Source organism: Cololabis saira, chromosome 3 (assembly GCF_033807715.1).
Source record: "Cololabis saira isolate AMF1-May2022 chromosome 3, fColSai1.1, whole genome shotgun sequence".
Lineage (NCBI taxonomy): Eukaryota > Metazoa > Chordata > Actinopteri > Beloniformes > Belonidae > Cololabis > Cololabis saira.
In genome coordinates, this window is record NC_084589.1 from 6,986,087 (window position 1) to 7,058,175 (window position 72,089).

A 72,089-nucleotide genomic window follows, 5' to 3' on the forward strand; every position below is an offset into this window, starting at 1 on the left:
AGAGGCTCTCATGCCTGACGAGAAGGCAAACAACCACGTGATCAAACAACCACGTGATCCCTGATACTGAACCATGCATAGACATAATAAAGAGTAGACGCCGCATCGACCGCTGCTGCCTATTGGCGCCGACGAGCCGTGGGGCCGCCATCTTGGGGCGGTCACTCGCTCCACTCAGTGTAATCTGTTTGGCAGGCACAATGAACTGTCAGCGCATTTAATTCATCATAACTCGCTGAGTACTAAACTGATTGTCACGCAGTTTTTTTTGCTGCAAACTTTATACATGTAGCTATGATACAGGACACATGGTTCGGCGTATTTTATTATTCATAAAGGGCTTAAGAGTAATACAATATTCAGATAGAGAGAGAGGGATGTATATTCACGTCGAAACAGCAGGAAATGTACCTATTCCAGCATTAACAGCACATATAGCAAAGCAAACCAACACAACAGAATAAAGAACAGTGAAAACCATGAGTGACTAGAACCAGAACTCGAGTTGTAAAATAAAATCAGGGGGATGGTGGATTTTATCATATGGGGACAGATAATTTGTGCTGATTACAAATAATATAATATATTACAAATAATAGCAGTGACCAAAACAGCTGCAGAAATACTGCAGGAATGACATAGCAGCAGTTAAATGCAGCCTTCTGTAAGCTTTAAATATCCACTGGGCTTACATCAAATACATCAAAACACAACAATAAAAAACACTTTTCTGAACTTATCAATATGACTCTGTCCTTCACAGGATAAGTAACATGGATCACTGCAAAAACTCACAATCTTAACAAGAATATTTGTCTTATTTTTAGTTAAAATGTCTCATTTTAGTAAAAAAATATCATTACACTTAAAACAAGACTCATCACTGGAAAAAAGAACAATTTTTACCCGTTTCAAGTAGAATTTCACTTGAAATAAGTAGAAAAATCTAGTGGAACAAGATTTTTTTTTGCTTATAATGAGAAGATAAATCTTGTCCCACTGGCAGATTTTTCTACTTATTTCAAGTGAAAATTTACTTGAAACAGGTGAAAATTGTCAAATAAGTTATTTTTCTGGTGTTATTTTTCTGGTGATGACTCTAAATGTTGAAATAGCAGTAAAACCACATTCATTGATGAAATGACATAAGGGATGGAAATGAGGGATGGCAGTTTTACAGGGGGGATGATTTTGACCGTTTTTATTTCAGGGGGGATGCCAGCCCCCCCCATCCCCCCTCAACTCCAGTACTGACTACAACAAAGCCTGGATAACAAATGGGGGAGAGGAGGAAGTGGAAATGCCTCTACACGCTCTTATCTTGCTTTTCAGAATTGCATAACAAAGCAGTGATAGAATAAAAATGTAAATTCTAAAGTTAAACACAAGAACGTGACAGATCCCCGCCAAAAACCATATTTACACATGTACAAAGTTGCTCATGAAAGTATAGCATGAACTATGAAGTAAAACCCTTGAAAGAGGACTGTTTTGCAGAGCTTCTTTCTCGTGCTCCCTTTCTGCAGGTTAAGAGTGTTGAGTTTGGCAATGTGGTGCAGCCTTATTTTAAGAAACACCGACACAACCAATGACAACAGGTTGGAATGATAGTTGTCGATGCCAAACTGTGTCTCCTCAATGTGTTCCAGGAGCTCCAAGTGATCCTGACTGAACCTGTAGGTGAGCACATAGGGCTGAACTTGGATCAGTTCTGGAATCATCAGCATCAACGTGTCAATGTTGATGACAAATCCGATGACACACAAATACCTGCAAAAGAAAAAAGTTTTATTACTCTGATCACGGCGAAAAAAGACACCCCAAGAAAGCACTGTGTAATTTTGTTCATTCAAAGCAGTAAAGTGAATTTTCCATCCCATTCATCTATAGTGTCTTATCACCAATTCTTGAGTGCCTATTACAGGGGTGCAAACTCACAGAGAATGAAAATGGTAAACAGCTACCAGGGTGGATAAATTATTAGTTTGCATCCATGTTTTTAGGAATGTGATCTGTTCCTTTTATACCTTTTAGGACACTTAACTAACTGAAACAATGTAATTGCAGAACTGGGAGAATTTGAGAACAAGAACACATGCAATACCTACCATTACCATATACTTACCATTTAGAAACATCTAGGTCTGAAACACATTGAATACAAGATAATTCCAACAGAAACAAAACTGCATATTGAAAAACATTTAAACAAGAGATCATATCAATATACATACCATCCTTCTGGCACCTGCATAAACTCGATGTTGTGTAATACATACCATTTAGAAGCATCTAGGACCTGAAACACACTGAATACAAGGCAATTCTGACATGAACAAAACTGAACACTCAAAATACATACTGTTATGACCCTTGTGTCTGACTGATAGGTAGGTACAGCACCAGCTAACTAATAAGGACTGGCTGACTGACTTTAACAGTGCAGAGCCAGGTTTCTAAGTCACTGAGCCTCCAGTGATACCATTATACTGCACTTATTACACTCACCAACGCCTTTCTTCTTCAGAAATCTACTCAAGTAACTTGAAAGTAAAAGTATGGCGATTTAAAACTACTCCTAGAAGTACTTTTTTTCCCCAAAAGTTAGTCAAGTAACGGAGTAAGATTAAATGTAACTCGTAACCTCCCTCTGCATGTGAATAATAACGTTACAGTCTGTGTCACTAGTCAGTGTTATACCAGTAATATTTGGTTTATTTCTACAATAGCATTCTTGTGTCAATTTGTAAGTCAGTGTTATGGAGTACGACATAAGTCTTAGTTCATAGCCGGGTGAACATCTGCACTAAACATAGCCTATCTAGCTGGCTACGATTTCACTGGTGGACATAAATACAGTACAGTATTCTATTCACAAAACACAATTAATAATAATGTTCAATCTTACTTGTGAAAAGTAATCCCCCAATCCCTGTTCTCGATGGTCCGCCGATTGGAACAGGAATATGCTGCACAATGTTGTGGCATCTTCAAACTTCTGCTGTTAACTCACTCTGCTGCTACTGTTCTGCTGCTAGGCAACGGAGTAGGACGACCGCCCCAAGATGGCGGCCGCATTTCTCGCGCAGCAGCAGCCAATGCGGCGTCTAGTGTTTATGTCTATGGAACCATGTACTGAACACAGAAACCAGTAAAACTAATAAACTATGCAATAAATGCAAAAAAAGAAACACCTCGGAACTTTTTTTTTTTTTTAAATATCTTTATATACAAACAACAAGGCATCAAACTTTATCGAAATGCTTCAAGGAACAGGTGCATTTGAGAGAAAATAGAAGGAAAAGAAAATAAATAAAATGAAAAGGAAAATAATTAAAGGGGCTAGGGTTTATCCAATAAATTATATTCAACAATTATGTTCAAAAGTTGTATTGCATTTCTTTTTGTCATGAGTTTAAGGGCTTTAGAAAAGTGAAGGAAAACTGAAAGATTGAATTTCTGTAGGATACACTGCCAAAAACTCAAAATCTTAACAAAAATATTTGTCTTATTTCTAGTTAAAATGTCTCATTTTTAGTCACAACATCTCATTACACTTAAAACAAGGGTCATCACCGGAAAAATAACTTGTTATTTGACAATTTTCACCTGTTTTAAGTAGATTTTCACTTAAAATAAGTAGAAAATCTGCCAGTGGAACAAGATTTTTTTGCTTGTAATGAGAAGATAAATCTTGTTCCACTGGCAGATTTTTTCTACTTATTTCAAGTGAAAATGTACTTGAAACAGGTCAAAATTGTCAAATAAGTTATTTTTCTGGTAATGACTCTTGTTTTAAGTGTAATGAGATTTTTTGAATAAAAATGAGACATTTTAACTAGAAACAAGACAAATATTCTCTGTAAGATTTTGAGTTTTTGCAGTGTACTGAGCTCAGGGTATGAGATGAAATTAAACGTATTTTGTAATTGATTTGTTTGGAATTTTAACCTCATTAAAGGCACAGCCACCAACCAAAAGTTGTGGAAAATGAGGGTTGATAGGAGTAGGATTAGTTAAAACACATTTGATCAAATTCAAAACAGATTTGGGGATGGCTTTGGTGATAGATTTAAATGTATTACGGTTGCAAGCAAGGTCATATTTAAGGCAAAAGTTCTCACATGATATCAAATCACCACCGCCATCAACTAGACGAAGGACAGACCAAATATTTTTTTCCATATCATTTCTGAACTTTACATATCAATGGCATTATTTCTGGATGTTTCTGTCCCAAAATTCGTTTCTTGTGGAGACGTTACCCATTGTGTGTCTGTTTGTGTGTGTTTTATAGTTTGAAAAAAAAAAGTTGTACTTATTTGATTGTTTGTAAGTGAATATTTCCAACAAAAAGATTTTTATTTTTTTTTTTTACTTTATATTTAGTTTTATAATACAGAATTTTATGTGCTGTAAAAAAGCATGACATAAATCAAACAGCACGGAACATACAGGTCACCGAAGGGGGTGTATTATGGTGCATCAAAAAAACAAAAAAAAAAACAGATATTGCTCTAGGTAATAAAGGGTTACTATAGTTCCTGGGTGTGAGAGGAGAGGCAGCCAGCCCGGGGTGGGAGTCCCTCCAGTGTAGGTCCATCCAATATGCAGAGTAGGGAAAATGTCTTGTCAGACAAATTCATAACGTACAAACCAGTCAGGGGAACAAAGTTGTTAAAACATTTGTGGGTAATGATATCAACAAGGACATTTCCAATGCCATTGTGATTTTCAATCAGTCCAATATATTAAGTGACAATAAACATCCATCATAGTATAAAAAATAAACACAAGAGGATTTTTTCTATAACAATCTCTCACTTACAGTATATACTTTCCCCCAATATTTCTGGGCCTTATCACCACACAGTGTTAGGGAGAAGGTCAGCAATTCCATTTCACCCATTTCCTTCACAGTGTTATCCACTCTCTCACCGTCGGTGGTTCCCTCTTAAGCCACTTCCTTGTTATTGACTTTTTGCTGGCTATAAGTAATATTTTCAAAAGGTATACATCCTGGGGATTGAGTTCAGTTGGTAGATTACACAGATATAGAGATGTCAAGCTATACTCAATTTCAAAGCCAAGAATTGATGTTATCTCTCTAGCTACATCCAGCCAGTAAGGTTGGATCACTGGGCAACACCAACAGATATGACAGTGGTCAGCCATCGTATTATTACATTGTCTCCAACAGTATCCAGATTCAATTCTGCCACCTTGTTTCCTTCTCGGGGTTATGAAATACCTGATTATGTTCTTCCATGCAAATTCCCTCCACTGCCCTGAACTGGTAGTGGAGGAGTTAATTTGACATATATTCAACCATTCATTTTTATGACAATGTTATATTTGCTTCTTTCTCCATCATACACCAACAAAACGATTTTAACCAAAAGTGATATTTCATTTCATTTTCATTTTATTCTTTATTTCATTCAAAAAATAAAGCAAACAATTCAATACAAATACAAATACAAATGTTCATAAATTGTGAATGAAAAGGGAGCAGAAAGAAGAAGAATCCTATCTAATCTGCCCCTTTTTCCAAGAAATAAACTCACAAATAACATAAATTAGAAATTTAAAAAACAACAACTAAGTAAATAAAAAACTAAAATAAAATAGAATTATCGCCGTCTATGGGTATGTCAATCAAACTTAACTAACACATTTCATTATATTTATTTAACATAAAGGCTTTAATTGTTCTTTTGAATGTAATGTTTGATTTGGATTCTTTGTTTTCTTTATTCAGATTGTTCCATAAACTGATTCCTTTCACAGAAACACAACGTTCCATCAATTTAGTCCTGAATCTTGTTTTGTTTTTTTTAATCTCCGTTCCTTTTAAGTTATACTTGCTTTCTCTTCAACATCATCATCTACATCATGATATGTATATACTATGATTAAAACACATTGCAATACTTCAATATCTTTGCAGTTTCTGTGCAAGCAGCCCTTCTCTGTCTCTGTGATGCTGAACATCCCTGGTTTACAGAGAAACCGTCTGAGTTTCCACATCTCACATACTGAGGCTTCTTCTGAGGCAGCGCCGTGTGGTCGAACCGCTGCCTGAAACCAAGAAGCTGCTTCTGTTTCTGCCGATCGACTCTTTGGAGAGTTCTGGGGGATTCTCAAGAGAAGGTTCGGAGGAGATTGAAGGACCGGACTGCTGTTGGGACTCTGAACTCACAGAAACGATCACTAAATCTGAGATCTTTCTGGAATATTCATACAGTTTCTTCCTGAAGGCGCCTGCGTTGTTCTGATCACTTTTGAAAAGCATGACGTAGCACTTTGGGAAGAAGTGGCAGCTGAGGATGCCGTAGTTGGAGATGAGGATGACCACCATCTCCACGGCGGGCAGGTACACCCCCGAGGTGGTGACGTAGATGGGGATGAAGAGCAGCCAGGAGACCAGGTACAGCAGCATGCTGAAGGTGATGAACCTGGCCTCGTTGAACTGCTGAGGAAGTTTCCGGCCTTTGAAAGCACAGATGAAACAGATGAAAGCCAGGACAGCGATGTAGCCCAGCATCACCCCGAAAGCCACGTAAGAACCCTCGTGACAGTTCTCCAGCACTTCGGTCTGGGAGATGGTGACCTGCTTGAAGGGGCTCCTGAGGACCAGCCAGCAGATGCAGGTGGCCACCTGACCGGCCATGCAGATGCCAATGATGGCGTAGGACCGGTAGAGCCCCCGCAGGATCCCCGGCAGCCCTGGGTTGAACTGGAAGGCCAGAACGATCTTCAGAGTCTTAACCAGGATGCAGGAGACGCACAGAGTGAAGCTGATTCCAAACAGCACCTGTAGAGGAATTGGCATTCTTATATATATATATAATCATTTGGTTGGAATCTAACATGGGAAACTTTTCATTCCAGAAAGATCTTGTGAGGTTAATCAACCTTTTTGAATTAGTTTGTCCTTATGAAAACTACCAGAATAAAGAATCAGAATCAAGTCAGCTTGGAGAACTGCTGTTTTTCACATGCTTATAACATGTTAACAGACGACAGGGCAGCACTTCCTGAGTTCTGTCAGGGGGGGTTCGGCTGTCCCACAACTGTCCCATTGTCAGTTGGACCATCTGTTCAAAACCCCCAGCAGAGTTCCTGTTTTTAGTTGACCCCTTGACCCTTTGTGTTTTTTAAGGATGTCTGTTTGTTTCTGCATACCACAGATTATTTGCTCTTTAACTGAAATGTCACGTGTGTCTTTTACCCCCAACGTCTGTTCATTGTCCATTCTACAGTCTCTGTGTCTTTCCTAAGTTATGAATTTATGTTATGTTGATTTAGGAACCTAACAGATCTGTATAAGAACTTTGAACTGAGGGAGAAAAAAGAAAGACAGTATGTATGTGTATTAAAGATTCATAACTTTTGCTACGTGCTAAAGTCTAACTTCGAAAAGTTTCTAACTCTGCTGATCCGTGTTAATTTTGGCCTTGAAAGACGCTGTGTAGCGACATGAAAGCTGGCTGTGTATCTCTCTCTCCTGTCTCTGTGTGTGTGTCTTTCTCCCCATCTGCACCTCTCTTGTAGTAGAAAAAGATTAACAGTTTTATATAATCATTGTTGTTTTTTAAAGCTTTGGTGACCGTAAAAAATCTCTGCAACTCTGCTCAATGCAAAGGAATGTTGTATGATGTAAAAAACCTGCCTGTCTTGGGCTCAGATTGGAAGAAAGCACACGCGGCCTCCTGAGCGAGAAGCTCCGCTCTCGGTGTGCAAAGTTATCTCCCCTTTTTCTGGGTATAAGGGGCGTCATTTATCAGAACAGGTGTCTAGAGATAGCACTTGTTTGAGCAATTTACACCAAAATCTGTAATAACAAGTGTCACTCGGGGAATCCTCCCCTTGTGTGCTCAAAGTTCTCAAGATTCTAAGGAAAGACACCTGTTGTTGAAAAAAGGTGCAGGGGAGGGTGGTTAAAGTTTTAAAAAATGAACGGTTGTTTCTTGTTCCTCCAGTAAAATATACGTGAAACAATGGAAGAATATGGGTTGTAATCATAAAACTGAGGGGTGTGGCCCCCAGGCCCTTTGATAGTATATAAGAAGGAGGACTCGATGAAAGATTTTAGAATCGGTCACCGGGAGCCGTCTCTCCTGTGTTTGGTACTGATTGTAATTCTTACAATAAAGGCCTGCGCAGTATTTGAACGGAACACCAGCCGAAACATGACTCCAGTGTTTTTCTTCAAGTCCATGGATGAAGGTGTTAGTACTTATAGGAAAAACTTAGTTTCATGAGGGGGTCCCGAAAGGATTCTCTACACACCTGCCGAGCTTTGCACTGCAGGCCGCTGGGCCGGCCCACGAACAGGATGGCGCTGACGTAGGAGACCACCAGAGACAGGAGGATGACGTGACTCAGGGCCCCCCCGGCGGCCTTCACTACCGGAGTGTCTCTGCGGTGCAGGAACAGAGCCAGCACCAGCAGGGCCAGCAGGATCCCCATGGTGGAGAAGCTCAGCAGCACCGCTGCAAAGCTGTCGTGCCAGGAGAAGAAGCGCAGGGCTTTGGGGGTGCAGCCGGAGCTGCCCTGGGGAGACCACTCCGTGCTGGGGTCGCAGCTCAGACACTGGTCCATATCTGGAGGAGGAACAGGAACGCACACTCAAAATGGTCCAACATGGGGTTTCATCAAGCTTCAGAGATTCCATTCAATTCAATTTTATTTATATAGCGTCTATTACAGGGGTCGGCAACCCGCAGCTCTAGAGCCGCATGCGGCTCTTTAGCGCCGCCCTAGTGGCTCCCATTTTCAAAAATCTTTGAAAATGGAAATCGATTGGGGAGGGAAATATATTTTTTGTTTTAATATGGTTTCTGTAGGAGGACAAACACGACACAAACATTCTGAACGTTTTCCAATGCTGTAAAAATGTGTAGAATAAATATTACATTTCAACATTTCTGTTAACGAAGATTTGTACGGATGAGTATCAGGGCCATGCAGGAGAAAAAATATTTGAGAGGGGAAGATTTTTTTTTATTGTGCACTTCGAGAAAAAAGTTGAAATGTTGAGATTAATTTTGAAATACAATTTCAAGAATAAAGTCGAAACCTTTTTCTCAACATTTCAAATTTTCTCTTTTTTTCGTCTCTTTTTCTTCTTTATTTTCTTTTTTCTTCTTTTTTCCTTTTTTTCTTTTGCTTCCTTTTTCCTTTCCTTTTTAATCTCGAAATTTTGACTTTTTTCTCAACATTTCGACTTTTTTCTCGACATTTTGACTTTTTTCTCGAAATTGTACTTCAACATTAATCTCAACATTTCGACTTTTTTCTTGACATTTCGACTTTTTACTCAAAGTGCATAATGAAAAAAAAATCTTCCTCCGCTAAAAAATTATTTTTATTTTTCTCCTGCCTGGCCCTAATACTCGTCCGTAGATTTGCGTAACAAAAAGAGTAACGTGGAAAGACGTGAGCTACATTTGAAGCCGAGGACCCAGTTAAAAACTAATATAGAAACATGCAGCATGTGTTGCCTTCATTCTAAGGTTTATACAAGACTTTTCATTTTTTGCGGCTCCAGACATATTTGTTTTTTGTGTTTTTGGTCCAATATGGCTCTTTCAACATTTTGGGTTGCCGACCTCTGGTCAATTACAACAGAAGTTGTCTCTGGGATCTTTCCAGAGACCCAGAACATAAACCCCCGAGCAATTATTACATAAACAATGGCAGGTAAAAACTCCCCTAGTGGGAGAAAAACATTAAGCCAAACAGTGGCAAGAAAAACTCCCCTTTAGGAGGGAAGAAACCTGGACCAGGACCTGGATCATAGGGGGGTAGAAACCTGGACCAGGACCTGGATCATAAGGGGGGGAAGAAACCTGGACCAGGACCTGGATCATAAGGGGGGTAGAAACCTGGACCAGGACCTGGATCATAAGGGGGGTAGAAACCTGGACCAGGACCTGGATCATAAAGGGGGAACTCTCCTGCTGGAGACCAGAGATGAGACTGTATGAAGAACTCTCTGGTACCTGTGCTGTTGGAGAAGTAGTTCTCGGTGCAGTTGATACATTCGTAGCAGCAAGTGTGTTGGCTCTCAGCCGTCTTCTTGAACTCTCCAGGAACACAGCTGTTGGAGCATCTGGATATGACGTTCTGAGGAAGACACCAGCAGAATTACATTTTCACATCTCTGTTCATTATTTTATACTACACTACTGTCATTTAGCAGACGCTTTTATCCAAAGCGACTTACATCTGAGAGAACAACACAAGCACAACATCACATAGGAGGGTCCAGCTGGATCAGTGATGGTCAGACTGTTGAGAGTCCAGTTGTACACAGATGCTGTCACGCCAGTGCTAGAATATATGTTTGTTTGTTTTTTTTAAATAAGAAAGCTATTTCTAAGAAGACACGTCTTTAGCTAGCTCTTAAAAGTAGTGTCCGATCTACAGACCCTGTAGATCGGACAGAGTTTGGTAGGTCATTCCACCATCGGGGAACAATGGAGGAGAAGAGTCTGGCTGGTTTGGTTCAGGTAGGAGTGATGGAACCAACTTCCAATCTGGGTAAAGTAAAGCCTATAGTTAGTGTTTAGTAAACCTCTAGCTGGTGTTGGTAAATCTCTAGGTAGTGTAAACTCTAGTGTGTTAGAGTCAGTAGTCATAGTTGCAGCTATAGAACAAGACTATAATAGTTAGTCTCAAATATAGCTTTGTGGTAGATATGCTGCTATAGGCTTATGCTGCAGGGGGGCACCGACATGATCCACTGGGCGGTGCCTCTCACCCTTCTTCTCCTCTCCTCTTCCCTTCCTCTCTTCTCCATTTCCATTTTTATTTATTATAAGTATCTCATAGCCATCATTTTTGTCCATCGCTCCTGTAGTTTCTTCTGCTGGCCCCCCTTTTTTCTCTTTTGTGCATGTTTGCAGGCCGGTGCTTCAGGAGCTGCGTGCTGGCCTGCGGTCCCGGTACCCCGCCCCCACCCCCGGTCATCCCGATGCTGCTTCCACCTGCCTGCGGTCCCCCACCCCCCTTATGAGCCAGGTCCTGCTCAAGGTTTCTTCCCTCCTAAAGGGGAGTTTTTCCTTGCCTGTCAAGGTTGACATTCCCCCCTGCCTTCAGTTTCTGTCTTGCCCCGCCTGTGTCCCATCTTCCCTGATTGTGTCTGCACCTGTGTCTCGTCATGTCTCGTTATCCCCTCAGTATATCTTGTCTTGTCATTCCTTTGTGCCCTGTCGGCCCGTACTGTTCTCTCTTCCATGTCTCCTCGTAGTTTTGTCCTGATCCTGGTTTTTGTCAATCCTGCTCTGCAGCGCTTTGTTTTTGCCTTTTTTGTATTAAACCCCTTGTTTTTTTGAGAACTCCTGCCTCCAGCCTCCCTCTGTCTCCTGCACTTGGGTCCTAGAAAACCAAACCATGACATTGCCACTGTTTGGCTTAAGGCTTTTCTCCCACTATGGGAGTTTTTACCTGCCATTGTTTATATAATAATTGCTCGGGGGTTTATGTTTATGTTTATGTTTATGTTCATGTTCTGGATCTCTGGAAAGCGTCTAGAGATAACATCTGTTGTATTAGACGCTATATAAATAAAATTGAATTGGTCGTCCCGCTGCTGCTTCCACCTGCCTGCTGTGTGCTGCTGACGTCCGGGCTATGTTGGCCTGTGGGACTCCACACCGGACCGTTCGGCGCCTCAGAAGGGGGAAGCAGTACTCTGCCGGCACCGTTTATGGTGCGGGTGGGGAGCTGTTGACCTCGACTGGGGACGTTGTCGGACAGTGGAAGGAATACTTCGAGGATCTCCTCAACCCGACTGACATGCCTTCCACTGAGGAAGAAGAGAGTGGGGACTCTGGGGCGTGCTCATCCATCACCCAAGCCGAGGTCACTGAGGTAGTTCGTAAGCTCCTCAGTGGCACCGGGGGTGGATGAGATTCGCCCTGAGTACCTCAAGTCTCTGGATATCGTAGGGCTGTCTTGGTTGACACGCCTCTGCGACATCGCATGGAGGAAGGGGACAGTACCGCTGGAGTGGCAAACCGGGGTGGTGGTCCCTCTGTTTAAAAAGGGGGACCGGAGAGTGTGTTCCAACTATAGGGGGATCACACTTCTCAGCCTCCCCGGGAAAATCTACGCCAGGGTACTGGAGAGGAGAATACGGCCGATAGTTGAACCTCGGATTCAGGAGGAACAATGCGGTTTTCGTCCCGGTCGCGGAACACTGGACCAACTCTACACCCTCCGCAGGGTGCTCGAGGGTTCATGGGAATTTGCCCAACCAGTCTACATGTGCTTGTGGATTTGGAGAAGGCATTTGACCGTGTCCCTCGTGCCATTCTGTGGGGGATCAGTGAGTATGGAGTCCGGGGCCCTCTGCTAAGGGCTGTCCGGTCTCTGTATGATCGGAGCAGGAGTCTGGTTCGCATTGCCGGCAGTTGATCAGACTTGTTCCCAGTGCATGTTGGACTCCGGCAGGGCTGCCCTTTGTCACCGGTCCTGTTCATAATTTTTATGGACAGGATTTCTAGGCGCAGCCAGGGGCCGGAGGGGATCCGGTTTGGGAACCTCAGGATTTCATCTCTGCTTTTTGCAGATTACGTTGTCCTGTTGGCTTCATCAGACCGGGACCTTCAGCATGTGCTGGGGCGGTTTGAGGCCGAGTGCGACGCGGCAGGGATGAAAATCAGATCCAAGACCGAGGCCATGGTTCTCCATCGGGAAAGGGTGGCATACCTTCTCCGGGTGGGTGGAGAAGTCTCTCGGGATCTTGTTCACGAGTGAGGGAACAATGGAGCGTGAGATTGACAGACGGATCGGTGCAGCGTCCGCAGTTATGCGGTCTATGTACTGGACCGTCGTGGTGAAAAGGGAGCTGAGTCGAAAGGCGAAGCTCTCGATTTACCGGTCAATCTACGCACCTACCCTCACCTATGGTCATGAACTTTGGGTAGTGACCGAAAGGACAAGATCGCGGATACAAGCGGCCGAGATGAGTTTCCTCTGCAGGGTGGATGGACGCTCCCTTAAAAATAGGGTGAGGAGTTCGGTCACCCGGGAGGAGCTCGGAGTCGAGCTGCTGCTCCTTCACATTGAGAGGAGTCAGCTGAGGTGGCTTGGGCATCTTTACCGGATGCCTCCTGGACGCCTCCCTAGGGAGGTGTTCCAGGCATGTCCCTCATCCCTAGGGAGGTGTTCCAGGCATGTCCCTCCTCCCTAGGGAGGTGTTCCAGGCATGTCCCACCTCCCTCGGGAGGTGTTCCAGGCATGCCCCTCCTCCCTAGGGAGGTGTTCCAGGCATGTCCCTCCTCCCTAGGGAGGTGTTCCAGGCATGTCCCTCCGGGAGGAGACCCCGGGGCAGACCCAGGACACGCTGGAGAGACAATGGGCCAAATCCACAAAAGACTTGCGCGGCTTTTGCGGCCGCTAAACCGGTGCAAATGAGACAAAAAGAGAGCGTCTAATTCACAAAGCACCCGCAAAGGGCGAATTGCTCCACAAACTGCGCTACCAAGCAAATAGTGGCAGTCTGCGCCGGTGCCATTTGCATGCATGCAAATTAGGTAATATTCATACATTCGGCGCAAAATTGCCCCCTTTCTATGCAAATAAGCCTCATTGCAAAAAGCGCCTAATTCACAAAGGCCAGGGCTATTTGCCACACGCAAAAATAGTGGAGCAAATACCGCCATTCAGAAGCGTGTATTAAACTGCGCGCAAAGTCGCAAACTCACTCCTCACTCCCGCTCTGTATATGTTTCTCTCTCTCTTCAATATCATTCAAGTCTGTGTGATACTGAATGATATTAAGGGTGAAATCTACATTCAGACATGACTGTAGACAATCAGATCAAGTGGGGTTGTGGACTTATCGGATTTAAAAATAAAAGTAACAGGACGGAGTTCAGGATTCATCCATACATAAGGGGCTCTTTTATTACAAACAATTCCACCATATAAACATATACATCTAGAATGTGTGTGTTTAACAGCTGACCTGTAAGTGTGTGTAGCAAAACAAAGAACATGAATTACCATCAGATCCTGATCTGATCCCGATCCAGTGTTAATGAAGTTACCGGTGCTGTGCCTTGTGCGTAAATGCGCACAGCCTCTTAACATTTGACATTTCATTAGCTTATGTCATACAGACACTGAGGTCTGTTGATGTGTGTGTGGAGATGATGACTATGTTCTACCACACGATGGTGGCCAGTGCACTCTTTTTTGCTGCTTTGTGTTGGGGGGGCAGCCTTGCAATCAAAAACACCAGGCGACTGAACAAACTGGTCAAAAAAGCGGGCTCAGTGTTGGGCAGGAGTCTGGACCCGCTAAGATCTGTGGTGGAGAGGGGCACACTGAACAAACTGAGTGCTATAATGGAGAGACACCCTCTCCACAGCCTCCAGGAGCAACAGAGGGGCAGCAGCTGCAGCAGTCGGGTCCGCAGCCTCCGCTCACTGCGCACGGAGCGGTTCAGGAGATCCTTGCGTCCCCGCAGCAATAAGACTGTGTTTAACTCGTCCTGAACTCAGTTTCACACACTCACCTCTGCCACAACTGGACTATATTTTAGTTTGCACTTTACATGATATTTATCTATCTATCTATCTATCTATCTATCTATCTATCTATCTATCTATCTATCTATCTATCTATCTATCTATCTATCTATCTATCTATCTATCTATCTATCTATCTATCTATCTATCTATCTATCTATCTATCTATCTATCTATCTATCTGCATGCGAAATACTAGAAGTACAAATACGTGAAAGTTGAGGCTATTGTGCTCTCTGCAGTTTTCATTAGGGACCAATCTGTGTGCTGAAATACGGAGAACACTGGAAACAGCTCCGCTCACTCAGACAAGTGCAAATTGCACTCAGCCGCAAAACTTTATGGGCGTGTTTGCTCCGGTATATCATTAGAGCAAAATCTTTTGTGAATAGGACCTTAAAGCAGGGCAAATTGCGGGCGCAAATGCAGCGCAATTCACAGCGCTATTTGCGGGCGCAATCTATTCTTTGTGGATTTACCCCTATGTCTCTCGGCTGGCCTGGGAACGCCTCGGACTCCCCACGGAAGAGCTGGAGGAAGAGCTGGAGGAAGAACTGGAGGAAGTGTCTGGGGTGAAGGAAGTCTGGGCATCTCTGCTGAGGCTGCTGCCCCCGCGACCCGGGAACGGTTAAAGAAGATGAGTGAGTGAGTGAGTGTTTGGCTTAAGGCTTTTCTCCCACTAGGGGAGTTTTTACCTGCCATTGTTTATGTAATAATAGCTCGGGTGTTTATGTTCTGGGTCTCTGGAAAGCGTCTAGAGACAACATCTGTTGTATTAGACGCTATACCAATAAAATTGAATTGAATTGAATGTTTGGTCCATCTTGGAGTCATGTTTGGTTCAGGTAGAAGTGTTTGGTTCAGGTAGAAGTGTTGTATATGCAATATGTCTGGGGTTGTAGAGCGTACCTGCAGCAGCTGCAGCTTTCTGGTCTTGCTGTGGGTGAAGCTGCAGTTGAGTGGATGGTACTCTGCTACCACTTCATGGACATGGATAAGGCCTCCCTCCGACCTCCAAATGCTCACATCATAGCCCAAATTCACATCTCCATTGCTGTCAAACCTGTAGGTGCTTCCTCTGAGGGTGAACTCCTCCTTCTGCAGAGCCTCTAAAACCTTCAGAACAAAGTTCAGACACCAGGTGAGTGGACAGACCAGTCTATAACATGTGACCTAAAGTGTTGTGAATTCTGTAACAGAGATCACGTTCTGGTGTTCTGTTTGGACCTATGTAAAAGTCAAATATATTAAAACAGAAGGCCATGATGGTTACGCCATGATGAATGCCAGAGAGTCTATACTTCCGGTATATAGCTACTGTATGTATATACTTTGTACTTTGTCTTTTTCTTTTTTTTGTGGACATTTTATCTAGGGGTGTCAAATTAGCACGTTAATCGCGATTAATAAATTACAGGCATATTTAGCGCGTTGTGTTTTTTAATCGCTTAATCTATTTTTTCATCTCCAACTTTACTTTTTCTGTTGTTGACGCCATGACCTTGGTGTTTGGTAGTATAGGGTCGGTCATTTTGTGGTATAATTTTTACTTTACATATGACAGACATTGAGCTTTAACATTGGATTAAAATCACGTTATTACAAATTAGCAATGGTCCCAGATTATGTTAATCCAGTGCAAGTGAAGCATTAGGTGGAAACACACACACACACACACACACACACACACACACACACACACACACACACACACACACACACACACACACACACACACACACACACACACACACACACACACACACACACACCTGCCAGGGCTGCACGCTGCCAGGTGTTTTGCAGTCTCTGCTGCGACAGATGGAAGCGACAGCGTTAGCCAAGACGCTCACAGCCATCTGGACACTGAAGGTGATGTCAGGTTGAGAGTGTTTTTTGAGCAAGCTCACAGCTCTGGACAGGAGCTCAGGGTCTGCAGATCTTTCACTGGCGTCCAACAGCTCAGGGCCCACCGGTACTTCACTGATATCCACCAACTCTGGGTCTGCAGGTCCGTCAGTGCCGTTCAGGTGCTTGCAGAGCTCCTGTAGGATGTGTTTCATGCCGGTGCAGTTCAGTTCACCTGCCTCCAGCCTGCTCAGGCACTCACTAAATGATTTTGGCTCTCCATGTTGGAAGGTGAAGCCTACAACGTGTCCAATGTCCTGCAGAGTTAGGTTTCTGGTGACGGAGCTGGAGGACGACCAGCTGTCACTGGCCACCCAAACTCTCCTCATGGCTTCCACCCCCTGTCCCGCCCCCAGAGCCCCGTCCCTCAGCTCCTGGAACAGATGCATCATGTGAAGGGGACTGGCGAATGACACAATGACCTGCACCTTTGGATTGGCGTGGATGGTTTCTGCCGTCTTAACGATGGCCGCCTGGACGTTGGCGCTGGTTGCGGACTGAGGCAGGACCGATCTGAAGGCCACGCAGATGCCTTTCTCAGAGGCCTGTGTGACAAAGTGGTCCAGAGCTGATCTCCCATAATCCCCGTCGGTGGTAACCACGCCCACCCAGTTCCAGCCGAAGGTGCTGAGCAGACTGACCATGGCTGCCGTCTGGTGACGGTCGTTGGGGACGGTCCTCATGAAGGCAGGGAAGCGGCTCTTATCACTCAGGATGGCAGCTGTCGAGGAGTAACTGATCTTCAGAGAAGAAAAGACAAGTGGTGACATTAGTTTTGGAAAAGTGACATATCTACTCTTACATAGTTATTCAAGTATTACCATATTTTCTGGACTATAAGCCGCACCTGCATATAAGCCACATCCGCTCTATTTAAAAAAAAAAGATATGCAAGCCGCAGATATTTATGTTGTTAGATTAGATATTTTCTACATGTACAGAAGGATTTTGAACTGTAAATGATGTACATGTTTGTACCTAACTAGATCCTTTCCTAACAGTGTCTTTTAACACGGCAGCAACTTTGCTGATTAAAACGGGACAAAACCAAGAGAAAATAACCAGTATTTATTTATCTGTTTGGAATCTGTTTCTACCTACTTCTATCTGTTAAAGAAGAAGTAGCGTATTCTTCTTTGCATTTATTTTGTCTTAGTTTTGATTCTAATTCCGGTTAGAGCGCCCCGAGCGGTGGAAGAAAAATCCACAGAATAGCTGCACCTTTGTATAAGCTGCATGGTTCAAAAAAGTAGCGTCTTATAGTCCAGAAAATACGGTATATTGTTATACCATTGCTGTCTATTGTTCTCTATTATACTGTAGTATTATAGTAAAGTAATGATAATGTAATACTATGCATTATAATTACTTCTATTATTACCTACATACATAGTAGCACAACTAAATGATGGGCGTTTGTTTTCTTCTGTTTGCCTTGATTTGCTTTGATTTTGACTATATTTATATATACATATAATTGAGTATTATATCACTGTATTGAACAGTTATTGAAACTTGTCTTGTTATATGTATGAATGTATGTAATATTCAAGGGTAGGACTCGACAAGTGGTTACTTCATTCCTACTCCATTTCAAGCATGTTGGTGGATCAGTGAACTAATATTATATGAGGTGCTGTACATATACATATATATATATATTTGTATTCTGTTTTTTCACTTTTTTGTACGCTTTTTTATCATGCATGTTTGAAATAAAATGTTCAAATTAAATCAAAAACAATTAACATGAGAACATGAACATGTGAGGAACACAGTGAACAGGTCCTCCTTGGATTGCCACCTCAACACAGAAGGGGATTTCCTGTCGCTTGTATAACTCGTCCGATGGGACAGGCTAGACCAGTATGGTTTCAATAGGACAGGAATAGAAAAGTATGAAATCTGGGAGCACATTTCTTGAGGCTAACACTATGCTTTACATAGACGTGACACTCATAATCATGACATGGCACCTGTAATGACTCTTTATGATTTCTTACATGTCATGATGTAAGTTAGATAGTGTTAGCCTTGTGACTGCCTTTACGTGTGTTTGTGTGCGCGCTTGTTTGTGTATTTGGTATGTGTGTGGTGTCGCAGTTGAAGGGAGAGACAATGTATAAAAAGATAATCGTACACTAAATGAAAATGCAGGGAGCAGACTCTCATCGAAATCGGGATACTATGGAAGGTTATGTTTGGTCGTCTTACAGCCGCGATCCAAGCGAGCCGACGACTCTTTACTCTGTTATCTCAGATGCCTGGTCTCCGTGGTTCTGCCTCCGAGCAGGAAAGCAGTGAAAAGTTAAACCATTAGCGATCTTTTCCCCACATCTGTTATGTGTGGAGCTGCTGCAGCTACAACACAGCAATGGGTTACCATGGTTACAGAATAACGGAAAGTAACGATTACAAGTAAGACACAACAAAAAGGGAGCACGTCTGTAAACAGTGCGCAGTGGTCCGAAGAGCAGCTAATGTAGCATCGGAAATGGCGGCTCCGCCAAGTGATGATGTCAAGACGACCAAGCCCTATTAAAAATCTCAAGTGGACTAGCTAAACCGGGGGTCGGCAACTCATGGCTCTAGAGCCGCATGCGGCTCTTTAGCGCCGCCCTAGTGGCTCCTGGAGCTTTTTCAAAAATGTTTGACCTTTTTTTTCCTTTTTTTCTCTTTTTTCCCTTTTTTCTTCTTTTTTTCTTTTTTCCTCTTTTTTTCCTTTTTTTCTCTTTTTCTTTTTTTCTCTCTTTTTATCCTTTTTTCCTCTTTTTTTCTTTTTTTCTCTCTTTTTTCCTTTTTTTCTCTTTTTTTCTTCCTTTTTCCTTTCCTTTTTAATCTTGACATTTTGACTTTTTTCACGAAATTCTGACTATTTCCTTGACATTTCGACTTTGTTCTCAACATTTTGACTTTTTTCTCAAAATTTTGACTTTTTTCTCGACATTTCGACTTTTTTCTCGAGATTGTACTTCAACATTAATCTCGACATTTCAAATGTTTTTCTTGAAATTTTGACTTTTTTCTCAAAATTTCGACTTTTTTCTCAACATTTCAAATTTTTTCTTGACATTTCGACTTTTTTTTTCGGCATTTCGACTTTTTTTCTCGACATTTCGCCTTTCGCCATTTGCCTTCATTCTAAGGCTGATACAAGACTTTTCATTTTTTGCGGCTCTAGACATATTTGTTTTTTGTGTTTTTGGTCCAATACGGCTCTTTCAACATTTCGGGTTGCCGACCCCTGAGCTAAACAGACCTATCACGGGCTAGCTGAGCTATAGAGTCGCCTACTGGCGGCTCTATGGAAACGCGGAGACTGCTTTCTTACAAAAACAGCCCAGGTAACTGACTGGTTATTTTCAAAAGTGCTTATATCTTTACATATACTTCAAATGTATTTTCTCACTGGTTTGTCCATATAAGAATGTGTGCTGTAGTACCTCACAGGTCGGGTGACCGTTTCATGTCATCATTTGTTATACATGCTCCAACATGCTCCAAATGTGAGCGATGAAACAACCTCCAGGAGTTGATTCAGGCTTACATTCACCCACTGCATTGTTCAATCCCTCCATCTCAGTATTTAAGGGTGCTTTCACACATGTGGCCCGTTTGTTTTGTTCCGATTCAGGGGCTGAATCGATACAGTTGTTCCGTTTCTCGTCTGTGGCGTTTGTGTTCACAAGGCAAACGTCTGTACCGTTTCAAAGCTGTTAACAAATGCGCGAACCAGCTACTCTCTGGTTGGTCAAATGAACGCGGAAGGAGTTTCCTCTTCTGTACCCCGGGATAAACGACAAGCCCCTTTCAGCACAGCACAGACCGCAGCCGCGGCTTTAGGCTGATTTATGGTTCCGCGTTACACCAACGCAGAGCCTACGGCGTAGGGTACGGCGTCGCACATACACAATGAATGGCGTTGTATCGGTTGCTGTGTGGATTATGTTCTCACTACAAATAAAAAAAATTAACCGTTTCAGGTCTCGAATGGAATCGGGCCGAGACCACCTCTCCTAGGAGATCTCGGAACGCTTGTTTTGTACCGTTTCAGAGCGCGATTGCTGTGTTCACATATACCAAAACGTTCCGATCTTTAGGGGGAAACGTTCCCTGTTCCGGTACAACTGCTTGAATCCGAAGCTAACTCAATAGTCTTCTTTCTTCTCTACAGTATCAAGAATTATTGCACCAGGAAGTATGAGTTCATGACCTTTGCCCTCTAAAAAGTCTTCAGAACTGCATAAGACTGTGAGGATTTAAAAATAAAAAATGTTTATTTTGCAGACAGAACGATGTTTAGACCAGTATCTAAAGTGTCCTCTATGATGTTTTGGAAACAAATTGGATTACCATATTTGTCAGCCTCTTATTTCAAGAAGCCTGACTTAGGCTGCTTTCAGACCTGTGGCCCGTTTGTTTGGTTCCGAATCAGGGGCTAAATCGATAGAGTTGTTTCGTTTTTCGTTTGTGGCGTTTGTGTTCACAAGGCAACCGTCTGTAGCGGTTCAAAGCTGATAACAAATGCCATGAACCAACTGTTCTCTCATTGGTCAGAAATGTTTTTCCGATACCCCGGGAAAAACAACAATGGTTATAACCCCTTTCACATCGAGGGCTCAAAGCGCAGACCACCACCGGTGATCCCATTCATCGTGTATGTGCTACTGCGGCGCAAGAGCGGACCGCTCTGTCGCCGAGCTCGGCGGCACCTGCCGTGGCGTTTGCGCCACCACGCCTGCCTGCCCGAATTGAACATTTTTTAATTTCACTGTGCTGCGCTGTAACGACATCTCGGCACGTCCAATAGGAGAGAAGGGAGAAGAGAGAAAGTTGTGTCCAATAAGAGAGAAGGTGGTGGAGGCTGCGCCGACTCTTCTCCTTGGGCCGCGGTCGCACATACACAATGAATGGAGTTATGTCGGTTGCTGTGGGGATTATGTTCTCACTGCAAACGAACCGCTCCAGGTCTGGAATGGAAGCGAGCCGAGAACACCTCTCCTAGGAGATCTCGGCTCGCTTGTTTTGTGCCGCATCCGAGCGTGATTGCTGTGTTCACATGTACCAAACAAACCGGTCTTTAGGTGGAAACGCTCCCTGTTCTGGAACAACTGCTCCAAATGGGACAGAGGTGAAAGCACCCTAAATGTTGCTAGAACCCAGAGACACCCGTGGAACTTTCTCCTGGCTGCCCTAGAGAGCTGATAGAAGGTTTTGGTCCCAGCTCACCTGAGGGATCATCTCCAGAGTCAGCTGTCTGGCCACAGCTATGGACAGCTCGGAGTAGGAGGCCCCCACGAGGGCCACGACGGGCCCCTGGCTGAAGTCTGCTGTGGCTCTCAGAGCTGTGCTGACGTCATGGCAGGAGTCCAGGATCCGGTAGCCCAGAGTCACGTTCACATCCGTCATCAGAGGGGATCGGTTCAGGTCCTCTATGGCACTGATCATAGCCAGGGCTCTCCCCAGGCCTCTCCACGCAAACCTGACCACAGGACAGTTCTCATTGTCTTCATTTAACTTAGCAACTACGTGTGTTAAATACATTTGGCATTTAAGTAAAGATAGCACAGGGTAGAATAAGTAACATATTTAATATATTTCTACTTAACATTTAACAAGAGCATGGCACAATTACTGTCTTCAGTATTCATGTCATTCTCTTTCCTTTATCAAGTTTTAGTTCTCTATGAAAATAAATATTGAAACTTCAATTTTGTTTTCATTTCATTTCATTTCATTTGTTTATTTGGAAGGGACAGATACAGAAAACATAGACAGACATAAATGGCTATCTGATGCCTGTATCATAGCGTTATTAGTGAATGGGGAAGTTGGCTCAGTTGGTAGAGCGTTTGCCCATGAACCTGAAGGTCAGTGGTTCAAACCCTAGTTCCGCCTGTGTCCACCAAAGTGTCCTTGGGCAAGACACTGAATCCCCCAGTTGCTCCCGGTTGTCAGGCCAGCGCCGTTGTGTATGGCAGCTCCGCCAACAACCGGTGTGTGAATGTGTGCGTTTGTGGGTGAATGTTTGCAGTGTAAAGCGCTTTGGGGCTGTAGGAGTACAGCTGGAAAGCGCTATATAAGTGAATGCTTATATATAGTGAATGCTAATTTGCAACACTCGTCCCTAACAGGGCTCACATCACAATTAAAAGAAAGGAGTTAGAAAAGTACACATACTTGACATGCCCTTACAAACATTAAAAACATACACAATACAAATATTAAAAACATACAAAATTACACACATAATAAGAGCTATCTTTGCTTATCTAGGCCTATCTGCACACACATCTCTACTGCTATAATTATTCCAGCATATAGCCTAACTATCCTACCTATATATGCTACTAATCCTTTGTAAGAGGAACCTCATCTACACAGCTACCTACACACACACACCCACTCACAAACACATCCATCCACCCCCATACACACAAATTAAAACTACAAAAACCTCAATAAAGTGGCAGAAAAAAATATTATCTTATTATTATATTATTATTATTATTATTATATATTATCTTATTATTATATCTTATTATCTTATCAGAAACTTCCAGCTCTCTGTCCATCTCCCTCCAGCAGCTGCCACTTTATTGAGGTTTTTGTGGTGAAATGAGGAGGAATCATAGAGATAACTTCTCATTTCAACTAACTGGATCAGCCGTTCCTCATCCGTGACTGTTTCCTACAGCGCTTTCAACCGGCTTTCTTTCTTTTTTTTTTTTTTTTTTTTTTTTTTTTTTTTTTATTTACCTTGTCTGCACACATATTATTGATTGATACCATGACGGTAGAAACCAAAAGTGTATATATGTGCATTATTACTATATGTAATATATACATATACGCACACATATGCGTACACATACATAAATATACACATACAAACCCAGTGTTTTTTTTTTTTTTTTTTTTTTTTTTTTTTTTTTTTGGGGGGGGAGGGGGTGGGGGGGGGGTGGTGACGACATCCACTGCCAATCCAGGAAGCAGGAACACACGGAGACACACGTCAAGCACTGGAAATCTGCAACAAAAAAACCACAAACAAAGCACGAAACCGGCACGGAGCCATCCAAAACACGAACAGCAATCGACCTAAATCTTGAAATCTGATCGCAGTCTGAGCTAAGCTATCGCTACCGCTACCTAAACCCAAAAACTAGAGAGCCAGCATGCAGGTGAACAAGCCAGTGTGTATGTCTATGTGTGTGTGTGTGTATGTATATGATCATGCATGTGTGTGTGTGTGTGTGTGTGTGTGTGTGTGTGTATGCGTGTGACTAAATTACTATATGTGTGTGTGTGTGTGTGTGTGTGTGTGTGTGTGTGTGTGTGTGTGTGTGTGTGTGTGTGTGTGTGTGTGTGTGTGTGTGTAATAAACCAAACAAAGCTCCACCTGAAGTGTATCTATAGTGGGGGAGGGGGGGGAGCAACCCCGCCACCCGTGAGACCAGAGGCCGACAAGGAAGAGCCCGGAACCCAGGCCACCGGCAACCCCACAGAGGGGAGAAGTAGGAGGGAGGCAACCCACCGCCTGCGAGGCCCCCCCCCCCCACCCGGCGGCGGCCGAGGGGGCCCGCGGGCGGGGCCCCCACGGCGCGGAAAGAAGCAGCCAGGGATCCCGCGGCGGCAGACCGCGACCCAGGCAATCCCCGGCCACCCGGTCCGGGCCGGACACGCGGCCAGGAGGCCCTCACCCTTCAGGCCAGCGACCCCCACCCGGCAGGGGGCCAGCCCGCCCGGAGAGACAGAGCCGCCCCGGCCGCCGACGCGGGCAGGCGCACCCGTCCCCCACGAAAGTGGCCCTCCAAGACCAGAGGGGCGCCCCGCCGTAGAGGCAGCGGGGGGGACCGGAGACGGGCCCGGAGAGAGGGAACCCCCCAACAAGGCGACACCCGCGCAGGCCCGACAACGGAGGGCCCCAGACCCAGGCATCCCATTCATTCATCCATTCACCTATCCGATACCTATACTAATAATAATATAATATACTATACATAATAATAATAATAATACTAATAATAATACTAATAATAATACTAATAATAATAATAATAATACCCATCTTTGTATAATATAATATTGATAAATTATTAAGTTTTTGATGTCCTGCCAATGGAGGCTCAAATCCTCCATGGCAGGACCCTTCCATACCGCATTCTCACCGACACAGACATACAATCACGCACCGTTTCCCCCTCCCCGGGGGGATCCAGCACCGCCAGAAGGCACCCCAGGCTGCACGGCGGGCCCCGCCAGGCCCGGGTAACCCGACCCACCCGTCCCAGGCCCAGGCCGGTGAGGGAACGCGGGTGATGTGGGACCCCCTCCCGCCCCTTGTGTTGAGTGCATGTGATTAATGCCATAAAAACAGGGAGGAGGGAGGGCCAAGTATCGATTGACACAGACCCCCCCCCCTCCCGAACTACGTGTCCTTGTCAAATGTATTTATTAAGTGTTGAATGTGCAGTGTCTATTTTGCTGTTAAAACCGTGAGGCGGGGAGTGCCAGGCCCCGCGGGACAGTGCCCCCCACGACCCGGACCCCCCGCCTTTCGCCTATGTGCGTATGAATCGTGTAGGGGGGGCAAGAGGGGGAGCGGAGGCCGAAGCCAGGAAGCAGGACCAGCAAAGCCGGCCCTGATAAGACACCCGCGTCCCCCCACCGGCCGTCCAGTAGACGGGGGCCGGCCCCCCGAGCCGGGCAAGGGCCCCACCGCACCTCCAAGGGCGCCCCCGGCGCCGCCGGAGCCCCCAGACGGAGGAGGAAACGGTCCAACATCCTCCCATTCATACTGACAACATAAGACATAGATACCTGGGAATGGTGCCACCCCGCCGCCGCGCCCGCCCGTGCACCCCCCGGTCAGGGGAAGCCCGCTCCCCGGACCCGGCCCCACCCCCCCCCGAGGCCACCCCGGCGGACACCCCAAGGGTCCCGGAGTCCCCACATCCGCAGGGGCACTTGGCCCCCGCCCAGCGACGGAGGACCAAGGCAGCAATGCCCCCCCAGCGCAGACAGCCACCCCCCACCCAGGCAGGGCCGGGCCCTCCGGGTGGGACCCCCACGTCCACGGCCCCGCCCCCCCCGGGAGGCCCGGAGACGCCCCAGCCACAGCCCCCCGCCCGAGCCCTCCCCAGCCACCCCCCCCCACCGCCATGAGGTAACCCCCCCCACAGGCCCCCAAGGCCCCCACCGGCTAGGGACAGGGCCCCGCGGCCCCCCCCACCGCCCCCCAGGGGCCACCAGAGGCCCGCGCCCCAGACCCCCCAAGCCGACCCCCAACCCCAAGGGCTACGAGATCACCACCCCCCCGCCCCCACTAGGTAACGAAGCCAATAAACGGGGACCACAGAGAGTGCAATTCAGCCGAATGTTGTTCAGTGGAGGCAGACATTATCTCACTACTAATATGATCTGATAAAAGATTCCTAAAATGGTTGATACATAAACTGGATTTTTGTTTCCAATTTACTAAAATGGTTTTCTTTGCGATACATAAGGCAGTGAGAACCCGGTGTGTCCAATTAGGATCTATTTGAGTGTCTCCCAGGTGACCTAATATACATACCGTGGGGCATACTGGGATTCTGTGGTTGATCCATGTGGATAAATCCTCACAAATCTCCTTCCAGAACCTCTGTACCGGTGTACAGAACCATAAAGCATGCATATAATTATCTGGGGTGTTCTCTGTGCACTGTGAACAGATATTAGAGGTGACAAAGCCCATCTGGAACATCCTTTGTCCAGTATAATGTATTCTATGAAGAACTTTGTACTGTATAAGTTGTAGGTTTGGGTTTTTAGTCATAGTAAACGTATTTGAGCATATTTGTGACCAAGAAAACTGGTCGGTATTAAGAGAGAGATCCGCCTCCCACTTAGAGGTCGGGAGAGAGACTGAATCGTCCAGTTTAGACACTAACCTGTAGAGTTTTGATAACAACTTTAAAGTGCTTAGATTCAATAAATCTATTATCTTAGCGGGAAGTTGTAAATCTAATTGGCTAATTTTGTATGTTTTATTTATTATTGCCTTAAGTTGTTGATACTCTAAAAATTTATTCCTGCTAACTCCGTATTGAACAATAAGTGTATTGAAAGGTACAAACTGTCCTCCTACAATTACGTGCTGTAAGTACCGTATTCCTTGATCTCTCCATTGAACGAAGTTAACCATCTTTTTATCATTTTTCACGATGTCTGGGTTGTTCCATATGGGTGTACGGTCACATGGAAAAAGTGAAATTTTAGCTATTTTAAGAAATTCCCACCAAGCTGATAAAGTTGTGCTAATATTAATGCTTTTGAAACATTGATGACGTTTGATACTTTGACTAATAAATGGTAACTCTGAGATTTCTAGTTCATTACAAAACACTTGCTCTGAGTCCAGCCATTGACTATCTAAAGGATGATCTTTTGACCATTTTACAATATACTGTAACTTACTGGCTATGAAGTAATACTGAAAATTAGGTAATTCTAAACCTCCATATTCTTTGGATTTTTGCAATGTCTTTAAACTAATACGTGGAGTTTTATTTTTCCACAGAAATTTTGATACATATGAGTCCAACGATTTAAACCAGGAAAGAGGGGGTTTGCATGGTATCATTGAGAAAAAATAATTTACTTTTGGTAAAACCATCATTTTAATGGTGGCTATTCTACCCATGAGCGAAATGGGGAGAGAGCTCCATCTGGAAAGATCATCTTCTATTTTCTTTATAAGCTGAACATGATTTAATTTTATTAACTCTGACAGCCTAGGGGAGATGTTTATGCCTAAATATCTAATGTTCCCTGATTGTAATTGAGTATTGGTTATATTCCTAAAATTGCAGTTAACACACAGAACAGTGGATTTAGACCAATTAATAGAATAATCAGACAGAGATGAAAATCCCTCTATAAGTGCAATTGTCTGTGATAGTGAAGATCGTGAGTTCTGGAGGAAGAGGAGTACGTCATCCGCATAAAGACTAATTTTGTGCTCTAATATTTTACATTGTATACCTTTAATATTTTGATTTTGTCTAATAGCTGCTGCTAAAGGTTCAATAAATATTGCAAATAATGAGGGAGAGAGAGGGCAACCCTGTCTAGTGCCTCTTTGCAAGGTAAAACTTGTAGAGATTTGATCATTTGTCCTTACACGTGCCTTGGGAGAGCTGTATAATATTTTTATCCAGTCAATGAAAGATTCGCCAAATCCAAATTTATGCAAAGTTGCCAATAGAAACTTCCAATTTACCTTATCAAATGCTTTTTCCGCGTCTAAGGATATAATAGTAGTCTCCTGTTTATTGATACTCGAATAGTCTATAATATTTAATAATCTGCGAATATTAGTAGACGAATGTCTACCTTTAATGAAGCCTGTTTGATCCGGATGTATAATAGAAGGGGTGACTCTTTTCAGACGTTCAGTAATGGCCTTGCTAATTATTTTAAGGTCTACATTTATCAATGAAATTGGGCGGTAGCTCGATGGGAGCAAGGGATCCTTGTCCGGTTTTAATAAAAGACTAATATTAGCAGAGTTCATATTTAAGGGTAAGCTTTTATTTTCCCTAGCATTTAGAATCATTTTATAAAATGTTGGTGCTAATATACTCCAGAATTCCTTGTAAAATTCAGCTGGGAAACCATCTGGGCCCGGAGCTTTATTATTGGGCATATGTTGAAGAGCTTCATGGAGTTCTCCTATTGAGAGCGGTGAGTCTAAATTCATAACCTGTTCCTGATGTAACTTCGGCAGATTAATGTCTCCAAGAAACTCATTAATGGATTGATCAGATGGTTCAATTTGTGACGAGTATAATTTATAGTAAAAGTCTCTAAAGACTGAATTTATTAAACAGGGGTCATGTGTAACTCCCCCTGACTGGTCCTTAATGGATGTTATGGTTGTTTTTTCTTTGTTTATTTTTAATTGATTGGCTAAGTATTTTCCCGATCTGTTAGCATGTGCAAAGTTTTCCAGGCGAAGCCTTTGTACTAGAAACTGCGTTTTTGCGTCAATTATTTTATTTAATTCTATTTTAGTTTTCCTTATTCTGTTAAGGATACGTTCGTCTGCAGAGGTCTGGAAGGCCTCCTCTAGCGTCTTTATTTCACACTCTAATTCTTTTGTTTTTAAGTTGTCTTTTTTTTTCTTATTTGAAGAAAAGGAAATTATTTTGCCTCGCATTACTGCTTTTCCTGCTTCCCATAGAACGCTCGCTGATATTTCCGGCTGGTCGTTATTTTGTAAAAATATATCCCATTCTTTCTTAAAAAAATTAATAAAGTCGGGGTCTTTGAGCAATGATGTATTAAATCTCCAAACTTTGGAGGATGATACGCTCCCCCTCTTCCCCAGAGTGAAAGAAACAGGTGCGTGATCGCTAATAATGATTGGGTGAATTTGTGATTCTGAGATATCTCTCATCAGAGAGCTACTGACTAAAAAATAATCTAACCTAGAATATGAGTGATGAACGGCTGAGAAAAAAGTGTAGTTCCTAAGGGTTGGGTGTAGAGAGCGCCATGTATCGCAAAGACCCAGATCATTCATGTATTGCTTAACAATACTTGCTGACTGCCAACTCCTGTGTCCGCCTGCATTACTGAGCCTGTCCACTCCAGGGTCCAGAACCATGTTGAAGTCTCCTCCGATGATGACTGTGTTGTCTAGGTGAGCAGAAAGTGAGGTGAAAAAAGAGTGAAAAAACGAGGAGTCATCAACATTTGGACCATATACATTAGAAATACATAAATTCAAGCTTTGAATTTGCAAGACTAAAATTAAATATCTACCCTCTGAGTCAATGTGAGTGTCCTTTACGGTGAAATTTACTCTTTTATTAATGAGAATTGCTACCCCTCTTTGTCTGGAGTTGTAACAGGCGCAGAAAACATGCGGAAATTGTGCCGTGGCCAATGCATCTACCGAAGCTTTAACTAAATGAGTTTCTTGCAGTAGGACAATGTCTGCCTGCAGAGTTTGTATATGGTTAAGAAGTTTTAATCTCTTTGCCGTGTTCCCGGCTCCGTTTACGTTCCAGGTGACAAACTTTAATTTATCCATAATCCAATCATTGAAAGTAACATTATATGTAAGTGGTAATGTTGCATGAAAAGCTGTTGTATGTGTGTGTGCCATGTTATTCTAGATGTGTGAAATGTGTGTTTGTACCAATTTACCAAACCGAGAAAGAAAGTGCAGCAGAGTGGGACATAGAGGGAAAAAAGAAAAAAAAAGGGGAAAGGGAGTGAGGTGGGGGGGAGGGAGATAATTCTAAACATGATAGAAAAAGAAATAGAGAAAGTAAAAAAAAGAGAGAGAAAGGCAATCACCAGTGTGAGCCTATAACTTACCGAGACTAGCAGAGCAAGAATTATTAATACATTAATATATGCCGAGAATATTTTATGAAACTATATCTAATCTAATCACCAAGTGTTTATGTAACTATATCTAACCTAATCACCCGTTAGTAAGAAAGAAAGAGAGGAAAAGAAAGTAAATTTTGTACTCATCCTTTTTTAGAAGAGCCAGGGCGTGATGTTGGAGTCGCGGTACAGTTGTCCGTTCACGTACAGCTTGTCCACGGTGATGACAGCACGAGATCCCTCCGTCATGAACCTCCTCCGGACCGGGAAGAGGACTCGGCGACGGTCCAGGATCTCCCGGGGGAACTGGTCGTTCACGGAGAACGGCAATCCGCGTAGCTGTGGCCCCCTTCTTCTCACAAGCTCTTTGTCTTTATAGTGTTCGAATTTAGCAACAATGGGCCTGGGTCTCTGGGCTTCGGGTCTTCTTCCTCCTAGGCGATGGACGCGGTGAAACGTGATGGAGTTCGCCAGGTCTTCTGGAAGCTTCAGGTGGTTCCGGATGAAATCCTGGACGGATTGTTCAGGATCTTCATCAGGTTTTTCCGGGATCCCCGAGAACACCAAGTTGTCCCTCATGGAACGAGCTTGAAGGTCTAAAACGGCCTCCTTTAAAGATTTATTTTCATTTTGGAGTCGGCTAAAACCCTCTGACATGGATTTCATCGACTTCTTCAGCTTTCAACCGGCTTTCAACACGAGCAGCGGGAAGAAAATAGAAGCAGGACGTCCGACAAATGTTCAGCTCAAAACGGCCTACGCCGCTTCGCTTGCGGCCAGTTAGGACAGTCCAATAGAAAATAAAGACATGGAATTGATTTTGTCGCTGACACTCGCTCGCGTCGCATGCAGTTAGGACACAGTGTAAAGAAAATGGAAGAGTTTAATACCTCTCTGAAAGGCTCGTTTGATAAATTTGTTACAAAAATCACCGATCCAACCGGGTCTCAAGCAGCCGCGGGGCCCCGCGTCGAGGCAAGAGATGATGATGATGAGGCGGGGGAAGGTATGCAATGCTTCATAATGAAACGTGTGTGTGTTTGTATCCAATATTTTGCTAATTGGAGAGTTAAAATTGCACATATAAACACCCGATCCGACCCGAAAAACCCCAAAATTTTGTGCGCGCGAGTGTAACGACCACGCGAGGGCCTCCCCCAGCCATTTCGCACAGGTCCTCGCAAATCTCCCAGACAGCTCTGCCTGATTATAGGACGCACATACGGTTTTTGATAAAAATTTTGGATTTTAGGTGCACCTTACAGCGCGGAAAATACTGTACTTAGAAATGTGATTGATTGCTCTCCTCTACCTTCTGCATAATTAGAAAGCAGAACTTGATTGTGTTTCTACCATTGTTCATGTATCCGGGAATCTCAAAGAATACTGAATGTCATGCTGTTTTGTTTTCTGGATATAAACAGATGACTGTAAACACATCTCACCTGATGCAAGGCGGTGGGTGTGGAGCCCCGGAGGTTTGGGAGTGGTCCACGTCTTCGTGGATGGGGAAGAGTCCTGCGATGATGAGGTCTCCTGGGGCCGCGGCCACCGGCCCCCTGTCATGTTGGCGTCCCATCTCCAGAGCCACAGACGGGGGGATGACTGAACAGATGAGCAATGCAGTCCAGGATGCCATGACGTCCATGACGATGAGCGAGCCCCTCCTGAATCTCTTCACCTCTGGCAGACTGATACTCTCACTTGAACAAGCCTTGACTGGTTAAAAGAAAATCCCCACATGCTTCCTCCTTCAGCTCTCAGGTTCCCCCCTGCAGCCCTGCCCATCTCTGCACAAGTGACAGCAGGTGAGTCAGACTCAGCTGAAGACGCTCACCGTGTTTACTGACAGTTTCTGTTCACACGGGCCTATTCCAGAGCTGGATAGAGGAGCCAAAAATTGTACTCAAGTAAAAGTAGTTACTTCAGAATAATACGACTCAAGTAGAAGTAAAAAGTAGTCATCCAAATAATTACGTGAGTAAAAGTAAAAAAAGTACTTGGTGGAAAAAACTACTCAAGTACTGAGTAACTGTTGAGTAACGTCTGATTTATTTTTTAACACAACCATTCAAACAGACAAAAGTACAAAACAATCATCTTAAGGCAAATTAAATCAATAAAATAATAAAATAAATTAAAATTAATAAAAAATAGCTTAAATTAAAATAATCTTACAGTAAATTCAAGTACTTTAATAAATAATAAAATAAATAAAATAATAACAGAATAAAATAATAAATTAAGCACAAGTAGCACAAAATTTCAAGCCTTTGTACTTTTCTTTTTTAACCAGCAGAACTAGAACAAACATGAACTCATAGAAACTCTGTGTGTGTTTGAGTCTGTGTAAATGTGACAAAACATGCAAAAACTAACATTTTTCCCAAAGAATCACCCAGTGATGTCATGAGATTGACGCGTACGCGGATAAAAGGGATAAAAGAAAAGTAACAGCTCAACGTAGCCTAATGTAGCGGAGTAAGAGGAACAGTTTCTTCTTCACAAATCTACTCAAGTAAAAGTAAAAAGTACAGTGATTCAAAACTACTCCTAAAAGTACAACATTTCCCAAAACCTACTCAAGTAAATGTAACGGAGTAAATGTAACTCGTTACTACCCAACTCTGGCCTATTCCAACGATCCCAACAATAGCTACTGGAATAAACTTTTGATTACAAGTTAAATGTTGTATTGGGAAATAAAAAGTGAACGCAAAGCATAGAAATCCTGATCTTTAGTCTCAAGGCTGCTGCAGCTTCACCATCACATTCCTTCTGTCCAACTCATCAAAACAATCTGGGGATTTTTGTTGCGCTGAAGTGCAATTATGTCGGCAAACATGTTGGCAAGTAAAACAAAAGCCTTCCACCACTTAGCAGCTGACACAGCACACCTGTTATCTGATCAGAACGTGTTTCCAGCACTAGACAAAACTGTCATTATGCAATACACATACTTCCAGTCTATTGTGAGGAGTCTGAAATGTGAAACTTGTTTTGATCCACGCTTGTTTGTACTCTGTGAAGTATTCAATAGCTGTATGTCTTCACTTCTGTTATGTATAGAATATACATATGTATATAGAAAGCAAGAGAGGGAAAGAAAAAGGCTTAAATGCTGACTGACTCCACTTTCTGATAAATGCTGATACTTATTAAGCAAGTTCATGAAATAATTGGAAAGGTTTTGATCAGACCCTTCAGGGGAAAATTTGTTTCAAGATATGATCAATTATGTGAGAATCCTCCTGGAAGTTCAAATAAAAAAATAGTTGTAGTAAATAAAAAACTAGAAAGCTTAACAATTTTTTTAATTTAATAACCAGAACTTTAATAACCTGATAAATGATGATCTTGAGGCACTGAGCACACAGTGGGGCAAAAAAGTATTTAGTCAGCCACCAGTTGTGGAAATTCTCCCACTTAAAAAGATGAGATATACCTGTAATTTTCATCACAGGTATATGAGACAAAAAAAAATAAAAAAGAATGTATTTGCAATTTATAGTGGAAAATAAGTATTTGGTCAATAACAAAAGTTCATCTCAGTACTTTGTTATATACCCTTTGTTGGCAATGACAGAGGTTTTCTGTAAGTCTTCACAAGGTTTTCTCACTGTTGCTGGTATTTTGGTCCGTTCCTCCATGATCTCCTCTAGAGCAGTGATTGGTCCGTTCCTCCATGATCTCCTCTAGAGCAGTGATTGGTCCGTTCCTCCATGATCTCCTCTAGAGCAGTGATTGGTCCGTTCCTCCATGCAGATCTCCTCTAGAACAGTGATTGGTCCGTTCCTCCATGATCTCCTCTAGAGCAGTGATTGGTCCGTTCCTCCATGATCTCCTCTAGAACAGTGATTGGTCCGTTCCTCCATGATCTCCTCTAGAGCAGTGATTGGTCCGTTCCTCCATGATCTCCTCTAGAGCAGTGATTGGTCCGTTCCTCCATGCAGATCTCCTCTAGAGCAGTGATTGGTCCATTCCTCCATGATCTCCTCTAGAACAGTGATTGGTCCGTTCCTCCATGATCTCCTCTAGAGCAGTGATTGGTCTGTTCCTCTATGCAGATCTCCTCTAGAGCAGTGATTGGTCCGTTCCTCCATGATCTCCTCTAGAACAGTGATTGGTCCGTTCCTCCATGATCTCCTCTAGAGCAGTGATTGGTCCGTTCCTCCATGATCTCCTCTAGAGCAGTGATTGGTCCGTTCCTCCATGCAGATCTCCTCTAGAGCAGTGATTGGTCCGTTCCTCCATGATCTCCTCTAGAACAGTGATTGGTCCGTTCCTCCATGATCTCCTCTAGAGCAGTGATTGGTCCGTTCCTCCATGATCTCCTCTAGAGCAGTGATTGGTCCGTTCCTCCATGCAGATCTCCTCTAGAGCAGTGATTGGTCCGTTCCTCCATGATCTCCTCTAGAGCAGTGATTGGTCCGTTCCTCCATGATCTCCTCTACAACAGTGATTGGTCCGTTCCTCCATGATCTCCTCTAGAGCAGTGATTGGTCCGTTCCTCCATGATCTCCTCTACAACAGTGATTGGTCCGTTCCTCAATTCAATTCAATTCAATTTTATTTATATAGCGTCTAATACAACAGATGTTGCCTCTAGACGCTTTCCAGAGATCCAGAACATGAACATGAACATAAACATAAACATAAACCAGCAGCAACAGCAGACATCCACGTAGGCAGGTGGAAGAAGCAATTGACCTGTTTAGTGCCTACGTCACGCGCGTCCTCGTCAGTCATTTCCGGGGCCAGACAGATGTTGTGACAGTGCTGTGTACCTCTCTGTTTCAACAGATCTGAGACTAAAGCAGCGCTTTCCTGCCACTTACATTAATAACTTACACTACATTAACTTAACTTAACTTACTTAACTTACATTAGGCTACTTAACACTTACACCTTGTCATAACCTCACGCGAGCGTCGCTCTGCGTGGCATCGGACGCGCTCTGTCCTGAAACACTGAACGCGTTATCGGCCCCACGTTCTTTTGATTGACAGCTGAAACTCGCTTTTTAAAAGGCTGACAAGCTTGATATTGTGATATTTAAATGTTTAAATGTTCTTCTATTTTCTTCCTGTCACTCGCGTTGAAAGCCGGTTGAAAGCGCTGTAGGTAACAGTCATGATGAGGAACGGCTGATCCAGTTAGTTGAAATGAGAAGTTATCTCTATGATTCCTCCTCATTTCACTACAAAAACCTCAATAAAGTGGCAGAAATAAATACTATCTTATTATTATATAAGTCCCGGAACATCGGGAGGGAGAGAAAAGGTCCTGTAAGTGTGGAAACCGCTGGTGATGGAGACGTCACGGGGACGCGCAGCGCAGCAGATCGGGAGCGCAGAGAGCCCTCTTCTCTTTTTTTCTGATGCATCCGAAATAGACAAACAGGCGATCTATGAACTTCAATGAGAAATAAAACACCAAGGGAATATGGATAAAAGGAGGTGCCGGATCTTGTTCCAGCAGAATCTGACACAAATTAAGCCCTAATAAGATTCTTATTATTTTATCAGAAGCTTCCAGCTCCTTGGCGATCTCCCTCCAGCAGCTGCCACTTTATTGAGGTTCTTGTATTGAAATGACTGTTTCCTACGGCGCTTTCACCCGGCTTTCAACGCCAGCGACAGGAAAAAAAATAGAAACAGGGCGTCCGACAGAAATCCAGCTCAAAACGGCGCTGCGTCGCGCTGCGCCGCTCGCAACCAGTATGGACAGTGCAATAAAAAATAAAGCAATGGAACTGTATTAACTCTGTATTAACTGTAATAACTCTATCAAGTTGAAAGCGTTAAGACCCTTTTTAACCCTCGATGGTTCCTTTCTGAAAAAGGAGGTTATAGTAAAGAGATTCACGGGTTCAAACATGTTGTTTACAACGGTGCCTGCTATGCCTGTAAGCCGGGTCGGACCCGGACGTGACGTCAGCCTAGAAATGACGTCACGCTAAACAACTCAATGGGATGACCAGAGGGGGGGGAGGGCCGGGAACACAGGCCAGAACGCAGCTCCCGAGGCTCCGGCCTGCAAACATACACAAAAGAGAAAAAAAGGGGGGCCGGCACAAGAAACTACAGGAACGCTGGACAAAAATGATAGCTATGAGATATTTATAATAAATAAAAATGGTAATGGAGAAGAGAGTCAGGGAAAAGGAGAGGAGAAGAAGGGTGAGAGGCACCGCCCAGCGGATCATGTCGGTGCCCCCCTGCAGCATAAGCCTATAGCAGCATATCTACCGCGAAGCTATATTTGAGACTAACTATTATAGTTTTGTTCTATAGCTGCGACTATGACTACTGACTCTAACACACTAGAGTTTACACTACCTAGAGATTTACCAACACCAGCTAGAGGTTTACTAAACACTAACTATAGGCTTTACTAAACAGAAAAGTTTTAAGTTTAGTTTTAAAGGTGGAGGTGGTGTCAGCCTCCTTAACCCAGATTGGAAGTTGGTTCCAAAGTAATGGTGCCTGATAGCAGAACGCCCGCCCTCCAAATCTACATTTAGATACTCTAGGAACTACGAGTAAACCTGCACCCTGGGAGCGGAGAGCTCGGCCAGGAACATAAGGCACTATCAAATCTTGTAAATACTGCGGAGCTAAGCCGTTTTGGGCTTTATATGCAAGTAATAAAATTTTAAATTGAATTCTGAATTTTACAGGTAGCCAATGGAGCGACGCTAACACTGGAGAGACGTGGTCTCTCCTGCTGATTCCTGTCAGTACTCGTGCTGCTGCATTCTGGATCAGCTGGAGCCTATTCAGCAAATTACTTGGACATCCTGCTAACAACACATTACAGTAATCCAGTCTAGAAGATACAAACGCATGAACTAGTTTTTCTGCATCCCTCTGCGAGAGGATTTTCCTAATTTTTGCAATATTACGGAGATGGAAAAACGCTATTTTACAAACCTGATTAACATATGGTTTAAACGACAAATCCTGATCAAAAACAACACCAACGTTTCTCACAGTTGCACTGGAAGCCATCGCAACACCATCTAATCCCTTCCTAAGATGCTCTGGACCAAGAATGATAACCTCTGTTTTATCTGAATTTAGAAGCAGGAAATTTCTGGACATCCAGTCCTTGATGTCCCTAAGACATGCCTGAAGTTTAACTAACGGTTCTGTTTCATCCGGCTTCATAGACAAGTAGAGCTGCGTATCATCAGCATAACAATGAAAGTGTATGCCGTGATTCTGGATTATACTTCCCAACGGCTGCATGTATAAACTAAACAAGATTGGCCCTAGCACTGAACCCTGCGGAACACCATAACAGACCCTGGACTGTTCTGAAGAAACCTCATGTACATGAACAAACTGGAACCTGTCAGATAGATATGATCTAAACCAACGTAGAGCTGTCCCTTTAATCCCAACAACATGCTCTAACCTGTGCAGTAAAATGCCATGATCAACAGTGTCAAAAGCAGCACTGAGGTCCAGTAAAACCAATATGGACACTAATCCCTTATCTGAGGCCATAAGAAGGTCATTCGTAACTCGAACCAGTGCTGTTGCAGGAATACACGGCTCCACAGAGCTGTGACTCTTTGTCAGCCTGGCTACAGTGCTGAACAGAAAACGTGGGTTACTTTTGTTATCCTCTATCAACGTTGAATAATAAGCTGTTCTTGCTTTGCGATTGGCTTTTTTATATACTATTAGAATATCTTTCTATTCACGATAAGAGTCTACAGACTTACAAGAGTGCCACTTCCTTTCTATTTTACGCACGCTTTGTTTCAACATGCGAATATCTGAATTGTACCAGGGAGTTAAGCTCCTGTGGCTAGAAACCCTCCTTTTCAAAGGAGCAACTTCATCTAAAGCTGAGTGCAACAGATCAGCAGTGTTACTAACAAGAAAATCAACATCAACATCAGAGGTAGAACCCAGGTCACTGGCCTCTATTGCTTCAGTAGAGGCTTCACTATTTTCCACTGTCGCAAGACGAGCAATGGTCTCCTTAAATTTAGCAATAGCTTCATCAGACAAACATCTGCTAAAATAATACCTCCTGCCCTGCACTTCAACATCAACAACATTCAATTCAAACGTTATTAAATAATGGTCGGATAAAAGGGAGTTAACAGGTGACACCAACAGATCATCAGCTTCAACACCGTAGGTGAGAACGAGATCGAGAGTATGACCAAAACAATGCGTCGGCCCGTCCACTTTTTGTGAGATACCCATTGATTCTAGAAGAGAATTGAAAGCTAATTTAATTATTATCGCTTTCAACATCCATATGAATATTAAAATCACCCACTATGATGAATTTATCTGTACTGATCAATAATCCAGAAAGGAAATCTGAAAATTCAGACAAAAACTCTAGATAAGCGCCAGCAGGGGGCCGATACACTACCACTAACACAACTGGCTTCTCAGATTTCCAGCTCGGAAATTTCAGACTAAGCGTGAGGCTTTCAAACGTATTATGATTGCACTTAGGTTCAATTTTTGTTTGGAGACTGGAGTTATAAATTGCTGCGACTCCTCCGCCCCGGCCCGTGTTTCTAGGAATGTGATGATTAAAGTAGCCGGGCGGAGTTGATTCATTCAAACTAACATACTCTTCATCCTGTAACCATGTTTCTGTTAAGCAGAAAACATCACTCCTGCTCTCTGTAATTATATCGTTTACTAACAGAGACTTGGAGCTTAACGATCATATATTTAGTAGTCCGCATCTAATTTTTCGGTCTCTTATTGGTACCAAATATGCATTGGTTTTAATTTTTACAAGATTATTTTGGTTAACGCCGCTATAACGCTGCACCTGGTGAACTAGTGGAGGGCGGGGAACTGCAACTACTTCTATTTTGCTAGGCACCTGGTTAGAGTTACCAGTTACATCATGTAATCTTATAGTTTTGTTGGCAGGCGTTGGTCCTCGAGAAGCAGCAGAGAAGTGTGTTAAACTACAGCTCTGCATCCTGGCCTGGACCCTGCGATGTCAGGGAGAGGGTCTAATGAAACAGGCCAAATTACTAGAGACAAGAGCAGCACCATCCCAGGTGGGATGAATGCCGTCTCTTCTAATCAGACCGGGCTTTCCCCAGAACGTTTCCCAATTGTCAATAAAGGCCACGTCGTTTTCTGAACACCACCGATACAACCAGCGACGGAGCGAGAGCATGCGGCTAAACATGTCATCGCTGGTCAGATTGGGGAGGGGGCCAGAGAAACCTACGGAGTCCGACATGGTTTTAGCGTAGTTACACACCGAGACAATATTCATTCTGGTTACTTCCGACTGGCGAAGACGGGAGTCGTTAGCTCCGACATGGATGATAACTTTACCATATTTACGATTACCCTTTGCCAGTAGCTTCAAATTTGCTTCTATGTCGCCCGCTCTGGCCCCCGGGATACACCTAACTATGGTCTCTGGAGTCGGCTTCACATGTCTGACTATGGAGTCTCCAATCACCAGGGTCGGTTTCTCAACGGGTGTGTCGCTGAGTGGGGAAAATCGGTTAGACACATGAAGCGGGTGGTGGTGTTCCGTGAGCCCTTTACTACGCTTCTCCCGAACCGTCACCCACCGGTCCTGACTGGCCGGCTGCTCGGGAGCTGCAGGGGAGCGGCTACCCTCAGCTGCTATGGGCCGGTCCGCCGCTAGCTTAGCCTGGTTAGCTGAGGAGGCTATCGGACTATGGTCAAATTGGCAGAACCGGACCTCTAACTGACTGAGCCTCGCCTCCAGCCCTGTAAATAAGCTACACTTTAAGCACTTACCGTCTTCACTAAAGGAGGCAGAGGAATAACTAAACATTTCACACACTGAGCAGCAAAGAGGTGAAACGGTGGGAGATGGAGAGCCCATGCTAAGATGCTAACGGAGGCTAACGGACAGAAAATGTATCGGTGATTGGTGACAGTGAAAAATACGGAAGAGAAAATGAGCGAGAGTTGAAATAAAGACAGTAATGTACCAGATATAGTGCTATTTTACCAGAAAACAGTCTAAGTTTAAGACAAAAAAGTCGGGAGAGATCTGTGCCTGCACGCCGTGCAGCAGCAACAGACCACAACACCAGGAAGTGACGCGATGCGTGACGCAGTACGTTACCCAATCAGCAAGCACGCCAGAAAAGAATCAAGTGACGATCTCCTCCATGATCCTCCATGATTTCCTCTAGAACAGTGATTGGTCCGTTCCTCCGTGCAGATCTCCTCTAGAGCAGTGATTGGTCCGTTCCTCCATGATCTCCTCTAGAGCAGTGATTGGTCCGTTCCTCCATGATCTCTTCTAGAACAGTGATTGGTCTGTTCCTCCATGCAGATCTCCTCTAGAGCAGTGATTGGTCCGTTCCTCTGAGCAGATCTCCTCTAGAACAGTGATGTTTTAGGGCTGTCGCTGGGAAACACAGACTTTCAACTCCCTCCAAAGATTTTCTATGGGGTTGAGATCTGGAGACTGGCTAGAACACTCCAGCACCTTGAAATGTTTCTTATGAAGCCACTCCTTCGTTGCCCGGTGATGTGTTTGGATCATTGTCTTTCTTGCAGCAAACTTGCAACATAGTCTTTATTCACAGGAGTAAAAGGATTAGCTGGCTGACAGTCAAATGTTTGGTTACAGCTATTATTCATGCCATAAAGTATGGCTGCAGCTGGGGTAGAGGCCATATTTTTAGGTCCGTCATCACTATATTGAGGCAGAAACATGGACTCACTGCACTCTCCCGCCTTTTCGTGTGAGGAAGGGGTTTGCTGGTACTGAAGACGGCGGGGTTGGTGGCCATGCTCCGTTGCACAGCGGCGTCCGCGGGCCGGCTGCTGCATCACTTTCGGCCAGCTCCGTTGCTCCGGTGGTTAGCTCCATACCAGCCAAGAAGGGGTTGTTGCTCTCTCCACTGCCGACGTATCTGCCGCCCGCTGGACCGACCGGCTACATATCAGCTCCAATAGTCTCTCTGATGTCCGTTAAAAAGGGATTGGTGCTAACGTTCAGGCCAGTTAGCTTCAAGTGTCTCTTCAGAGTATAATCTCTGTGCGCCGTCATTTCGTGCCTCGTTTTGCGGCTCTTTTTTTTTTTTTATTACTTTCTCCTCTTCCACCCTCAGCCCAATAAAAAATTGCGGGACGAGCCCCCAGTGTTACCTTTCTGATCTTCGAGTCCTATCTCCAAACCGTAGTTGGGAGAGCTGGTGGTCAGTTACAGTTTCTGGCTCGTTGCTGGTAACCGGCGTCGTCTAGGGTCCGGGCCAGCTGACACCGGACCAGTAGCCTACTGCTAAATATATACATATAATGCATTGGCTGGGCTCATCAACATCTTGTTTGATTTGCTCCATTTCTGTCTCCAGTCTCCATCCCCTTTGACCCAAAATTGGACCTCAGTAGGTTTTATGGATATCTTTTACCGATATAGGGCAGCACGGAGGCTTAGTGGTTAGCACTGTTGCCTCACAGCAAGAAGGTTCCCGGTTCGACTCCCAGGCCCAGCAGGGTCTTTCTGTGTGGAGTTTGCATGTTCTCCCCGTGCTTGCGTGGGTTTCCTCCGGGTACTCCAGTTCCTCCCACAGTCCAAAAACATGCATGCTAGGTTAATTGGTGATTCTAAATTGCCCGTGTTTTGCCCTCAGTTTAAGTTCATGCTTTAATTTCATGTAAGATGTGTAATATCCATTCTTTTGCTTTAATTTGTAGAAACCTGATGATGTGCTTTTATTTTGATATGCAAGAATGGTAAGCTTTTATGTTGAAACAGTACCTGTGTGTAGCAATGTGTTATGGGATGAAGAAGCACCATTTTCTAAGTAGACTCCATCAGGAAAATAAGCAGAGAAGCACATGGTGAAAGTTTTTGCTGTCTTCATCCTTTTTTGATACCCTCGAAAGCAATGGCTGTAAGTTTGAACAACATTTATTACTTATGTACAGTTTTGATTGGTTTATGTGAAGTTTGATGTTAAAATAATTAATTTTGGTGAACATTGATAATGTTAATGCATCTTAATATATGCATCTTAATATATGACCAGCATATATTATGTCCCTAAGTGATGTTAGCAGTTATTGGCCAACCTTGTTAAATCCATAGAATAATTTTGCTATGATATCTAAGAAATATTTGTCTTTTTGTTTTCTGTTTATTACAGTTTCACTCGTAGTTTTCACCTGTCATGCTGAAGATTATTGCCAATAAAAGGAGCAAGGCGCTCGCTTTCCTGGCTCTTGAAAATCGAGTTTGTCTGTCTGTTCAACTTCGTTAACATACTGGAAGTATTTAAACACGATTGTGGGAACAGAACAGTGAAAAGCCAGTGGGTGCAGAGAAAATACAAAGACACAGTCATGGAGTCTGAATCTAACCAGGACACAGTCATGGAGCCTGTATCTAAAATCAGTGACAAAGATGAAAAGATTGAAAAAGAATCTAGCAATAGTTCATCTTCCATTAAGGCGTCACTCAAGACAGCATCAAAATCTGCCTCTAAACGCTCTTCGCGTTCTTCTAAGTCATCTGTAATTGAAGCAGCTGCCATGGCCAGAGCCTCAGCCGAAGCAGCACATGCTAAAGTGGCCTATTCTAAAAAGCATTAGGAAATAAAAAAGCAGAAAGCTAAACTAGAGCTACAAAGGGCTACACTAGATGCAGATTTGGATGTTTTGGAGATTGAAGGAGAAGCAGAAGCTGCTCGAGTTAAAGCTGAGGGCGGCTTTAGAAGAAGCTGCAGGTGTGGTGGACGAAGACAGACAGAGTGAACGCAGTGATGTCCCACCACAGGTGGTCAAACAGAGAACAAAAGAGTATGTGCAACGCCAAACACAGCTCCATACTCAAGATTCTGCTTCACTACATAAGTGAATCTTACATCATGCTAAATATCCCACACAGCAGATATCACCCGTGGACATTAAGAAAAGCCACACGCCTATTTTCAAACCCTCAATATATGAGCGTGCACATGCAATTGATCACACATTTACACCAGGGCCATCAGGTAGCCCGTACAAACGTTATGATCAGCATAATCCTAGACAACAGGATCAACACCCATCTCATGCAGTCAGCCCTCCACCCATGGAAGATTTCGCCAAGTTCCTAACACGCAGAGAGTTAGTGACTACTGGTCTCTCTAAATTTGATGATACACCAGAGAGTTTTAGAGCATGGGAGTCCTCATTCCTCAATGCAACACAGGGCTTGAACCTCACATATAGTGAAGAGTTGGACCTCCTAGTAAAGTGGCTTGGTAAAGAGTCCTCAGAGCATGTTAAAAGGATCCGCTCCGTACATGTTACCAATCCCCAAGCTGCTCTCTATCTCTCATGGGAAACACTTCAAGAATGCTACGCTACACCAGAAATTGTAGAAAGTGCTCTATTTAAAAGACTGGATAGCTTTGCCCGTCTGTCTGCGAGAGACAATGTGAAACTGAGAGAACTCAGTGATCTTCTCACGGAGCTGCTGGCAGCTAAGAATGAAGGACATCTCCCTGGCCTCAACTATCTTGATGTTCCTCGCGGGATAAAGCCAATAGTTGAGAAGCTGCCCCCAGGCCTACAGGAGAAATGGCTCACCATGGGTTCCCGTTACAAGGAAGAGCATAGGGTGATCTTTCCTCCTTTTTCGTTCTTTGTGGACTTTGTCTATCGCCAGGCTAAGGCTAGAAATTACTTAAACTTTGTCCTGTCAACTAACAGCCAGTCTTACAGCAAAAGTGAGAATGCTCCACCAAGATACAGTGGGTTCAAGTCTGCTGTATCTGTGCATAAGACAGATGTTTTTGCAACCACTGATGCAGATTGCACAAGCACAGCAGAGACTGGGAGGAAAGAAAGTGACCCTGCTCGGTTTTGTCCCGTCCACAATAAAACATCCTCTGGCAAAATGTAGAGCTTTTAGAATGAAACCATTGCAAGAGCGTAAGAACATTCTCAAAGAACACAAGCGCTGCTTTAAGTGCTGCTCTCCAAACCACCTGGCTAAGGATTGCCAGGCAACGTTGACATGTACTGAATGCGGGAGTGACAGGCACTGCACTGCTATGCATCCTAGCACCTCTCAGCCTCAGCCCCCTCCTTCCTCACCCACACCAGAAGCAGAGGCAGAACCACAAGACAATGCTCCACTTGAGGTGAAATCACGGTGCACTAAAGTCTGTGGTGAAGGTAGCCTCCCTCGGTCCTGTGCAAAGGTGTGCTTGGCAGGGGTCTTCCCTAAGGGCCAAGCAGAGCGCTCCATCAAGGTGTACGTCAAATTGGACGATCAGAGCAACCGCTAGCTGGCCCGCTCTGAGTTCTTCCATCTATTTGGGATTGAAGGCAACCTGTCGCCATATCTAATGAGGACGTGTGCTGGCACAACGGAAATGACTAGAAGGAAAGCGGTGGGCTTTCAAATCGAAGCAGTAAACGGAGGTGAATGCCTGGATCTCCCACCTCTCATTGAGTGCAGTGAGATAATGACAAATAAGTCGGAGATACCAACGCCAGAGGTGGCACTCGCACTTGCACACTTAAAGCACATTGCTCCATACATTCCTGCACTAGATCCTGATGCTCAGATGATGATCCTGCTGGGGAGAGACATGATACGTGTGCACAAGGTGAGACAGCAAATAAATGGGCCTCACGATTCAGCTTTTGCTCAGCGTCTGGACCTAGGCTGGGTAATTGTAGGTGAAGTATGCATTGACAATGCTCACAAGCCAACCGTAAGTGTCTTCAGAACCCATATCCTGTAATATGGACGTCCATCTCTCCTCACTCCTTGTCATAACAGCACCAGTGTCAAAGAGAAACCAAGCTACGGCGGGGAGCACAAGTATGGCCTCCCCGAGCGCACGTCAAAGCCCATGCCAGCTGGGGACAAGCTATGGCATGGGGCGTTCGAACGTACAGATCATGACAACAAGTGTGCCATGTCATTTGAGGATGAAACCTTCTTAAAAATTATGGATGAAGAAGTCCATCAGAACGAACTGAACTACTGGGTGGCTCCTTTGCCATTCAGGTCACCTCGTCCCTTGCTCCCAAACAACAGAGAGCAAGCATTGTCCCGCCTCAGTTCCTTAAGACGCACTCTAAACAAAAACCCTCAGATGAAAGAGCAGTTTTCCTCCTTTATGGAAAAGCTGTTTGAAAACAAGCATGCAGAAAAGGCACCACCTGTCCCTGAGGAAAACGAATGCTGGTACTTGCCCATTTTTGGGGTGTACCACCCCCAGAAGCCAGGGCAAATACGCGTTGTGTTTGACTCAAGCGCCCAACAGCATGGTGTCTCTCTCAACTCAGTACTGCTGACAGGTCCCGACCTAAATAACACTCTCCTTGGTGTGTTACTACGGTTCAGGAAGGAGCTCTTCGCAGTCACTGCCGACATCTGTCAAATGTTTTACGGATTTCTGGTGATACATGACCACAGGGATTTCTTAAGATTCCTATGGCATAAGGATAACGACCTGTCCAAGGAGGTAGAAGAGTACCGCATGCGTGTACATGTTTTCGGCAATAGCCCGTCCCCGGCGGTAGCCATATACGGTCTGCGGAGAGCTGCCCAGAAAGGTAAGCCAAAGTTTGGAGCCGACACCTGCCAGTTTGTTGAGGGGCATTTTTACGTGGACGACGGTCTCATATCGCTCCCAACGGAATCCGCAGCTATAGACCTGATGAAGCGTACTTGTGCATCACTTGCAGAGTCGAACCTGAAACTACACAAGATCACATCAAACAGCATCACTGTGATGCAAGCCTTCGATCCAGAAGAACTGGCATCAGACATCAAAGACTTAGGTCTTGACGATGAAACCCTGCCTGCCCAAAGGAGCCTGGGTCTGTGCTGGGACATAAGCACGGATACCTTTACCTTCAAAGTAACTGTTACTGACAAGCCTTACACTCGCCGAGGGGTGCTATCTGTCGTCAACCGCATCTTTGAGCCCTTGGGATTCGCAGCTCCAGTGACCATTAGAGGCAAGTTGTTGTTGCGAGAGCTGTCTAATGGGATTCAGGATTGGGATGCCCCTCTTCCTGAAGAGAAAATGTCCACACGGGATACGTGGAAATCATCACTACAGGAGCTGAGCAGCCTCCAAGTCCTGCGCTGCTACATACCGGTGTCACTTTCGAGAGCCACATACACAGAGCTGTGCATCTTTTCTGATGCCTCAAACTGGGCCATAGGGGCAGTAGCTTATTTACGAGCTGTCACTGAAGAGGGTCATGGTGAAGTGGGATTTGTGCTTGGAAAAGCAAAACTATCGCCGCTGCCAGAGCCCACAATTCCCCGCCTCGAGCTATGTGGAGCTGTCCTGGCGGTCGAGATGGCGGAGCTCATCTTGGATGAACTAGACCACAAACCAGATGCAGTAAAGTTCTACTGTGATAGCAGGGTGGTCCTAGGATACATCTGCAATAACTCAAAATGTTTCCATGTGTATGTGCTTAATCATGTGCATCGTATACGCAAGTCAACGTCCCCTAAGCAGTGGCACTATATCCCTTCAGGTCAGAACCCAGCTGATCTTGCCACCAGGTCTGTACCTGCATCACAGCTCATAGATACTATGTGGTTCAAGGGACCTGACTTCCTTTGCGAGCCCCCAGAGCCTGAAGTGTATGTGCCCTTTGAACTGATAGACCCTGAATTGGATGTGGAAGTCAGACCACAAGTAACTGCTCTCGCTACCCATGTTGAAGCCAGGGGACTCACATCTGAACGTTTCCAGCGGTTTTCCACATGGGAATCCTTACTAAGAGCAGTCGCCTTTCTAATTCACCAGACACGTTCTCGCAAGTCTGGTTCGACAGATGTATCGCATTCGCAGCACGCTTGTAAGAGATGGCATCAGTGCAGCAAATCCCACACTCCGGAAGAACTTGCATCTGCCAAGAGGCTCATTCTTGAGTCTGTTCAAAGAGATACATATCCAGACGAGTACGCTGCTCTTCAAGCAAACAAAGAAGTCTGTAGTTCAAGTTCAATCTTGAATCTCGACCCCTACATCAGCGATGGTCTACTGAGGGTGGGAGGACGTCTTAGACACGCTTTTATTGAGTCAGAGATAAAGAACCCAATCATCCTTCCAAGGCAAAGCCATGTAACCAAATTGCTTGTGAAACACCATCACATGGATGTGAAACATCAGGGACGGCAGTTCACAGAAGGGGCCATTAGGGCGGCCGGACTGTGGATTGTGGCCGGCAAGAGGCTGATTAGTTCTATTCTCCATCACTGCGTAATATGCCGCAAACTCAGAAGGAAGCTAGAAGTACAGAAGATGGCTGACCTCCCGCCAGAGCGGCTTGACACATCTCCACCTTTCACATACGTGGGCCTAGACGCATTTGGGCCGTGGACAGTGGTCACTCGTTGCACCCGAGGAGGTGCAGCTCACGACAAAAGGTGGGTTAGGGTTAAGGTTAGAGGTTACATGTATGAGTATCAGGGGTGTACACATTGAGCTTATTGAATCTATGGACACTAGCAGTTCCATCAACGCATTGCGGAGATTCTTTGCAGTTAGAGGTCCGGCAAAGCAACTCTGGTCAGACAGGGGGACCAACTTTGTTGCTGCCAATTCAGAACTGGGCATGGCACGTTCTGATGGAAAACAGGCCAGTTGTGTTTTTTTTATTTGCTTCTGTGTTTTCTCTTCTATGGTTGTGATTTGCACTTCAGGACCACCGTATAAAACAACCCTTGGTTATCACTCTGTTCTCTTTTGTTCCAACTTTATAAAATGATTGTTGTCAACCTTTTCTCTCCTTCAAAGCAGGCTGTGCTCTTGTATTGTTTTCTCATTTTTTCTGGCCTCTCAGCCCCCACCCCCATTGAGGCCGATGGCCACCCTTTCTGAGTCTGGTTCTGCCAGAGGTTCCTTCCTGTTAAAGGGGATTAAACCCTCTCTGTAGTCACCTGGTGCTTGATCAGGAAGGTCTTGATGCAATCTGTAGGTTTACTTAGCTTGGCAATTCTACATATTTAAATTGGTTTTGTTTCAATTGGACTAAAGTTGAAGTAGCTGAATTCCATTCAATCAGCTCCAGACTGTTAATTTGAAGTTGGTTGCTTTGTAACTGATGTAGCGCCCTCTTTAACCGTCCTCTGTTCTTAGGGCGCTCCCAGGTTCACTAACCTCTTTAAATCACACTTTTTGGATAAATAAAAAAAATAGGTGATATGGATGTTGATAAACGCTATCAGATGCTTCCGTTTACACAAATTTATTAAACACAGATAAATGAATATAACAAACCCAAAAATAATACTTTCTTGATAAAATGTGTTTTAGGAAAAACCACAGAAATAAACCAAAGGATCAGTCCACTTCAATACCTTGTGAGCAGATTACACAAATGGCTCACTTCAGAAATACCTTCAATAAACTGTCTAAACCTAAAGCCGGCACTATAGCTTTGTTAAAATAAAACCCTTAATGCAAAAAAAACAGTCACAAGTATTGGGTACCCAATTGCGCAATGTTGCAGGCCTGTTTCAGTTCTTAATTGAGCTGGGAGCAGCCCCCTGGTCTCGCACTCAGCAGGCACGCCGATTTTTCCCAGTTCCAGCCGCGGCACTGCAACAAAAAATCCCATGGGGCCCAAAAAACTTTTTCCCCATAGACCGCAATAGTAAAAGAGAAGCCTCTAAAACTGTTCACAGGAACCTCCAGCTGTAATCACCGTTAATTACTAATCTTTGTATTCTATATTTTTAAGTCATGGACTTTATATCCGTCAAAAATGTTTTATAACGGCCAGAAAAGTCAAAGAAAAGTCTCTTTCTGGGCGTGACGTCACGGCTGACGTCACGACTGTGTCCGTGCATTCCACGGATGTATTATATTAATACATATCATATAATTATATTATATTAATACATTAATCATATATGTAATACTATACATGTAATAATATACATTAATTCATATATTATACTAATACATATTATATTAATATTCGCGTCATTGCCCCGGGGCATGATGGGAGGCCCCAGAGGATCATGGGAGGTGACTCAACTGCGCATGCTCTATGGGCCCCTTAACGCGGAAGTAAACCCGGAAGTCAGAAACTTTTTCGGCGTAGCCTATGCGCCGGGCGAGCAACTTCCATTGAAATGAACGGCGGCCATTTTCCGGTCCGGTATCCAGTTAATATAATACATCCATGGTCTCAGCACCGAAGGAAAAAAAACCCCACAACCTGAAATGGCGTCGTCCCGGTCCTACGTGTGGCACCGCGTGCTGCGGAGCTGCAGGTCGTAGACAGGTCCTCGGTCCCTGGTGGCGTCTGCGACCAACACTCACCCAGGTCCCCTCAGGCAGGTTTACTTTGGCCGCGTTCAGACTGCAGGCAAATCTGATTCATATCTGATTCCTTCTCATATCCGATTTTCAGGGCTGACTGTCCACACTGTTTTTAGCAAGTGTCCAAATCGCATCTGGCTCTGTTCAGACTGGGCCACATCATTGACTGATCTGACGGGTTGCCGTAGCAACGACGTCGGAGCGGAGGCGTCACCCAGCGCGCCCAGCGCTGGTCTGGCGTCGCGTAGAAAAGCCTTTCTCAACCTTTTTTCAGTCATGACACCTTTCAAAAGTGAATAAAATCTCACGACACTCCAGAGTAAGGCTTGGCGTAGGCTGGTTGGTTAACGCGGAACCATAAATCAGCCTTAAGGCTGCGAGCTGTGTGGGAGAGATGGATGACTGAGGGGGAACACAGGTTCACCAAGAGTGGAAGGAAGGCAGCGCCGGGCAAGTTATGCCACAGTTTGCAGATGGATGGTTGATGCGTGGGCTAACGTGTCTGCTGGGATTATTTTGCGAGCTTTCGCAAAAGCCGGCATTTCCGAGGCGCCGCACGGCACGGAAAGTGACTCTGACAGCGAGGAAATTTGGACTGGCGCAGCTGATTTAGCGGAGCTCTTTAATGCAGAAACAGATGATGAGGACTTCGATGGGTTTGATTAATGTAAAAACTGAAATAAAGTAAATAAATAAAACTACAATCAAACCAAGTTTTGCTCCCGCTCTATTTTTAAATAAGCACACTTGTGTGCTTGTGTGTGTGTTCTGCGGTGCGCGTGTGTGTGTAGATAGCGCCTTTACGGTCGGTGTGTCGTGTGTGTGTTTTAAATACAGAAATGACACACAAAACTGAGGGTATGCCTTTCCACACGGCGCGCCGAATGGTCGCGAAAATACGGTATTTATATATGAAATGTCAGAATAGGTAATTTTTTGACGCCACCCCTGAAGCAGTCAGACGACACCCCGGTTGAGAAAGGCTGGCGTAGTGACGTCACGGACAGTCAAAACCGATCTGAGTGTTTGGAGCTGTTCAGACTGAGACGCATCTGCCCAAATGCGATATGAATGCGATATGGAACTACCTCCCGGAGGTGCAAAAATCGGATCTCATGCAGTTTGGGACTGTTCAGACTTCAAAAGAGTCATCCAGTTTCAATCTGGATGTGCTAAAAATCGGATATTGGGAGGCAGTCTGAATGCGGCCTTTTACAGCTAGCTGCACCAACTTCCAGCCGCACTTTGCTGGGACACTTTTCCAGCGTCCTCTTTAGACGTAGGTCCGATGCTGCATTGGAGGGCGCCATTAGGTTCACTGTCCGTTCACCTCTTTTATCCACTCCAACCAACGTATCTTTTAACCACAGTCTTTCTATCTTTTCTCCATCTCGTTTTTCCTCCCGGCCGCTTCGCTGCTCCGCTCCCGTCTCCTCTTCTCGTCGGTGTCTCCCCGACACATGCTCCTGGCTCCGCCCACTTTGATTGCTGATTGGATCCCCACAGGTAAGTTAAACCTAAACTTATTTATCTTTTTACATTAACATATCACATTTGTCTTCTTTTTAACAGTCTTCTTCAACAGACACCAAAATAAAACAAATTAAATTTAAATAAACAATTATTTCTTTCATGGGATTTTACCATAGGGTTACATCACCATAGGGTTACACTGATACACCCCTGAACATCCACCATCCATGCCAGTTTCTCACTTTTCATTGAAGTTTGCATCAATAAAATACAAAAAACAGAAATGTCTCCCCTCTTTATTCAAACAATAACATATTTATTGCTCTAAACTGTTTTTATTCTGTAAAGTACTTTGTGACAAATTTCTGTGAAAAGGGCTATATAAATAAACTTTACTTACTTACAAAGTGTAAGTGCTTCCAATCAGTTAAAAGGACATCTGTTAAAATGTAATTACGGTAGGATTATATAAAGTCTTGCCTTTATATGATATAAAGGCAAGACAACGCAAAGTAAGTTTATTTGTGTAGCACATTTCAGCAACAGAGCAATTCAAGGTGTTTTACATTTGAAAAAGTTTAAAAGTAGAGGAGAAAAAAAAATAAAGTAAAAAAAAATAAGTAAGGCATCATGATGAAGAAATGTTAAAATTATTAATTAAGGCATTTCCTTAACATCCAGCTCCTCCTTGAGCTGACTTGCTTCAGGTCGTTGTTGTGGATTCGCACACAGCAGCCGCTTAATCATTTGGAACTTTAAAAAGAAGAAAAGAAAAAAAAAGCGAGAGAATGAGTGAGTTGAGATCTGTGTATCTGTGCAATTATAATAAAAGAAGTCATGAAGTTTTACGTAATCAGTTTTTTGCTAATATTTATTTGTCAGTCCGTTAACACCATAGAAAATGGCCACCCACCTCTTGGGGAAAATCTTCTGAAAACTCTTCAGGAAGCTCGTTTTTTCTTGCCTTTTTCCACACCTAGAAAAGAAACAGGTATGAAACAATAAGAGCAAAAAAAATGCAACAAACAATTTAGACTACGTTCTATTTAACATGGTAATCAGAAAGTAATAAAATTAGTACTCAGATTAAAAGGTTGTTCTTGTTTTTAATTACACATTAATACACACTATTAATACACACTATTTAAGATAATGGATGGACAGAAATCATCTTTATTAACATTACTCGAAACAAAACTATATTAAAGGAGTTTTCTTGAGTTGCTGTGGGGGTTGTAAAGAGTTTACCTCTTAGCTGCAACTATAACGGGAATAGTCTGAGATTTTCAAAGTGTTGTCTTAAACCAGATGAACATTAGTTTGATGTCCATGTAAATACACCGTTCTGCCACCTTGTCTTTATGTTAGACTCACCTCTGCTCTTTCGTGGCCAGTAGAAATTTTCCAAAGGAGTTCAAAGAAGATCAGCCCCAAAGCAAACATGTCCACTTTATGGTCGTATGTATTAGTCATCTGTAATAGAAATGTAGTTCATATATTTTCAGTGAAGGTAAAAGGGATCTTTGCATATATCTGGAACTAAATGATAATTAACAGCTGGATTGATGAAATGTTTTAACCTAGTGGTTTACTATGTGAGTTTAAAAATGTACAAAACCATGCATTTAAAAAAAAAAAATAGATACTTATAATTATTATGTTGTGTCATTATTCAGTAAACAATCTCACTTGTTCAGGGGCCATATAAGATGCGGTTCCTGCTCTTCTACTCCGCTTTTTACCATGGTCCTTCTTGGCAACCAAACCAAAGTCCACAATCTTCACCACGTCATTCTCTCCAAACATGATATTGGCGGGCTGGCGATTGAAAAGTAACAATTAAAAACAATTAACACCAACCCACTGAAACGTCACAAAAGCCACGGGCAGCAGTTTCCTCATCTTTCTAGTTTTTCACAAAAAAAACATTTTTTTTAATTATAATCTCCAAGCGTTACCTTGTGATAATAAACTAGAGTAAAATATAGGTGGTGAGACACCAAATTAATAAACATTAAAACTCAGAACCAATTTCTGTGAAATAGAGCAGATATTCAGATGACTAATGACTTTGCTGACTCTGCATATGAGGTTGTTTTTTATGTGCAGCTGATGTGGGATCAGGTCCGATTCCCTTTCTCATCCAATCTCAACAAATTCATACAGACACCTCTCTGACACAGCTTCACTGTCCTTTAACACAAACTCAGAAATACTGTCGTGGAGCAAAGACCTGAACTATTATATTTGTGTAAAAGCCCAACACTCACCTTTAGGTCCCTATGAATGTAGTTCTTGGAATGAATGTACTCAACTCCACTGACAATTTGTTTGAAAATGGAAAGACTCTGTGCTCTTCTCTGCAAGTCTTGAAGAATAGTCTCGTTCATCTTGTTTATCCAGTCCTCAATTGTTCCAAAATTACATAATTCCATCATTATATAGAGGTACTGTGGACATGAATCATTATTAAACCTACAAAAGAGAACAGAATAAGTTTACAGTTGTCATTCTGGAAATAAAGTACAGTAGCGTTTCATGAGGGGTGAGATTTACTGGAAGGAGTCAGAGCCAGAGTCAGAGTCAGAGCCAGAGTCGGAGCTGCTTTGATATTTTGAATCCTCCATCCAGTGGTCGTAGTATCTGACAACGTTCTGGTGTTTGAGGTCTGATAAGGCCTTTACTTCTCGCAGAGCCTTTCTGATCAAAGAATTATAACATGAAAATCTTATTGATGAAACATTCAAAGCATCCTTCCTGTAAGGTATCCATTTGTGACAAGCACATGACTTTAACGGAAATAATTTCTAGACAGCCTGGGAGTGGAGAGGGTCTGGTTTGGAGACCCAAGTTTTACATTTGTAAATCATCTCTGGAAAATGTCTCCATTATAAAAAATAATGAATTACATATAAAAAACATCATATGCTTGATTTTTATGGAGAGAATTTCTAGACACATCCAAGAATCCTAGAACCTGCAGTAATGCAGACCCTGTACTGGTCTGCTGTGGTGATGAGAGTTGAGACAAATGCAAAGTGCTGTTTACTAATTGATTCATGTCATTTTCTTAGGCTGTTGCCCTGACTCAGATAAGCAGAAATAAAAAAAAAATCCTAATACTTTACTTACTTTGTATCAGGGACAATCTTAACAGCATAATCCTTGGCTGAAAGGTTTTTTGTTGCTCTGAAAACATGACCAAAGCCTCCTTGCCAAGTATTTCAGGAACATCAAACTGCAATATAAATCTGTAGACAAAAAAACAAAACAAACAAACACATGAACAAGGTAAAAGTCATGACTGCTCATCAGTTTCATTTTTGCAGAGCAATTCCAGAAAACACTTTCCCATACCTTGACTCGGTTGATGTCCTACTTGTATTTTCAATAGTGTCAGTCTAGGAGAAAAACAAAACAAGTTACTGTTAAATGTCAAAAATTGATGTTTTTTTTTTTTAACAACGTAGTCTTAAATTTGGCAATTTTAATTCATCACCTTTGAATACTTTTTAAAACCCCGCTGATACCTTGCTCGAAGCCCAGGTATGTTTATGATAAACCATCAAATGACTCCAGCTCCAATATTTTAAAGCAGCATTTCTTCATATATTGTATTAAATAATAAAAACCCTCAAGTAAACAGTTATAATCTTTATAATTCACATTATTAATGCTACTTTTTCCTGCTTGTTCATCTGGAAAAATCTGAGAAGTGGAACAGGTTGTCTTGAATCAGTCCTGATTTTGTCCCAAGGTTACTACTACTACAACTGTCCTTTAGTATGGTATGCAAATTGGTTGATAATTCGCTAGATCACTGATCCCTAGAAATTCAGTCTGTAAAAATGTTTGTTAATTAAGTTAAATCTGTCGCAGATTTTCTTCCTTTTTTGGTTTTTCCTCTGACTATTCCTCTGAAATTGATATTTGACAAGAGAAAGGGAGGAAAACATATCGATATCACATAATGACTTTGATGACTTTGCAAATGAGGTTGTTTTTTATGTGCAGCTGATGTGGGATCAGTTCCGATTCCCTTCCTCATCCAAGCTCAACAAATTCATACAGACACCTCTCTGGTACCCCTTTTACACCAAGCTGGTTCCAGGGCTGGTTCTGGTTCCAGGGCTGGTTCTGGGCTAGAGCCAGACTTAGCACCAGTTCTTTGGTTTTACACAGCCTAAGCACCGGCTCCTGGCTCTCAAAACTGGTGCTACACCAGCCCCAACTCTTAGCTGGGCCAGGTCTAGAACCGCTTTACGTCCAGGGCTGGGGGCGGGGCTGGGGGCGGGGCTGGGGGCGGGGTTACTGAACAACCAAAGCAGAATAAACACGGAAGAGCGCCGTTTTTAAACAACGGAGCGTTGAAGACGGTGGTTAAGTTAGCAGACTCTTTTATTATTACATTCATTTATTTAATAATGGATGTAAAACAGAAGCAGCAGTGGTCTACGGTACAATCCACCAACAGTAACGTCTGCGGGCTCCGTGCCTGCCGATGCAGCGGCAGCCTCGTCCGAGTCCGCGGGGGAACGTTCCAGCCCTGGGACGCTTGGACGCGAGGCTGCCGCTCGATCGGCGGGTTCCCGGCCCGGGGGAACGCGTAACAGCCCACTCCCAGCCCGCGTCCCAGCCCACGGTTCTGATTCCGCGTTACACCAACGCAGAGGCTACGGCGTAGGTTACGTAACCTACGCCGTAGCCTCTGCGTCGATGTATGAGGCGACGCGCGCCGTAATTTCTTACACAGGCGTAGCTACAACTGATAGATTTCATCTATTAAACCAATATTTATCTTCCTAAATGATTTATTTCATCCAGCGTAATTCTCAACAGAGCTGCAGGTTTCTCCCCCGGGAAGACGGCGCAGGTTGAGCCTGCTCTGAGGAGCTGCTGTGCCCCGGGGCTGCCGGCTCTCTAGTCAAACAGGCGTTATTTGGATAAACTGAGCCCAGGTTGGGGATCTTAAAGGTTACTTTTAAGCCTGAAAAAATATTAAAACTTAATAAAGTGCCATATTAACAGCGCTATAGCTGAAATTAAAACAGCTTTTGGCTCTCAGCTTCCTGATCAGGGTGAAAACGAGGGGGAGTGGTGGTGACGTATACAGTAACGTGATGACGTGGCTCTGTGGGCAGCACCAGCTTGTATAAAAGCAAACGGTTCTTACTTAGAACCAACCGCGAACCGGCTCTAGCACCAGCCCTGGAACCAGCTTGGTGTAAAAGGGGTATGACACAGCTTCACTGTCCTTTAACGCAAACTCAGTAAGACTATCGTGGACCAAAGACCTGAACTATTGTATATTTGTGAGTAAAAGCCCAAAACTCACCTTTAGGTCCTTCCTCTTGTTTATCCAATCTTCAATTATTCCAGAATCATATAATTCCATCACTATATAGAGGTACCGCTGACATGAATCATTATTAAACCTACAAAAGAGAACAAAATAATTTTACAGTTGTCATTCTGGAAATAAAGTACAGTAGCGTTTCATGAGGGGTGAGATTTACTGGAAGAAGCCGGAGCTGCTTTGATATTTTGAATCCTCCATCCAGCAGTCATTGTACTGTATTTTTTTTTTTTAAATGTACTGCGCGCCCAATGACGCAATGCGCCCATTGTATTATTGTAAGGAGGACGTAATTGAGGCCACCATGAGAAGTTAAGGCGGAAGGGGGCGCGTGAATTGCCCGTGATTGCCCGGCGGCGGCTCCGTTGCGGGACCTGGGGCAGACGGGGAGACTCGGGCTCGATGCCGAGAAGGAGACGAGGCTCCCGGGGGAGCTGCACCGCAGAGGTGGCCGGAAGGCCGGAGGAACCGCCGACGGAGCGGCAGCCGACCTCCCCCGCGGGCGGGGAGGTCGGCGGGCTCCGTCGTTTAATGTTGATGGATTGTAGATGCGTGGGCTGTCGTGTCTGCTGGACTGGACTTTTGTTCGGGCTTTCACAAAAGCTGGCATCGGAAAGTGACTCGGCTGCTCATCATGGCCAGAGCGCAGCTCGCCTGGCTCGTGCCCGTCTCAGCTGATCAGTTCTCCCGGTCTCAGCTGATCAGGCTCGGATGAATCCTGACATGCTGAGTCCTGACAACTGATTAATGTAATAACTTAAATAAAGTACAATTAAACTAAGTTTTGCTCCTGCTCTATTTTTAAATACGCACACTTGTATGCTTGTGTGTGTGTGTGTGTGTTGTGCGGCGGGCATGTGTGTGTTGTTGTAAGGTGGCTCCATTTGTGTGTGTAGACGGCTCCTTTTCGGTCGGTGTGCCGTGTGTGTGTTTTAAATACAGAAATGACTGAGGGTGCGCCTTTCCACACGGCGCACCGTATGGTCTTGAAAATACGGTATCTGACAACGTTCTGGTGTTTGAGGTCTGATAAGGCCTTTACCTCTCGCAGAGCCTTTCTGATCAAAAAATTATAACATGAAAATCTTATTGATGAAACATTCAAAGCATCCTTCCTGTAAGGTATCCATTTGTGACAAGCACATGACTTTAATGGAAAGAATTTCTAGACAGCCTGGAAGAACAGAGGGTCTGGTTTGGAGACCCAAGTTTTACATTTGTAAATCATCTCTGGAAAATGTCTCCATTAAAAAATAAATAAATATTGACATATAAAAAACGTCATATTCTTGACTTTTATGGAGAAAATTTCTAGACACATCCAAGAATCCTAGAACCTGCAGTAATGCAGACCCTGTACTGGTCTGCTGTGGTGATGAGAGTTGAGACAAATGCAAAGTGCTGTTTACTAATTGATTCATGTCATTTTCTTAGGCTGTTGCCCTGACTCAGATAAGCAGAAGTAAAAAATAGATCCTAATACTTTACTTACTTTGTATCAGGGACAATCTTAACAGCATAATCCTTGGCTGAAAGGTTTTTTCCTGCTCTGAAAACATGACCAAAGCCTCCTTTGGCAAGTATTTCAGGAACATCAAACTGCAATATAAATCTGTAGACAAAAAATACAAAACAAACAAATACATGAACAAGGTAAAAGTCATGACTGCTCATCAGTTTCACTTTTGCAGAGCAATTCCAGAAAACACTTTCCCATACCTTGACTCGGTGGATCTACTACTTTTATTTTCAATACTGTCAGTCTAGGAGAAAAACAAAACAAGTTACTGTTAAATGTCAAAAATTGATATTGCTCCATTGGCTACCTGTAAAATTCAGAATCCAATTTAAAATTGTATTACTTGCATATAAAGCCCAAAACGGCTTAGCTCCGCATTATTTGCAAGACCTGATAGTGCCTTATGTTCCTGGCAGAGCTCTCCGTTCTCAGAGTGCAGGTTTACTCGTAGTTCCTAGAGTATCTAAATGTAGATTTGGAGGGTGGGCGTTCTGCTATCAGGCACCATTACTTTGGAACCAACTTCCAATCTGGGTTAAGGAGGCTGACACCACCTCCACCTTTAAAACTAAATTTAAAACCTTTCTGTTTAGTAAAGCCTATAGTTAGTGTTTAGTAAACCTCTAGCCGGTGTTGGTAAATCTCTAGGTAGTGTAAACTCTAGTGTGTTAGAGTAAGTAGTCATAGTTGCAGCTATAGAACAAGACTATAATAGTTAGTCTCAAATATAGCTTCGCGGTAGATACAGTATGCTGCTATAGGCTTATGCTGCAGGGGGGCACCGACATCATCCACTGGGCGGTGCCTCTCACCCTTAAGTATCTCATAGCTATCATTTTTGTCCATCGCACCTGTAGTTTCTTGTGCTGGCCCCCCTTTGTTCTCTATTGTGCATGTTTGCAGGCCGGAGCTTCGGGAGCTGCGTGCTGGCCTGCGGTCCTGGTCCCCCCCCCCACGCCCGGTAATCCCGTTGCTGCTTCCACCTGCCTGTGGTCCCCCCCCCCCTCTGGTCATCCCGCTACTCCTTCCACCTGCCTGCACCCCGGCCCTCTGGTCATCCCGCTGCTGCTTCCACCTGCCTGCTGTGCTGCTGACGTCCCCGACCCCCCAGTCTGGCCTTTGGCAGGAGGGTCCCCCCTTATGATCCAGGTCCTGGTCCAGGTTTCTTCCCTCCTAAAGGGGAGTTTTTCTTGCCACTGTTTGGCTTAAGGCTTTTCTCCCACTAGGGGAGTTTTTACCTGCCATTGTTTATGTAATAATTGCTCGGGGGTTTATGTTCATGTTTTGGGTCTCTGGAAAGCGTCTAGAGACAACATCTGTTGTATTATAAGCTATATAAATAAAATTGAATTGAATTGAATATGTTTTTTTTCTTTTAACAACGTAGTCTTAAATTTGGCAATTTTAATTCATCACCTTTGAATACTTTTTAAAACCCCGCTGATACCTTGCTGGAAGCCCAGGTATGTTTATGATAAACCATCAAATGACTCCAGCTCCAAGATTTTAAATCAGCATTTCTTCCTATATTGTATATATTCTATACTCTAGAGTTGTGCAGTCCAGGACTGGAAGAAGGACCATGGAATTAAACCTCCCTCACTCATCTGTACAATGCACCTTAAACAGGCCTCAAACTGACCAGTATCCACTGGTTTATTTAAATAGACTTGCCCTCCCATGGGTCACATTTCTGAAGAATCACTAACTAATTGCAGTTCCAGTGCAGTTCTGACACCGTGTGAACTGTACATATATAATCTGTAAATAGTTTGATATCTGAAAATAGTGGTAATGTCAGCAAATGACAAAAATAAACGTACTGACTGTATCTTTAATTGGTCAGGTATGGTATGCAAATCGGTTGATAATTCGCTAGATCACTAATCACTAGAAATTCAGTCTGTAAAAATGTTTGTTAACTTAGTTAAATCTGTAGAAGATTTTCTTCCTTTTTTGGCCTTTCTTCTGACTGTTCCTGAGTGTTCCTCTGAAATTGGTATTTGACAAGAGAAAGGGAGGAAAACATATCGATATCACATAATGATTTGCTGACTCTGCATATGAGGTAGTTTTTTATGTGCAGCTGATGTGGGATCAGGTCAGATTCCCTTTCTCATCAAAGCTCAACAAATTCATACAGTTTAACACAAACTCAGTAAGACTGTCGTGGAGCAAAGACCTGAACTATTATATTTGTGAGTAAAATCCCAAACCTTTAGGTCCTTCCTCTTGTTTATCCAGTCTTCAATTGTTTCAAAATCACATAATTCCATCATTATATAGCGGTAGCGCTGACATGAATCATTATTAAATCTACAAAAGAGAACAAAATAATTTTACAGTTGTCATTCTGGAAATAAAGTACAGTAGCGTTTCATGAGGGGTGAGATTTACTGGAAGAAGCCGGAGCTGCTTTGATATTTTGAATCCTCCATCCAGCAGTCATTGTACTGTATTTTTGCGACCATTAGGCACATATAAACATTTTTTTTTTTTTCAATGTACCGCGCGCCCAACGACGCAATGCGCCCATTGTATTATTGTAAGGTGGACGTAATTGAGGCCACCATGAGAAGTTAAGGGGGAAGGGGGCGCGTGAATTGCCTGTGATTGCCCAGGGGCGGCGGCTCCGTGGCGGGACCTGGGGCAGACGGGGAGACTCGGGCTCGATGCCGAGAAGGAGACGCCGCGGAGGTGGGCCGGAAGGCCGGAGGAACCGCCGACCGAGCGGCAGCCTACGTGTCCCCGCGGGCTGGGAGGTCGGCTGCCGCTCGGGCGGCGGGCTCCGTCGTTTAATGTTGATGGATTGTAGATGCGTGGGCTGTCGTGTCTGCTGGACTGGACTTTTGTTCCAGCTTTCGCCAAAGCCGGCATCAGAAAGTGACTCGGCTGCTCATCATGGCCAGAGAGCAGCTCGCCTGGCTCGTGCCCGTCTCAGCTGATCAGTTCTCCCGGTCTCAGCTGATCGGTTCTCCCGGTCTCATTGATCAGTTCTCCCGGTCTCAGCGCGATCAGGCTCGGATGAATCCTGACATGCTGAGTCCTGACAACTGATTAATGTAATAACTTAAATAAAGTACAATCAAACTAAGTTTTGCTCCTGCTCTATTTTTAAATACGCACACTTGTATGCTTGTGTGTGTGTGTGTGTGTTGTGCGGCGGGCATGTGTGTGTTGTTGTAAGGTGGCTCCATTTGTGTGTGTAGACGGCTCCTTTTCGGTCGGTGTGCCGTGTGTGTGTTTTAAATACAGAAATGACTGAGGGTGCGCCTTTCCACACGGCGCACCGTATGGTCTTGAAAATACGGTATCTGACAACGTTCTGGTGTTTGAGGTCTGATAAGGCCTTTACTTCTCGCAGAGCCTTTCTGATCAAAAAATTATAACATGAAAATCTTATTGATGAAACATTCAAAGCATCCTTCCTGTAAGGTATCCATTTGTGACAAGCACATGACTTTAACGGAAATAGTTTCTAGACAGCCTGGAAGAACAGAGGGTCTGGTTTGGAGACCCAAGTTTTACATTTGTAAATCATCTCTGGAAAATTTTTCTCCATTAAAAAATAATGAATTAAATGTAAAAAACGTCATATTCTTGACTTTTATGGAGAAAATTTCTAGACATATCCAAGAATCCTAGAACCTGCAGTAATGCAGACCCTGTACTGGTCTGCTGTGGTGATGAGAGTTGAGACAAATGCAAAGTGCTGTTTACTAATTGATTCATGTCATTTTCTTAGGCTGTTGCCCTGACTCAGATAAGCAGAAGTAAAAAATAGATCCTAATACTTTACTTACTTTGTATCAGGGACAATCTTAACAGCATAATCCTTGGCTGAAAGGTTTTTTGTTGCTCTGAAAACATGACCAAAGCCTCCTTTGCCAAGTATTTCAGGAACATCAAACTGCAATATAAATCTGTAGACAAAAAATACAAAACACACAAAACACATGAACAAGGTAAAAGTCATGACTGCTCATCAGTTTCATTTTTGCAGAGCAATTCCAGAAAACACTTTCCCATACCTTGACTCGGTTGATGTCCTACTTGTATTTTCAATACTGTCAGTCTAGGAGAAAAACAAAACAAGTTACTGTTAAATGTCAAAAAATGATGTGTTTTTTTCTTTTAACAACGTAGTCTTAAATTTGGCAATTTTAATTCATCACCTTTGAATACTTTTTAAAACCCCGCTGGTTGATAATTTGCTAGATCACTAATCACTAGAAATTCAGTCTGTAAAAATGTTTGTTAATTAAGTTAAATCTGTCGAAGATTTTCTTCCTTTTTGGCTTTTCCTCAGTTCCTGAGTGTTCCTCTGAAATTGATATTTGACCAGAGAAAGGGAGGAAAACATATCATATACTTACATAAGACTTGTCCCTGTTTGGCTGTTCCTGAAGAAGAACACGAAAGGAAAATCTGTGTTGGGGTATGAAAAAAAAAAGGTTAGATCTTTACATTAGCAGATTATCATTGATCAATCAAAAGTTAGCATGCCAACTCTTCCACAAATTTAGTGAATTGCTCTTTAATATCGCAATTACCCCTTTTTTTTCCAGGTACAAAACCCAATTTATTGTACTATGAATAATGGTGCATGTGACAAATGTAGCTCTTGTAGAGTATTTAACAACATTAAGAGTGTTTTGTGTTTGTCCTTTCACATGTATTGACGTTTGGGCATATCATTTGGCTTTGGACACCTCATAGATCGACCCAATTGGTCGAAGGAGGTGTCAATCATGGGGAAACCCCCTAGCCTCTGTTCTGATTTAAAAAGAAAGTGTGTGTGTGTGTGTGTGTGTGTGTGTGTGTATATATATATATATATATATATATATATATATATATATATATATATATATATATATACATATATATATACATTTACATATACAGTGTTGGGGAGTAGCGTCACTACAGTACATCACTTTGCGCGGTAGCGTTCACACAAGCTACATTTCCAAAATAATTTCTGCAGCTCAAACGAGCCGGAGATTTCTGTTACGGACTGAAATAAAATTATCACTGCTCGCACACGACGGTGACGTGACGACACTGGTACATGAAACATATATAATTGGTACATATATATATATATATATATATATATAATGTGTGTTTTCGTTACATGGCCGCTTGTAAAATACCTCCGTCATATTTCCGGTATGGATCGGCGCGACGAATAATAGACACGAAGAAGACCAACTTCCGCTTGTGACTTCCGGTATTGGATATATGCCCTTGTCGCCCTTGTCCCCTTGTCGGCCATCTTGCCTGCAGTCAGGTACTCTTGGTTAGCCACGCTGGCTTCCATTACATAATCGTGACTCAGCAAGACCTCTAATTAGTTTGCTGTTTTTGTTTCTTTTTCACCTGGCATTTTTAGTTTGGCAGGCTTCAATGCAACTTTTGATTCATTTTAAGTTATTTGAGGTTTTTTTTCAGATTAAAAAAAAACAAAAAAACTTTTGGGTCAAGTTTGCCGTTCAACGCGCCATCTTGCCTGAAGGCCCAATGGCGTTGAGATTTGCCACTAAAATCTGTCAAATCTGTCAAATCTACTGTTTTCAAATCTACTTCAATGGCCTCCCGTTAACGGGTTATATTAACCAAATCACTGTGACAGTATACCTTATCACTTTTTCTTTTCTGTCCAGTTTAACTGCTTTATTTCACTAACAGTATATGCCTTTTTGTCAACTTAATTTTTAACATTTGATTTTTACTTTCACCTGTCATACATGAAAAAAGTTCAACTTACGGTTTGTTAGAGTGAGGACCATCTGAGTCTCTGAAGAAATCCTCTCTTAAAAATTGTATCAGTTCATTAGGCACTTCAATGAAAGTGCTCTTTCTCTCCATCGCAACATGAGAATAGCAGTTTAAAAATGTAAAAACAAAACTGATAGTCGTGCACCAGTTTTTTCTGTTGTCCCTCTCACTAGTGGTGTGTCTTGCCACCTTCACAGCGCTTCTCATGTAATCCAGGAAGTATTGGAGAAGTGCATATTGGGCAAAGGTGTATGATGACGTCAGAAGCTTTGCCGGCCCATTGCTCCGCCTTTCCGGTTCAGGAATATCACAAGAGGAAACATAAGACTGAGAACAGTGCATACAATAATGTTGAGATGGCATGTACAACATTAATACACAAACAATCATCAGGGGTTGACAGCAGTGACGGCTGGTACTAAACATTTTTGGGGGGGCGCAATTTACCTTGGCAGGGGTGTAACCATAGACATATACACATAGACGCCTCATCGACCGCTGGGGCGCGAGAAATACAGGATAAAAATAATAAATAAAAAAATAAAATAAAAATAATCTAAAAATAAGGCTACACCACATTTCCAAACTCACCTCTCTTGACCTGCAGGAAGGGAGCATGAGAAAGAAGCTCTGAAAAGCAGTCCTCTTTCAGGGCTTTTAGGCCTGTCCAGACTGCAGGCAAATCTGATTCATATCTGATTCCTTCTCATATCCGATTTTCAGGGCTGACTGTCCACACTGTTTTTAGCAAGTGTCCATATCGGATCTGGCTCTGTTCAGACTGGGCCACATCATTGACTGATCTGACGGGTTGCAGATCAGCAACGACGTCGGAGCGGAGGTGTCACCCAGCGCGTGTATTGTGTTAATGTAATTGCGACATCAAAAACAATAACAATATGGAGCCAGCTCACATGCTGTTCCATACCTGTAAAGCTGGGCATACACTGTGCAATATTTTAAATCGTTTGAGACTGCCCCATCTCACTCTAATCCTCCCGTCGGACCTCTGTTACTGGAACTCGAGGCTGGTTTTGGGGCAAAACGTGCGTCCTGCCCACCCGATCAAAGGTTATGGGGATCCTTTATTTTTTTATAATTTTATTTTTTTTTATATATAAAAAAAAAAAATATATCTGTACCGTTTCTGATTGGGTCGGCACTGCGCATCATTTTTAGACATAACAATGAACGCATACCGCAAAAGTTGTGTCTCGGCGGAGGAACCCGACGTCCCAGTAAAATGAGAAACAGAGAAAGGTGTTCAGAACAAAACCAACAGCAAACTAACAAACCAACCAACAAAGCTCAGAGTTAACAAAACTCTGATAGGACTGATAGGAACATATGAAGGCTGATTTATGGTTCCGCGTTACACCAACACAGACCTACGGCGTAGGGTACGCGGCGACCCGCACCGTACGTGGAAATGTGGTCTTCTTTTCTGCTATTAAAACATGATTTGTAATGTGAATTTGCAACACTTAAACTACAAATAATAGTTTTGGACGTGACATCAGGGATTGTACATGCTCTCTGTGAAAGGATGAGTAGCTCCACAACTGGAAATGGGCGGGTGGTTTGGAGCGTCTGGGACAGTCATATCCGATCTGAGTGTTTGGAGCTGTTCAGACTGACACGCATCTGCCCAAATGCGATATGAATGCGATATGAAACTACCTCCCGGAGGTGGTTTCGATCTGGTTTGCAAAAATCGGATCTCATGCGGTTTGGGACTGTTCAGACTTCAAAAGAGTCATCCAGTTTCAATCTGGATGGGCTCAAAATCGGATATTTGCCTGCAGTCTGAACGCGGCCTTAGCATGTGTAAATATGGTTTGTGAGATATATATATATATATATATATATATATATATATATATATATACATGTATATATATATTATATATGAATATATATATGTATGTATAAGTGTATACATATATATATATATATATATATATATATATATATATATATATATATATATATATATATATATATATATATATATATATATATATATATATATATATATATATGGAGATGTTTATGGATATACATAGATATATATGGACATATGTTTATTATTATTTTTTCATATTATTAAAATAGCTGAGTTTTACACAATCTGCTTCTGCTTCTTCTTCATGTGTTTTTACATGTATGTGTGTGTTGTGTCGGACACAATTATGGACCTCGCACCCATCACGACTGTAGAGAAGGGGGCGTGGTCACAAGTGTTTATTGGTTGCTTAGCAACGCATGTTTGTTTTCTGTTGTCAGCAGTTCAACTGTCAGTTATTTTACCAGTTGGATTCCGTTGTCTGGGAATAAAGTCCTGTTTTATCAACGTCTGGAGTCGAGCCTCATCCTGCCACATTGGTGACCCCTTGTATAATATATATATATATATATATATATATATATATATATATATATATATATATATATATATATATATATATATATATATATATATATATATATATATATTATATGTCTTCCAAATAGCCTGGCTATCATACCCAAATGCCAGAATATTCTATTACTGTTAAACCTACTATGAATATTAAAATAAGTCGAATCATGTGTCCGGTATCATAACCAGATGTATGACGTCTGCAAATATATATATATATATATTGTGGCGGACACAATTATGGACCTCGCACCCATCAGGACTAGAGGGAAGGGGGCGTGGTCACAAGTGTTTATTGGTTGCTTAGCAACGCGTGTTTGTTTGCTGTTAGTTGTCAACTGTCAGTTGAGTTGTCAGTTGGATTCCGCTGTCTTGGAATAAAGTCCTGTTTTATCAACCTCTGGAGTCGAGCCTCATCCTACCACAATATAAATATTTAAACCACATTTAATTACTATTTACAGTCACCCACACACAAATTTTATTTTTATTTTTCATGTGATTTTGATGGGGGTTGATAGCAGGACAGAAAAAAATGTAATAAAACGTACTCAGTAAAGCTTACATAGATCATATGTTTGGAGCGGGGCAATGATTGACAGGAAAGGGGGAAAAGGAAGCGTTTTTCACGGCGCAAAAAAACACCGTCATAAAAAGCCAGGCATGGAGTACTGGAGTGAAGTTTTTCTTGTTACACCCTTTTAGACACATTTGAGGGATGTTGGCCAAGACTTTTAATAGTGTTAAAAGCATGTTAAAAATGATGTCACAATACCTTTAAAAGCTTTTTTAGTGTCACATCACAGACGGAGGAGATATATGCAGACGACATGGCATTGGTTGCCCACATGACTGGTTCTGATGCCCTGACTCAGTACCAGCGACCTGGTCCAAAACCTTCACTGAGAACTCACTCCAGCTGAACATTGCCAAAACAAAGGAGCTGTGCTGTGGAGGCAGAAGCAAGGCAGCAATAACGCCATTTCTTTTCCAGCCACTCAGCATCCAGGGGCAGCTGGTAGAGCAGGTCCAGTCCTTCAGATACCTGGGGACTGAGATCGACACCTGTCTGTCCTTCACACAGCATACAGACTTTGTCTACAAGAAGGCACAACAGCGTCTCCGCCTGCTGAGGAATCTAAGGACATTCAACATCAGCAAAGACATTTTAATTCTGGTTTACCGTTCACTCATTGAATCCATTCTTACATTCAACATCTCATCCTGGTACAACTTGCTCACCATCAAACACAAAACCAGACTCTCACGAATAATAAACCAGGCCAGCAAAATATGCAGATCATAACACCCCCCCCTGTCTGATCTCTACAACCGCTCTGTGATCAGGAAGGCCACTCTGATCACAGAAGACCCCTCTCATCCCCTTCACCACTCATTTCAACTACTGCCGTCAGGCAGAAGGTATAAAATTCCACTGGCCCGGAAAAACATTTACAAAAAGTCATTCATTCCATCTGCCACAACCATTCTGAACACTATCAAATAGATTGTTGCACTTTTAACAGGCACCGTCATGTCTGTTCTAACTTATTTACTGTTTTTAACGTATTTATTCTTTTTATATTGTAACGTGTCCTTATGGGAATGTGTGAATGTGGTTGTGAGCCCTGTCCAAGAGGAATTTCTGTCACCATTGGGACAGACAATAAAGTATTCTATTCTATTCTATTCTATTCTATTCTATTCTATTCTATTCTATTCTATTCTATTCATATTGTTTAATATATGCAGAAAGTTGAAAAAAGTTTGGTTTCTTGCCAGAACATTTAGATTTGTGTATGTAAACCTTTCTAAAATAAATTAATCAAATAAAACTGCAATTTCAGTTTATTTTCATGTTCAGTGTAACCAAACAAAATATTGTTCCAGCATAAATTAAACTGTGGATAAATTAAATAAATATGAAAACTGATAAAGCCTGTCAGTTTGCTCCAGAGTTGTCTGGTTGTCCCAGGTGTGTTATACATCAAAATGTGCGTCTCCATCCTCCAACACAACGCATTACTTTTCTCTTTCAAAAGCGTTACCGTGGCGACGCTAGACGCCAAAAAGCTCGCCCACCCTTCATCTGATTGGTTAAGACAGAAAAAACTTTGTGCCTCAAGCCCCATAATACGGTTTGATGTAGGCTACATGCACGAAAATCGGTACACACCTGTATCATGTCGCAATTTCAAGAAAAGTCTCTTGGCGCCATGGCCGAAACCGAACAGGAAGTCAGCCATTTTGAATTAATCGTGTCATTTTGATAATGAATGAATGAAAAAAAAAAAAAAAAAAAACATTTTGGCGAAATTTATGCCAGACCTCTGCAGATGAACGTATCCTTAACAAAATAAGGAAAACTAAAACAGAATTAAATAAAATAATTGACGCAAAAACGCAGTTTCTAGTACAAAGGCTTCGCCTGGAAAACTTTGCACATGCTAACAGATCGGGAAAATATTTAGCCAATCAATTAAAAATAAACAAAGAAAAAATAACCATAACATCTATTAAGGACCAGTCAGGGGAAGTTACACATGATCCCTGTTTAATAAATTCAGTCTTTAGAGACTTTTACTATAAATTATACTCGTCACAAATTGAACCATCTGATCAATCCATTAATGAGTTTCTTGGAGAAATTAACCTGCCAAAGTCAGGAACAGGTTACGAATTTAGATTCACCACTCTCAATAGGAGAACTTCATGAAGCTCTTCAACATATGCCCAAAAATAAAGCTCCGGGCCCAGATGGTTTCCCAGCTAGACAGGGTTGCCCTTTATCTCCCTCATTATTTGCAATATTTATCGAACCTTTAGCAGCAGCTATTAGACAAAATCAAAATATTAAAGGTATACAATGCAAACTAGTAGAGCACAAAATAAGTCTTTATGCGGATGACGTACTCCTCTTCCTCCAGAACTCACGATCTTCACTATCACAGACAATCGCACTTATAGAGGGATTTTCATCTCTGTCTGATTATTCTATTAATTGGTCTAAATCCACTGTTTTGTGTGTTAACTGCAATTTTAGGAATATAACCAATACTCAATTACAATCAGGGAACATTAGATATTTAGGCATAAACATCTCCCCTAGGCTGTCAGAGTTAATAAAATAAAATTATGTTCAGCTTATAAAGAAAATAGAAGATGATCTTTCCAGATGGAGCTCTCTCCCCATTTCGCTCATGGGTAGAATAGCCACCATTAAAATGATGGTTTTACCAAAAGTAAATTATTTTTTCTCAATGATACCATGCAAACCCCCTCTTTCCTGGTTTGAATCGTTGGACTCATGTGTTTCAAAATTTCTGTGGAAAAATAAAACTCCACGTATTAGTTTAAAGACATTGCAAAAATCTAAAGAATATGGAGGTTTAGAGCTACCTAATTTTCAGTATTACTTCCTTGCCAATAAATTACAGTATATTGTAAAATGGTCAAAAGATCATCCTTTAGATAGTCAATGGCTGGACTCAGAGCAAGTGTTTTGCAACGAACTAGAAATCTCAGAGTTACCATTTATTAGTCAAAGTATCAAACGTCATCAATGTTTCAAAAGCATTAATATTAGCACAACTTTATCAGCTTGATGGGAATTTCTTAAAGTAGCTAAAATTTCACCTTTTCCATGTGACCGTACTCCCATATGGAACAACCCAGACATCGTGAAAAATGATAAAAAGATGGTTAATTTCGTTCAATGGAGAGATCAAGGAATACGGTACTTACAGCACGTAATTGTAGGAGGACAGTTTGTACCTTTCAATACACTTATTGTTCAATACGGAGTTAGCAGGAATACATTTTTAGAGTATCAACAACTTAAGGCCATAATAAATAAAACATACAAAATTAGTCAATTAAACTTACAACTTCCCGCTAAGATAATAGATTTATTGAATCTAAGCACTTTAAAGTTGTTATCAAAACTCTACAGGTTAGTGTCTAAACTGGACGATTCAGTCTCTCTCCCGATTTCCAAGTGGGAGGCGGATATCTCTCTTAATACTGACCAGTTATCTTGGTCACAAATATGCTTAAATACGTTTACTATGACTAAAAACCCAAACTTGTTGTTGCTGTGGCTTGGGCATCTCCGGGTCTCCCGGGGGGGGCTGGGCCGTAGACGTGGGGGTCCCACTCGGAGGGCCCGGCCCTGCCTGGGTGGGGAGTGGCTGTCTGCGCTGGGGGGGCATTGCTGCCTTGGTCCTCCGTCGCTGGGCGGGGGCCGAGTGCGCCTGCGGATGTGGGGACTCCGTGACCCTTGGGGTGTCCGCCGGGGTGGCCTCGGGGGGGGCGGGTGGCGCCGGGTCCGGGGATCGGGCCTCCCCTGACCGGGGGGTGCACGGGCGGGCGCGGCGGCGGGCTGGCACCATTCCCAGGTGTCTATGTCTTATGTTGTCAGTATGAATGGGAGGATGTTGGACCGTTTCCCCCTCCGTCTGGGGGCTCTGGCGGCGCCGGGGGCGCCCGTGGAGGTACGGTGGGGCCCTGGCCCGGCTCGGAGGGCCGGCCCACGTCTACTGGATGGCCGGTGGGGGGGCGCGGGTGTCTTATCAGGGCCGGCTTTGCTGGTCCTGCCTCCTGGCTTTGGCCTCCGCTCCCCCTCCTTCCCCCCCTACACGATTCATACGCACATAGGCGAAAGGCGGGGGGTCCGGGTCGTGGGGGGCATTGTCCCGCGTGGCCTGGCACTCCCTGCCTCACGGTTTTAACAGCAAAATAGACACTGCACATTCAACACTTAATAAATACATTTGACAAGGACACGTAGTTCGGGAGGGGGGGGGGTCGGTGTCAAATCGATACTTGGCCCTCCCCCTCCCTGTTTTTATGGCATTAATCACATGCACTCAACACCAGGGGCGGGAGGGGGTCCCACATCACCCACGTTCCCTCACCGGCCTGGGATAGGTGGGTCGGGATACCCGGGCCTGGCGGCGCTCGCCGTGCAGCCTGGGGTGCCTTCTGGCAGTGCTGGACCCCCCCGGGGAGGGGGAAACGGTGCAATGATTGTGTGTCTGTGTCGGTGAGAATGCGGTATGGAAGGGTCCTGCCATGGAGGATTTGGGCCTCCATTGGCAGGACAACAAAACTTAATAATTTATCAATATTATATTATACAAAGATGGTTATTATTATTATTATTATTATTATTATTATTATTAGTAGTAGTAGTAGTATTATTAGTATTATTATTATGTATAGTATATCATATTATTATTAGTATAGATATCGGATAGTTGAATGGATGAATGAATGGGATGCCTGGGTCTGGGGCCCTCCGTTGTCGGGCCTGCACGGGTGTCGCCTTCTTGGGGGGTTCCCTCTCTCCGGGCCCGTCTCCGGTCCCCCCCCGCTGCCTCTGCGGCGGGGCGCCCCTCTGGTCTTGGAGGGCCACTTTCGTGGGGGGCGGGTGCGCCTGCCCGCCCCCCACGAAAGGGTGGGGGGCGGGCGGGTTTTTGGGGTTAGGTAGCGGTAGCGGTAGCTTAGCTCAGACTGCGATCAGATCTCAAGATTTGGGTCGATTGCTGTTCATGTTTTGGTTGGCTACGTGACGGTTTCGTGTTCTGTTTGTGGTTTTTTGTTGCAGATTTCCAGTGCTTGACGTGTGTTTCCGTGTGTTCCTGCTTCCTGGATTGGCAGTGGATGTCGTCACCCCCCCCCCCCCCCCACCCCCCCAAAAAAAAAAAAATCACTGGGTTTGTATGTGTATATTTATGTATGTGTACGCATATGTATGCGTATATATATGTATATATATTAAATATAGTAATAATGCACATATATATACTTTTGGTTTCTACCGTCATGGTATCAATCATTAATATGTGTGCAGACAAGGTTAAAAAAAAAAAAAAAAAAAAAAAAAAAAAAAAAGTCAAATATAATTAATTAAACTGGATCATTGCCGGTAGACTCCCTCCTCTGGCACACTCAGTTGGCCTCTTCCACTTCCTGCCACTCCAGGATAAAAAGGCCAACTCAAGCCGCGTCGCCCCCTTTTGCCAGGGAAACAAAAGGTAAAGCAATTAACAAATAATATTAAATACAGACTGTTAACTAAAATGCGTGCACTCAAATTAGAAACTAACTGTCAAATAATAAAATGTGTGTCATGTGAAAACAAAAGACTATGGGCCAAATCCACAAAAGGATTGCGCGGCTTTTGCGGCCGCTAAACCGGTGCAGATGAGACAAAAAGAGAGCGTCTAATTCACAAACCACCCGTAAAGGGCGAATTGCTCCACAAACTGCGCTGCCAAGCAAATAGTGGCAGTCTGCGCCGGTGCCATTTGCATGCATGCAAATTAGGTAATATTCATACATTCGGCGCAAAATTGCCCCCTTTCTATGCAAATAAGCCCCAT

General features: G+C 43.4%; 2 protein-coding genes and 1 long non-coding RNA gene across 5 annotated transcripts; all 3 read right to left on the minus strand.

The window, feature by feature from the left end:
* Nucleotides 1-5,536: 5,536 nt before the first annotated feature.
* Nucleotides 5,537-31,633, minus strand: LOC133440839 (G-protein coupled receptor family C group 6 member A-like). 3 transcript variants are annotated; one of them, XM_061718167.1, is made up of 8 exons: nt 31,292-31,633; nt 21,687-21,939; nt 17,099-17,197; nt 16,322-17,002; nt 15,459-15,665; nt 10,011-10,134; nt 8,296-8,609; nt 5,537-6,817 (listed from the first exon to the last, which is right to left on the minus strand). In XM_061718167.1, exons 1-8 carry the CDS (start codon nt 31,492-31,494, stop codon nt 6,032-6,034), a joined length of 2,667 nt encoding a protein of 888 aa, XP_061574151.1. In that variant the 5' UTR covers nt 31,495-31,633; the 3' UTR covers nt 5,537-6,031. The 3 variants fall into 3 exon arrangements, with proteins under 3 accessions (XP_061574151.1, XP_061574150.1, XP_061574152.1); XM_061718166.1 differs by having other exon boundaries at nt 16,322-17,197; XM_061718168.1 differs by lacking the exon at nt 31,292-31,633 and having other exon boundaries at nt 16,322-17,192; nt 21,687-21,738.
* Nucleotides 31,634-51,168: 19,535 nt separating this feature from the next.
* On the minus strand, nt 51,169-56,017 carry LOC133440811 (eukaryotic translation initiation factor 2-alpha kinase 3-like). The gene is made up of 9 exons (XM_061718135.1): nt 55,958-56,017; nt 54,002-54,023; nt 53,755-53,833; nt 53,179-53,322; nt 52,893-53,097; nt 52,312-52,440; nt 51,997-52,095; nt 51,536-51,598; nt 51,169-51,375 (listed from the first exon to the last, which is right to left on the minus strand). Exons 1-9 carry the CDS (start codon nt 56,015-56,017, stop codon nt 51,280-51,282), a joined length of 897 nt encoding a protein of 298 aa, XP_061574119.1. The 3' UTR covers nt 51,169-51,279.
* A 1,469-nt stretch (nt 56,018-57,486) lies between these two features.
* On the minus strand, nt 57,487-59,804 carry LOC133440840 (uncharacterized). The gene is made up of 3 exons (XR_009782368.1): nt 59,714-59,804; nt 57,698-57,741; nt 57,487-57,590 (listed from the first exon to the last, which is right to left on the minus strand). It is a non-coding gene; the product is annotated as an uncharacterized LOC133440840 (long non-coding RNA).
* Between the last annotated feature and the right edge of the window lie 12,285 nt (nt 59,805-72,089).

Coding starts and splice junctions, on each gene's coding strand:
- LOC133440839 (XM_061718166.1), bottom strand. CDS start 31,494: ATGGACGTCATGGCATCCTGGACTGCATTGCTCATCTGTTCAGTCATC. Junction 21,940..31,291: donor CACCCACCGCCTTGCATCAG/GTGAGATGTGTT, acceptor TCCTGTGGTCAG/GTTTGCGTGGAGAGGCCTGG. Junction 8,610..10,010: donor CTACTTCTCCAACAGCACAG/GTACCAGAGAGT, acceptor TTCCTCCTCCAG/ATATGGACCAGTGTCTGAGC.
- LOC133440811 (XM_061718135.1), bottom strand. CDS start 56,017: ATGGAATTATATGATTCTGGAATAATTGAAGATTGGATAAACAAGAGG. Junction 52,096..52,311: donor CTTATATGGCCCCTGAACAA/GTGAGATTGTTT, acceptor TTTCTATTACAG/ATGACTAATACATACGACCA. Junction 51,376..51,535: donor CAGAAGATTTTCCCCAAGAG/GTGGGTGGCCAT, acceptor TTCTTTTTAAAG/TTCCAAATGATTAAGCGGCT.